At 33.2% G+C, this 65579-nt stretch overlaps 7 protein-coding genes across 7 annotated transcripts; 4 read left to right on the forward strand and 3 right to left on the reverse strand.

Moving 5' to 3' along the window:
- Positions 1-36: 36 nt before the first annotated feature.
- On the reverse strand, positions 37-1880 carry LOC134243534 (prostaglandin E2 receptor EP4 subtype-like). Its single transcript, XM_062725791.1, has 3 exons — positions 1113-1880; positions 794-1012; positions 37-310 (listed from the first exon to the last, which is right to left on the reverse strand). The coding sequence occupies exons 1-2, from the start codon at positions 1863-1865 to the stop codon at positions 794-796; spliced, it is 972 nt and encodes a 323-aa protein (XP_062581775.1). The 5' UTR covers positions 1866-1880; the 3' UTR covers positions 37-310.
- A 1227-nt stretch (positions 1881-3107) lies between these two features.
- LOC134243540 (uncharacterized) lies at positions 3108-4224 on the forward strand. The gene is made up of 2 exons (XM_062725796.1): positions 3108-3350; positions 4044-4224. The coding sequence occupies exons 1-2, from the start codon at positions 3160-3162 to the stop codon at positions 4222-4224; spliced, it is 372 nt and encodes a 123-aa protein (XP_062581780.1). The 5' UTR covers positions 3108-3159.
- A 2202-nt stretch (positions 4225-6426) lies between these two features.
- On the reverse strand, positions 6427-8267 carry LOC134243535 (prostaglandin E2 receptor EP4 subtype-like). The gene is made up of 3 exons (XM_062725792.1): positions 7501-8267; positions 7182-7400; positions 6427-6700 (listed from the first exon to the last, which is right to left on the reverse strand). Exons 1-2 carry the CDS (start codon positions 8251-8253, stop codon positions 7182-7184), a joined length of 972 nt encoding a protein of 323 aa, XP_062581776.1. The 5' UTR covers positions 8254-8267; the 3' UTR covers positions 6427-6700.
- Positions 8268-9575: 1308 nt separating this feature from the next.
- On the forward strand, positions 9576-23701 carry LOC134243536 (uncharacterized). Its single transcript, XM_062725793.1, has 13 exons — positions 9576-9739; positions 10400-10545; positions 13791-13883; positions 16928-17084; positions 17216-17255; positions 17507-17665; positions 17752-17807; positions 18069-18206; positions 18553-18724; positions 18876-18983; positions 19748-19963; positions 23339-23546; positions 23638-23701. The coding sequence occupies exons 1-13, from the start codon at positions 9681-9683 to the stop codon at positions 23670-23672; spliced, it is 1587 nt and encodes a 528-aa protein (XP_062581777.1). The 5' UTR covers positions 9576-9680; the 3' UTR covers positions 23673-23701.
- A 132-nt stretch (positions 23702-23833) lies between these two features.
- LOC134243541 (uncharacterized) lies at positions 23834-27546 on the forward strand. Its single transcript, XM_062725798.1, has 4 exons — positions 23834-24118; positions 25364-25509; positions 25823-25915; positions 27380-27546. Exons 1-4 carry the CDS (start codon positions 23928-23930, stop codon positions 27544-27546), a joined length of 597 nt encoding a protein of 198 aa, XP_062581782.1. The 5' UTR covers positions 23834-23927.
- A 7142-nt stretch (positions 27547-34688) lies between these two features.
- Positions 34689-38820, reverse strand: LOC134243538 (uncharacterized). Its single transcript, XM_062725794.1, has 5 exons — positions 38741-38820; positions 37906-38023; positions 37665-37729; positions 37213-37293; positions 34689-35499 (listed from the first exon to the last, which is right to left on the reverse strand). Exons 1-5 carry the CDS (start codon positions 38812-38814, stop codon positions 35361-35363), a joined length of 477 nt encoding a protein of 158 aa, XP_062581778.1. The 5' UTR covers positions 38815-38820; the 3' UTR covers positions 34689-35360.
- A 14615-nt stretch (positions 38821-53435) lies between these two features.
- Positions 53436-57647, forward strand: LOC134243539 (uncharacterized protein K02A2.6-like). The gene is made up of 2 exons (XM_062725795.1): positions 53436-55029; positions 55060-57647. The coding sequence occupies exons 1-2, from the start codon at positions 53490-53492 to the stop codon at positions 57339-57341; spliced, it is 3822 nt and encodes a 1273-aa protein (XP_062581779.1). The 5' UTR covers positions 53436-53489; the 3' UTR covers positions 57342-57647.
- The last annotated feature ends 7932 nt before the right edge of the window (positions 57648-65579 follow it).

A 65579-nucleotide genomic window follows, 5' to 3' on the forward strand; every position in this document is an offset into this window, starting at 1 on the left:
TTCCTTCGCCCAGTCACGTGACTTTTTTCAAAAAGTAAACTTTGTGACAAAAAATGATTTTAAGTTACATTGATCAATTTCGATTAATGTCACAAATTGAAGAGGACTTTTAAAACAAGCATTCGATGTATTTGTGAAACACTAATACCTTGAATGACAGATTTTAGCGAGGTTTGCAGTTTCTCAAATACATGTCAAACTCCAAGGTCAAAATCATTGTATCCAAAGGAAGTTCTTGTCACCAGGAATACACAGGCGGCGTGACGGATGAAAATAAAATATGTGATGGCGGACAAAACATGTCTAACACCTGTGAAAAATGAGAGCTCTAGTTAGTAACTGTTCAAAAGTTATGGGCAAGGTTTAAAAAAAAATTAAATATTTCAAAAGGTAAAAGCTTTTTTTACCTATTAAAAGGTATTGTCACAATGAATATACTTGTGAAGTATGAAGGAGCTAGATTCAACTATTCAAAATTTATTGTCAATCGTATAGTTTGGAAATTTTATGTTAAAGTATGTCAATTAAAAAAAGGCAAGGTCAAAAGGTAAAACTTTATGGTAACCAAAGAAAGTTCATGTCAAAAGGAAGACACCTGTGAAATAGAAAGTCATTGCCCCTCCCACTCACAAGTGGTGACGGACAGCCGGACCGGGCAAAAGCTATAAACCCCCGAATCTTAGATTACGGGAGAATAAAACATCATAAAAACATGATTTCAAAATTTGTTCGGATTACGGTAAAAATATCCTTTACAAAGAAATATGTTTACAAATGCCAAGTGATATTGTACCTATGGTAAAAGAGCGTCTGTTTCATTAATATTAACAGACTTTCTAGATCGCCTACAGCGATAAAAAATCTCAGCTATTTTGCTGAGTGATTCCTTTCTTAAGACAATATACATCCAGGGATCAATGATAGCATTACACACGGCCAATCGCAGGAGCAATAGTTCTGTTTCATTGTTCTTTTGGTTTCTGATGTTGACAGCATGCAAGAAAATGTCCACCTGAAGCAAAATTCAAAATCAAATCAATTTTTAAAATGCAGAGATTTTTATAATGTGATTACTTCAAAATATTCTATATAAAAATAAAGATTATACGTACAACAAGAGGGGTCCATAGGATGACAAACAACACGGTAACGGATGTTATAAAAATCATTGCATGAAAATCATAGAATCCGGAAACTTCATTGGCATCCATAAGTTTTCCTCTTTGTTCTGGGTCTGTACAAATCCGACAAAGTGTTACAGCATTAATCGCAATGGTTACAATAATTATAACGAAAGCAATTATGGTATACAGGTAGCTCATGACATGGTTTCCTGTAGTATCGCGTACAAAATCGAAATAACACCAAGAACCCGGATAATATATGTTACTTTCCCCAACTCCAATTAAATGTAAGTACGAAATCAGACTAGCAACGATCCATATTCCAAAGAGTATGAATGTATAGCTCCTGCTTGTGAAGATAACCGAATTTCGCAAATGCATGAACCGGTCAACAGACATGGCACAGATAATTAAAGCTGCTGATAAATGAGCGTCGATGAAGACGAAGGATGTGAATTGACAAACCGGCTTCGGGTAGCACCACGTGAAATCTGATGCATACCTTATCATCACAAATGAGTAAACCAGTACTATTCCGAGAAAGTCGGTGATTACTAGCCCAGTAAGAAGTTTAAAAAAAGAAAACCATCGATGATAATGGCGGTTGGTCCAGAGGAGAAGTAATGCGATAACATTACCAGTGACTCCGAAGAAAAATTCCAATGCTGCAGGCTCCCACGCGATCTTGGTATCTTTTCTATTACAAAAAGGGTAGTCATATTTTGTATCAGACTGTCCCATGATTTTGTAGGTAATGTTCTACTTACTTAATGCGTATTTGATGTTTTATATATATACTCATACGAAAGATAACAGCGATCTGATTTTAGATAACCATTATATAATCTTAATCTTCTTCTGAGGTTCATCATAAGAGAGCTTTGAGAAGAAAATACATATTCACTTATGATTGGTTAACTCTCATATCATAAAGATTAATCTACAAACGACTTTAAGTAAAAAAAAAAAAAGAAAACCCAAAGAACTTTCAGTAAAAAACAAATTAGTATAATTTTTAACAAACCCAGATGTTATTATTGATGAAATATATAAAGATAACGAACAGTATTCAAGGTCAAAAGTCCACAAAACAATACTAAATAGGAGCAGAGCAAACACGGACCTCCAAAACATCAGAGATTAGAGCAGGTGCCATGCAGGAGTGAGCATCCCCTGAGGAACGGTCACACCTGTTGTGTGCTCGTTGTCATGATCGGGAAATAACGGGAAAATCCATCGTCAATTCAATGTGTAAATAATGAACTTACAATTAGATTGAAAAACGTCAGTCAGAATTTGACCTAATGATTAATTGTATTTGCTTATAGGGTCATTGTATTGAATATAGAACTTACAAAATGATGACTTTAAACGAGACTGCTGATATTCTTGTTTCATCAACTTGTTTGTCAATAATTTACCTCGTTTTAGAAATTGTTCATATGTAGAGCATGCTCTTGCGTATCGAATCAACTGAGATATATATACTCCGTATGCAGGTGATGAAGGTATATTTCTGCATAAGTAAGGGGAGTTGTCGATAGAAAAGTTAGTCATCACGTTTATCATATAGCTTGGTTGTTAGAAAACCATTAGTGTCTTTTTCAGGTAAAATAACCAAGTATGAAAGAGATGTGTCAGACTCTGTGGTATCTTTTATCTCAAGCTCATTGGGATATATCGTATCGACGTAGGAATGGTAATTATCATTGTTTATTGACAATACGTCGTCGATATATCTAAAAGTCGAGTTAAAATAAAGGTTTATTTTAATAATTAGACAAATGTAGCGAATGGAAATTTTTTTTATTCTTTGAGTTCTTCGAAATTTGCAGAAAAACTCGTAGATGAATAAACACAGTTGTGCATTTTTTCTAGTAGGTGAAAAATATATTATATTTATTACAAATTTATAAGGTAAATACGTCAAATATATGCAATTTTTCTTATCAAACTATCTTGACCATCGACTGATAAAAGGTCTGAAATGTGAAATTTGGAACACTTCTAATTCGTAGTACAGGTATATTACAAAATGCGCTCAATTCCTTTGTTGCTTGAATTAGCCTTTGTTGCCAGCCTCGTGGATGCTGCAACTGAATATCTTCATAATGCGGACTTTGAGAGTACAAGTTTTAGCGGTAACTGGGTTTGCGCGGATTGCACTATGACGTCCTACACAGCAGATGTACATCACGGAAGTAGATCAATCAAGGTCACAAACAGGTAGGACAAGGTGAAATAGAGAGTAAGTGTTATAATGACATTACCTATATATATCTTCGCATTTGAAACTTTTCATTTAGAACAAATTGTCTTAAATTTAACTAAGGGGAAATTTTAGCTTGCATCAAATGAATTAGTTTTCTATGCTCACAAATGGTGTTAAAAGATATTTTAAATAAAAGAGACATGTGTGCAAAGACATAAATTAATAAAAGTGAACACAATGCTTATGTTTAAACAATTTCTGAAAAGAATATAAAATAAGTCCCATAAAAACAGAAATTCTGTGATTGATATAATTATATAGTTTGGAAAAACAAGCTGAAATTTATTGAGTTGATTTTGATTGATTGATTGTACTGTATATTGTTTGACGTCCCTCCAGAGAATTTTCACTCATATGGAGGCGGTGTATAGCTGCATATTTTGTCCTATACTCGGTTCTCAGGGTCATTGAGCAGGAAGGGATCTTTTTCGTGCCAGCACCTAGTGCGACAAAAGACCTCGGTTTATACGGTCTCATCCGAAGGACCGGTCTCCACGTCCCACAGTGGGATTCTAACCCGTGACGTAAGGATCAACTCCTGATATATATTCAAAATGCTGATTTTTAACAAGAACGTTTAAAGCCTTATCACATGAAACTTTCTATCAGTAGCTGCCTTGTTTAACTAGATTTCCTATTATTTTCAGACACCATTACTGGTCAGCACCCCAGGCTAACGTCCACGTTCCTCCGGGGCACAACTATGTCGCTAGGATGTATTTTAAGTTACTAAATATACCAAACAATGTGAAAACTATAGAAGTAGATCTCATGGCTGCTGTTAATACTCATGGTAATATCTTAGAGCATGCATATTTATCATATTAGCTTACTGGGGTAACTTGGTAGTTCTTAGTAAATATGAGTTAAACTTTAATGACTACGCTCTCTAGAAATATTCAATGATAAGAGAGAAAGTTATAAAATATATAAATGAAATTGTCACTGGTAAAGTAAATTAGAATGGAAAAAAGAATCAACATTTGGAATGTTAAAATTTACAAATTTTAAAGATAAACATTTACTTTCAAATATTAATAATATCCAAGACATTGATCAAGAACTAAAACATAAATACAAAGAGAGTAAGTTATTGTTTAACTGACCGGTCAATAGAGGATGCTCACTCCTCAGTGGTAACTAATCCCACCCCTAATGATTTTTTAAAAGTCCGTATTTGCTCTGCACCCGATTTGTATTATAAAATAGACTTTGAATTCAAATATTGTTCTATTTCCTTGTTTCATGCTGTACAGACCACTTTTATTGAAGACGGAAATAACAAATAGTAATCAAGCTTTATTTGATATAGTACAAATTGGTAGCAGCTAAGGCAATCCTCTTAAAACACAAGAGGTGGACTCGTGTAAAATGTAGGGATAAGAATATATACAGGTTGACCGGTCACAATGTACGCTTTAGGCAAACAAAAAATCTGTAGATTGATTGATTGTATACTGTTTAACATCCCTTTCCAGAATATTTCACTGATATGGAGACGTCACCATTGCCGGTGAAGGGCTGCAGATTTAGGCCTATGCTCGGCACTCAGGGCCATTGAGCAGGGAGGGATCTTTATCGTGCCACACCTACTGTGACACGGGGCCTCGGTTTATACGGTCTCATCCGAAGGACCGCCCCATTTAGTCGCCTTTTACGACAAGCAAGGGGGTACTGAGAACCTATTCTAACCCGGATCCCCACGGGGCAAAAATCTGTAGACAATACACTTTTCTTAAAATGGGTTTAGCGGTTTGTTTTTGCTCTGCTCCTGATTTGTTTTGCTTAAAATGGAATTTTGAGCTTGAATATTGTTTGTTAACTCTAGGTTTTTCGTCTTTAATGTCGAAGTTAAGATTTATCATTAAGGTAAAAGGCTTTAAACAAAGAAATTGATTCTACAATGGAGCAGCAAATAGGAAATAAATTATCATTTATACACGCGTCTTAGACATTCCTTTTTACATTGAAATTTAAAAAAAAAATATTTGTGTTTAGAAATAAGTTCATTTTATTTTTTCTGAAGTATTTTCTGCATGATGCAATACTTTAAAATAAAATGCCCAAGATAATCATCAGGAAAAAACGATTTTTTTTATTGAAAAAAAGTACAGGTCACAGATTTGGAGAGATTTTGTCCATTTGGGAGATTGAAACACATAAGGATAATAAGAAAGATCGAGTTCAAACACCTACAAATGCTACAATTATGTGAACAGGACATTAAACATTGACCAATTGAAATTCCAAAAATAGGATAAAGTTTTAAAAGGGTGCAATGAAATGCTTGAAGATTACGAACATAGAACTTGAAGATTTCGAGATTAAACTAAAAAAACCACAAGTATTACAATTATTTGAACATGAAATTAAAACAGTAGGCAGTAAATTCCAGAGGTGGGATCAGATGCCAAGGAGGAGCAAGTATTCCCTATTGACCAGTCACACTCACCGTGAGTTCTGGACGTTGATATGACAGACAGAAATTCTGTAGTCATCTTAAGCATAAACAAGAGGCCCATGGGCCACATCGCTCACCTGAGTAACTTGGGTAATGCAGTTCTTACCAGATTCCCCCTCTTGCTATATCTATCATGTCCCACTACCCCCTTCCCTTTTATGATTTTAAAACTTTAGAATCTAAACTACCCCAGGATGCTTCCACATAAGTTTTAGCTTTCCAGGCCCAGTGGTTCTTGAGAAGAAGATTTTTAAAGATTTGTTTTATATATTTATATGTAAAACTTGGAATTCCCTATTGTGGCCCCGCCCTACCCCAGCGGTCATGATTTTAACAATTTAATATTTACACTACCCAAGGATGCTTCCATATAAGTTTCAGCTTTCCTGGCCCAGTGGTTCTTGTGAAGAAGATATTTAACGATTTGTTCAATCTATTTCTATGTAAGATTTGGATTCCCTATTCTGGAGTCAAAAAGTCTTTGAAAACAGCAAACATTTGTCAAAAAAGACGGAGCGAGGGAGGTCACTGCTTTCCTTCGCCCAGTCACGTGACTTTTTTCAAAAAGTAAACTTTGTGACAAAAAATGATTTTAAGTTACATTGATCAATTTCGATTAATGTCACAAATTGAAGAGGACTTTTAAAACAAGCATTCGATGTATTTGTGAAACACTAATACCTTGAATGACAGATTTTAGCGAGGTTTGCAGTTTCTCAAATACATGTCAAACTCCAAGGTCAAAATCATTGTATCCAAAGGAAGTTCTTGTCACCAGGAATACACAGGCGGCGTGACGGATGAAAATAAAATATGTGATGGCGGACAAAACATGTCTAACACCTGTGAAAAATGAGAGCTCTAGTAGTAACTGTTCAAAAGTTATGGGCAAGGTTTAAAAAAAATTAAATATTTCAAAAGGTAAAAGCTTTTTTTACCTATTAAAAGGTATTGTCACAATGAATATACTTGTGAAGTATGAAGGAGCTAGATTCAACTATTCAAAATTTATTGTCAATCGTATAGTTTGGAAATTTTATGTTAAAGTATGTCAATTAAAAAAAGGCAAGGTCAAAAGGTAAAACTTTATGGTAACCAAAGAAAGTTCATGTCAAAAGGAAGACACCTGTGAAATAGAAAGTCATTGCCCCTCCCACTCACAAGTGGTGACGGACAGCCGGACCGGGCAAAAGCTATAAACCCCCGAATCTTAGATTACGGGAGAATAAAATATCATAAAAACATGATTTCAAAATTTGTTCGGATTACGGTAAAAATATCCTTTACAAAGAAATATGTTTACAAATGCCAAGTGATATTGTACCTATGGTAAAAGAGCGTCTGTTTCATTAATATTAACAGACTTTCTAGATCGCCTACAGCGATAAAAAATCTCAGCTATTTTGCTGAGTGATTCCTTTCTTAAGACAATATACATCCAGGGATCAATGATAGCATTACACACGGCCAATCGCAGGAGCAATAGTTCTGTTTCATTGTTCTTTTGGTTTCTGATGTTGACAGCATGCAAGAAAATGTCCACCTGAAGCAAAATTCAAAATCAAATCAATTTTTAAAATGCAGAGATTTTTATAATGTGATTACTTCAAAATATTCTATATAAAAATAAAGATTATACGTACAACAAGAGGGGTCCATAGGATGACAAACAACACGGTAACGGATGTTATAAAAATCATTGCATGAAAATCATAGAATCCGGAAACTTCATTGGCATCCATAAGTTTTCCTCTTTGTTCTGGGTCTGTACAAATCCGACAAAGTGTTACAGCATTAATCGCAATGGTTACAATAATTATAACGAAAGCAATTATGGTATACAGGTAGCTCATGACATGGTTTCCTGTAGTATCGCGTACAAAATCGAAATAACACCAAGAACCCGGATAATATATGTTACTTTCCCCAACTCCAATTAAATGTAAGTACGAAATCAGACTAGCAACGATCCATATTCCAAAGAGTATAAATGTATAGCTCCTGTTTGTGAAGATAACCGAATTTCGCAAATGCATGAACCGGTCAACAGACATGGCACAGATAATTAAAGCTGCTGATAAATGAGCGTCGATGAAGACGAAGGATGTGAATTGACAAACCGGCTTCGGGTAGCACCACGTGAAATCTGATGCATACCTTATCATCACAAATGAGTAAACCAGTACTATTCCGAGAAAGTCGGTGATTACTAGCCCAGTAAGAAGTTTAAAAAAAGAAAACCATCGATGATAATGGCGGTTGGTCCAGAGGAGAAGTAATGCGATGACATTACCAGTGACTCCGAAGAAAAATTCCAATGCTGCAGGCTCCCACGCGATCTTGGTATCTTTTCTATTACAAAAAGGGTAGTCATATTTTGTATCAGACTGTCCCATGATTTTGTAGGTAATGTTCTACTTACTTAATGCGTATTTGATGTTTTATATATATATACTCATACGAAAGATAACAGCGATCTGATTTTAGATAACCATTATATAATCTTAATCTTCTTCTGAGGTTCATCATAAGAGAGCTTTGAGAAGAAAATACATATTCACTTATGATTGGTCAACTCTCATATCATAAAGATTAATCTACAAATGACTTTAAGTAAAAAAAAAATAAGAAAACCCAAAGAACTTTCAGTAAAAAACAAATTAGTATAATTTTTAACAAACCCAGATGTTATTATTGATGAAATATATAAAGATAACGAACAGTATTCAAGGTCAAAAGTCCACAAAACAATACTAAATAGGAGCAGAGCAAACACGGACCTCCAAAACATCAGAGATTAGAGCAGGTGCCATGCAGGAGTGAGCATCCCCTGAGGAACGGTCACACCTGTTGTGTGCTCGTTGTCATGATCGGGAAATAACGGGAAAATCCATCGTCAATTCAATGTGTAAATAATGAACTTACAATTAGATTGAAAAACGTCAGTCAGAATTTGACCTAATGATTAATTGTATTTGCTTATAGGGTCATTGTATTGAATATAGAACTTACAAAATGATGACTTTAAACGAGACTGCTGATATTCTTGTTTCATCAACTTGTTTGTCAATAATTTACCTCGTTTTAGAAATTGTTCATATGTAGAGCATGCTCTTGCGTATCGAATCAACTGAGATATATATACTCCGTATGCACGTGATGAAGGTATATTTCTGCATAAGTAAGGGGAGTTGACGATAGAAAAGTTAGTCATCACGTTTATCATATAGCTTGGTTTTTAGAAAACCATTAGTGTCTTTTTCAGGTAAAATAACCAAGTATGAAACAGATGTGTCAGTCTCTGTGGTATCTTTTATCTCAAGCTCATTGGGATATATCGTATCGACGTGGAAATGGTAATTGTCATTGTTTATTGACAATACGTCGTCGATATATCTAAAAGTCGAGTTAAAATAAAGGTTTATTTTAATAATTAGAAAATGTAGCGAATGAAATTTTTTTTTATTCTTTGAGTTCTTCGAAATTTGCAGAAAAACTCGTAGATGAATAAACACAGTTGTGCATTTTTTCTAGTAGGTGAAAAATATATTATATTTATTACAAATTTATAAGGTAAATACGTCAAATATATGCAATTTTTCTTATCAAACTATCTTGACCATCGACTGATAAAAGGTCTGAAATGTGAAATTTGGAACACTTCTAATTCGTAGTACAGGTATATTACAAAATGCGCTCAATTCCTCTGTTGCTTGAATTAGCCTTTGTTGCCAGCCTCGTGGATGCTGCAACTGAATATCTTCATAATGCGGACTTTGAGAGTACAAGTTTTAGCGGTAACTGGGTTTGCGCGGATTGCACTATGACGTCCTACACAGCAGATGTACATCACGGAAGTAGATCAATCAAGGTCACAAACAGGTAGGACAAGGTGAAATAGAGAGTAAGTGTTATAATGACATTACCTATATATATCTTCGAATTTGAAACTTTTCATTTAGAACGAATTGTCTTAGATTTAACTAAGGGGAAATTTTAGCTTGCATCAAATGAATTAGTTTTCTATGCTTGGTGTTAAATAGTAAGAGACGCAAAGACATAAATTAATAAAAGTGAAAAATGCTTATGTTTAGACAATTTCGACATAAGTCCCAAGATTCTGTGATTGATATAATTATATAGTTTGGAAAAACAAGCTGAAATTTATTGAGTTGATTTTGATTGATTGATTGTACTGTATATTGTTTGACGTCCCTCCAGAGAATTTTCACTCATATGGAGGCGCCTCCACTTGCCGGTGTAGAGCTGCAAATTTTGTCCTATACTCGGTTCTCAGGGTCATTGAGCAGGAAGGGATCTTTTTCGTGCCAGCACCTAGTGCGACAAAAGACCTCGGTTTATACGGTCTCATCCGAAGGACCGGTCTCCACGTCCCACAGTGGGATTCGAACCCGTGACGTAAGGATCAACTCCTGATATATATTCAAAATGCTGATTTTTAACAAGAACGTTTAAAGCCTTATCACATGAAACTTTCTATCAGTAGCTGCCTTGTTTAACTAGATTTCCTATTATTTTCAGACACCATTACTGGTCAGCACCCCAGGCTAACGTCCACGTTCCTCCGGGGCACAACTATGTCGCTAGGATGTATTTTAAGTTACTAAATATACCAAACAATGTGAAAACTATAGAAGTAGATCTCATGGCTGCTGTTAATACTCATGGTAATATCTTAGAGCATGCACATTTATCATATTAGCTTACTGGGGTAACTTGGTAGTTCTTAGTAAATATGAGTTAAACTTTAATGACTACGCTCTCTAGAAATATTCATTGATAAGAGAGAAAGTTATAAAATATATAAATGAAATTGTCACTGGTAAAGTAAATTAGAATGGAAAAAAGAATCAACATTTGGAATGTTAGAATTTACAAATTTTAAAGATAAACATTTACTTTCAAATATTAATAATATCCAAGACATTGATCAAGAACTAAAACATAAATACAAAGAGAGTAAGTTATTATTTACAAACTGACCGGTCAATAGAGGATGCTCACTTCTCAGTGGTAACTAATCCCACCCCTAATGATTTTTTAAAAGTCCGTATTTGCTCTGCACCCGATTTGTATTATAAAATAGACTTTGAATTCAAATATTGTTCTATTTCCTTGTTTCATGCTGTACAGACCACTTTTATTGAAGACGGAAATAACAAATAGTAATCAAGCTTTATTTGATATAGTACAAATTGGTAGCAGCTAAGGCAATCCTCTTAAAACACAAGAGGTGGACTCGTGTAAAATGTAGGGATAAGAATATATACAGGTTGACCGGTCACAATGTACGCTTTAGGCAAACAAAAAATCTGTAGATTGATTGATTGTATACTGTTTAACATCCCTTTCCAGAATATTTCACTGATATGGAGACGTCACCATTGCCGGTGAAGGGCTGCAGATTTAGGCCTATGCTCGGCACTCAGGGCCATTGAGCAGGGAGGGATCTTTATCGTGCCACACCTACTGTGACACGGGGCCTCGGTTTATACGGTCTCATCCGAAGGACCGCCCCATTTAGTCGCCTTTTACGACAAGCAAGGGGGTACTGAGAACCTATTCTAACCCGGATCCCCACGGGGCAAAAATCTGTAGACAATACACTTTTCTTAAAATGGGTTTAGCGGTTTGTTTTTGCTCTGCTCCTGATTTGTTTTGCTTAAAATGGAATTTTGAGCTTGAATATTGTTTGTTAACTCTAGGTTTTTCGTCTTTAATGTCGAAGTTAAGATTTATCATTAAGGTAAAAGGCTTTAAACAAAGAAATTGATTCTACAATGGAGCAGCAAATAGGAAATAAATTATCATTTATACACGCGTCTTAGACATTCCTTTTTACATTGAAATTTAAAAAAAAAATATTTGTGTTTAGAAATAAGTTCATTTTATTTTTTCTGAAGTATTTTCTGCATGATGCAATACTTTAAAATAAAATGCCCAAGATAATCATCAGGAAAAAACAAAAAAAAAAATTTATTGAAAAAAAGTACAGGTCACAGATTTGGAGAGATTTTGTCCATTTGGGAGATTGAAACACATAAGGATAATAAGAAAGATCGAGTTCAAACACCTACAAATACTACAATTATGTGAACAGGACATTAAACATTGACCAATTGAAATTCCAAAGATAGGATAAAGTTTTAAAAGGGTGCAATGAAATGCTTGAAGATTACGAACATAGAACTTGAAGATTTCGAGATTAGACTAAAAGAAGCACAAGTATTACAATTATTTGAACATGAAATTAAAACAGTAGGCAGTAAATTCCAGAGGTGGGATCAGATGCCAAGGAGGAGCAAGTATTCCCTATTGACCAGTCACACTCACCGTGAGTTCTGGACGTTGATATGACAGACAGAAATTCTGTAGTCATCTTAAGCATAAACAAGAGGCCCATGGGCCACATCGCTCACCTGAGTAACTTGGGTAATGCAGTTCTTACCAGATTCCCCCTCTTGCTATATCTATCATGTCCCACTACCCCCTTCCCTTTTATGATTTTAAAACTTTAGAATCTAAACTACCCCAGGATGCTTCCACATAAGTTTTAGCTTTCCAGGCCCAGTGGTTCTTGAGAAGAAGATTTTTAAAAATTTGTTTTATATATTTATAATTTAATTTTATTTGTATTCTCGCCTCTCATTGGTTGATTACCAAAAAGGAACGCATAACATTTTGTATAATCTGGTTTGGTATGGGGACACACCCCCTTGACGACCAGCTTAATCATCATATCCATGCAATCCCCTCATTTCCAGTCCTCGGAATCCATGGAAAATTCCAGATTTAATAAATGTACCTTAAACTTTAATCAATTACTCGTTCTTACCTCATGTAAACAAACATCATGGCTGCTAGATCTATGAATCAGTCATTACCTCCCCTCGCTTCAAATCACTTCCGTTACTACGGTTGTATTATTGCGCGGTAAATTTGAACTTATAAAAAGCAACACAATTTTACATCAAAAGTTGTTTAATTATTTTAAAATTAAATTATAAGGAATGACTTTAATTCTTGGCCATATTATCGAGTATAATCTGGTTTGGGTCAGTTTACGCTTTTTTATAATCCGCTTCGCGGATTATAAAGCGTAAACTGACCCAAACCAGATTATACTCGATAATATGGCCAAGAATTAAAGTCATTCCTTAAATATGTAAAACTTGGAATTCCCTATTGTGGCCCCGCCCTACCCCAGCGGTCATGATTTTAACAATTTAATATTTGCACTACCCAAGGATGCTTCCATATAAGTTTCAGCTTTCCTGGCCCAGTGGTTCTTGTGAAGAAGATATTTAACGATTTGTTCAATCTATTTCTATGTAAAATTTGGATTCCCTATTGTGGCCCCGCCCCCGGGGGTCATGATTTTAGCAGTTTAATATCTACACTACCCAAGGATGCTTCCCTATTAGTTTCAGCTTTCCTGGCCCAGTGGTTCTTGAGAAGAAGATTTTTTAGTGATCCCTCCTATTTTTGTCTTTTCTTGATTATCTCCCCTTGTAAGGGGACTTAGCCCTTCTTTTTAACAATTTAAACTCCCCTTTACCCAAGGATGTTTTGTACCAAGTTTAGTTAAAATCGGCCCATTGGTTCTTGAGAAGAAGTCGAAAATGTGAAAAGTTTACAGACGGACGGATGGACAGACAGACGGACGGACGACGGACAAAATGTGATCAGAAAAGCTCACTTGAGCCTTCGGCTCAGGTGAGCTAAAAAATGTATGAGACTAGTGTGTCAAAAACGACTCAATGATAGATCATAGATTATTTGGCTTGCAAGGCCATTTCAACAACCAAATTATATCTATAGATTTTGTACCGGTACATCCCAATTTGTTTAATACGGTTTATTCACAAAAATAAATATAGTTTAGTTATTGTTTTATTTTGTTAATTTAAAGGCAGAGTTCACAGAATAAAGACTGCTGTGCTTCCCCATCAAGAACTAAGGTTCGGCTGGACAGAAATTAGCGGCGATTTCTTTGTACCAGCAGGTAAAAATTAATTATGAAATCAATAACAAACTGGTTAAGGTAAGTCACTCCTCAAATTTGTTATATCAAGGAATTTTTGGGAAGTATATTTTGGATAAGTACTCATATAGTATCACTCAAAATCGCAGAGAAAATAGGGGGTCAGTGTGCATCTTACTGATCTATGGTTCAATTAAGTTGACCTTTTTGCACTTAAATTTTAACTCTTTGATTTATTACTTTATCTCTAATTTTAATATATCAGATGTAACTACGTTAATAAATTTAATCTTATTTTACATAAAATAGTTTAAATAATATTTATCATTGAACAAATCTTGCAAATTAATGCGCGTTTATTATTGTGACCTTTTTGCACTAAAAAATAACATATTTGGGGTATTAAAAAACTAAATAGGCTATCAAATATTTTCTTATATCAAGCTTTTTAGGAGTTAAGTGCTGATCAGTCACAAGTATCAAGTAGTTTAAAATAATGAAAGAAAAAGTTGGGGTCAGTGATGTTAATTTTGAAATATTGGTCAAAATATGTGATTTTCAGGCAAAAAATGGTGTAAATTTTATTTTGACTTCTTTAATATATCTTCATTTCTTGGCAAAGTTTGTTGAGGGAAGGTGTAAAACTTGTTCTAAAAATATAAATTAAGACCTATATTAAATATTCCTGCAAAATCACAACGGAAAATATTCTCCGAGTAAAGGTATGTGAGACTAAAGTTTCAAGACATTAAATTTAATAAATGTGCAGATTTGCTGAAATTTCTGCTGAATATCCTTCCACCACAAGAAATAGTCCCTCATAAATCTTGCTTCTTTGTAGATTTTTAAGCAGTTTTTTCCATGAATGTTAAAAAATTTACATTGTTGAATATAAATATTTTATAAAAATTGAATTTTAATAAATATTTTTTAAGTAAGAGGTTCTGCGTGAACTTTTCTAAAAAGCTGACGAGTGACTTACCTTAAATGGGACTTGTTACACGAGACGGTGGCTATCCAAATATTATTGTCCCCCGCTTTCGCGAAAGCGAGGGGACATTAAATCTCATTCATCTGTCTGTCTGTCCGTCAGCCTGTCCGTCAAAAAAACTTTAACCTTGCCCATAACTTTTGATTTAGTGGAGCTATGACTTTCATATTTCACATGTGTATTCCTTGTGACAAGACCTTTCTTTGGGTACCACCAAATTTGACCTTTTGACCTTGAACTTGGAGTTTGACCCACTTTTACACAAAAATTCCAAACTTTTACTTTGGCCTTAACTTTTGAAGTACTAGGACTTTCAAATTTCACATATGCATTGTTTGTGGCAAAACCTTTCATTGGATAACAACAACCTTGACCTTTTGACCTTGATTTTGGAGATTTACGTACTTATGAAAAAACTTTAACCTTGACCATAACTTTTGAACGGTGAGGACGAAGGCTTTTGTACTTCACATTTGTAATTCTTGTGAGAAGACCTTTCATTGGATACCAGTAACTTTTGCCCTTTGACCTTGACCTTGGAGTTTTAATTACATTTTAAAAACTTTAACCTTGGTTACAACTTTTAAACAGTAGATACTAGGACTTTTATATTTCACATATGTATTCCTTGTGGCAAGGCATTTCATTGGATACCAACAACCTTGACCTTTTGACCTTGACCTTGGAGATTTATGTACTTATGAAAAAACTTTAACCTTGACCATAACTTTTGAACGGTGAGGACTAGGGCTTTTGTACTTCACATATGTGATCCTTTTGAGAAGACCTTTCATTGGATACCAATAACTTTTACCCTTTGACCTTGACCTTGGAGTTTTAACTACTTTTTAAAAATACTTTAACTTTGGTCACAACTTTTGAACGGTAGATACTAGGACTTTTATATTTTACATATGTATTCTTTGTGGCAAGTCCTTTCATTGGATATCAGCAACTTTGAATTTTTGACTTTGACCTTAATGTAACCAAGCGGAGATGAAGAACGCAGGTTCAGTAATAAATTTATTTGGAATGAAAAAGCAATGGCAGATCTACAAATACAAAAACATATATACAATATCATAATACACATAGACACTGAGACAAAATACTTTTATTTCCTATTCACTTCAAAAATAAGAAAATTTAAGTTTACTAAGCCCAAAAACGTCAATTTCATAGTTTAAAATACCTTTCTCTCAAAATATGAAAAATACTTGAGATTATAAATTGGACTTAATAAAAAAAATACAAAAATTTGATAGACTAAGAAAATTACCTTTCAAGTGGTGACAACGGGCAGCTGGTAATATGTAGGTTAAATTTCCCGCACTGACAGGGATGGGCCCATGCCTCAGTATATATAGCAGAAAAACCGGTTAAACAAGGGGGTACAAATTTACTGGCCAATGAGATTTTGTGAGTAGAATTCATGAATGGAGACTACTACCAGATATGGCATAAAGTAAATTATGGCTCAGTAAGTTATTCAATAAAGATAAAAAATATGACTCCGCACATTAAAGATTTATGTACTTATAAAAAAACTTTAACCTTGACCATAAATTTTGAACAGTAGGGGCTAGGGCTTTCATACTTCACATATGTAATCCTTGTGAGAAAATCTTTCATTGGATATCAACAACTTTGACCGTTTGATCTTGGCCTTGGAGTTGACCTACTTTTAAAAATCTTTTTACTTTGGTCATAACCTTTTAACGGTAAGGATTAGGGTTTTCATCCTTCAAAAAAAATCAACTTCAGTGTTACTTTCTAAATAAATGACATATGATAGGATGTTCGTATTACACACAATATGTCATAAAAATAACATCTCACCCACAAAGACACCGAAAGCGGGGGACCACAATTCTTTGAATTTGCTTGTTTGTATTGCCGACTACGCATGGAACTGATTTTTGCTTCATTTCAAGTAATTTTATATAAAATAAGTAAGTGAAAAAAATATGTAAACTAATATGCAGCTTAAAAAAATATTAAAATAGGTCAATATTAAAACAAACACAAAAATTATATTTCATAAATTTAATATAATTTTTAGACTTTTCAATAGGTTCAACCAGTGTGAAGTTATTCCTACAAGTAACCGAGCCTTCTGTGGACTACTTACTGGATGACTGCAGTTTACAACAGCTTCCTCATAATCAACACTGGCATACTGATGCTGTCAGTAGAATAAGTAACATCAGGAAGGCGTCAGTGTCGCTCAGGTATCGGCATCAATTAAATGTTTGATAACGGCGATTGATGGCCACATTCGATTCCAGAATTTTTAACTTAGACAATAGAATAGATTCCAAAATTTTTAACTTAGACGATAAAATTCCAAATATATTTATAGAATGGCGCACGGAACACACGCTGATGGTATATCAATACAGGTAGTAATATTGTCTGAAAGAAGATAATCTTTTTGATATCTGTTTTTAAATTAAAATTCGATGCACCATTTCTGTTTCTTTACTGATTGCCTGTCCACAAAAAAGACCAAAAAAGCTGAGCATTTAATGCACTGGAACAAAAGACTTTTAGTCCTTTGCAAACTTAATTTTTTAAAAAAAAAAAAGATTAGTTAAAGCTGCAAAAAAATTTCTTCAAAGAACTGTTTTCATGCTCGGGACACGTTTTACAGCTTGTTCAGCAGAGACACGCCTTTCCGTTTGGTACAGCAGTAAAAGCATCTTTACTGGTTGATGACGCACACCATGCCTATCAGGACTTTATATATAACAATTTTAACTGGGCTGTCCTGGAAAACGCTCTGAAGTGGAGACTCCTTGAATGGACAGAGGTTAGATTTATAGCTGGACAAAATATCAAAAAGAATTCAGAGCACAAAAATAGGAAACATTATTTATTTATAATTTTTACTTACAGGGACACCCAAAATTTGATACAGCAGTGAGAGCGATAGCGACACTACGATCGCATGGGTAAACAGTTTCTTCTTTCTATTTAAATTCTTGTTCTCAGTTCTTGGAAGGAAACCGTCATTAATCTTTTAAATAATACTCACATGGTAGGAGTACACGCCATGTGTTACCGGTCTGCAGGGGATGCTAACTCTTCCATGGGATCTTATCCCATTTTTCTTAGATCCTTATTTGTTTTCCTCGTAATTTGCGTCGCTTGAATAGAATTTTAAGATTGAATAATGATTGTAATCTCCACATATTTCATGTAAATGTTTCTAGATTGCATGTCAGGGGACATAACGTATTTTGGGCGGTAGATGGACATTCACCAAAGTGGTTAGCAGGAAAGTCCCATACGGAATTTATCAATGAAATGAAAAGGCACATCAATGACGTTGTATCGAACACCAACGGGACGTAAGTTGGGACTTTCTGTTACAACTAGAAGCAAAAAAACACATCATATAGCTCGTTAAAACGCTGATTCATTTTCAGTGCAAAAAAAAATACAAAGGTTAGCTAAAATCTCAAATTTCATACGAAATTTTTTATCCAAAACATGCAAGTATTTACTATTTAATTAGATAATTATAATTATACAAAAGAATCAGAAAAAGCTAAATAAACAGTTTTTAAATTTTCAAATGATGTAGGCTCCTTTTTATAGGTGCTTTTATTTTCTCAGAAAGAGGAGGTTATATTGTTTTGATTCCAATTTTGCCTTTAGATTGATAAAATTTAATCCATTTTTTTTCTTACATAGTTTAGATCACTGGGATGTTTATAACGAAGCATTACACGGACGTTACTTTGAGGAACACACTGGCGACCCTGATATCATCCAAAAAATGTTCAGTTGGCTTCATGTCGCTCAGCCACAAACAAAGCTATTCCTTAATGACTACAATATTGTGAATTCAAATCTTTTTACCACGGTTAGTGTAAAACGAACTCCATAGACAGGATTCAGAAATAATTGTAAGCAACCGAGTTAAAAAGTGTTAGATAAAGTGTTTAATTATTTCGATTTCCTTTCGGACTTAAAGGATAACAGTATTGATAACACTTACTTATTTGTTCCTTTAGGCTCTGAAAAACCAGGGACTACAGCTAATCAAAGACAGAGTTCCATTGCATGGGATTGGTATTCAGAGTCACATTAAGAACTCTCAGATAAATCTTGATGTACTTAAGGTACCTTAAATTCACAAAATGTTCAGTAGTAATTAAATTGTTTCTTTACAAATATCTAAGTACGTTAACTTGACGTTTTTAAATATTGTATAATCAGTTTCTCAGTATTTTGAAATCAAAAAAGAGGATAACAAAAATAAATGTCTGGTGAGTATTGGTATGCTTTTATGTCACATGCGATGACTATTAACTTACCGCACTCATATCTGAAGCCAAGCATATACTGTATAAACACACTAGAAAATCATTAAGTACCCATGGCTGCATCGTCGCAAACCACGGCCAAAATGTCCGCTCTTCTCCCATCTGGCCGTGGTTGAACGAGGAGAGAATTCTTCGTAACTCATTAAAATATTGACCAATGCGAGTAAAGCATAGTCGGATGATGAACTTTATCGCGACCTTTCAATGTCCAATCGTAGTATAGGAAATATTTCTTGTATACTGTTGACGTCAGTTGTTGATTTCGATTACGATGGAAACAAAACTTGACACTGACTGAATATTACGTCACAATAGAGAGGCGTAAATATTCAAGATTACGACACTTTTTGTGATCAAGCAGCCACGGGTAGGAGAGAGCTATATGCGGACTCCGGACCGTGGCTTGAGACGATGCCATGGCTGATCCTTTCTAATATTCTTTAAAAATTCACCAATGCCATGGTATACACGATAATTTTGTCTTTATAGTGTATAATGAATAATAAGATATTTTGTCTTTGTTATACAGAAAGGACAAAGAGGGTTTTTGTGTTTTGTAGTACAGACTGGATAAGGTAGCAGAAGCTGGACTGAAGATCTGGATAACAGAGCTAACGATTCTAGAATCCGACAGTACCAAAAAGGCAGCGGCTTTGGAGGAGCTTCTAACTCTGTATTTTAGTCACCCTGCGGTAGAGGGCGTTCTGTTGTGGGGGTTCTGGGACGGAGCAATATATGATCCCAATGTGTCACTGTTTACAGGATCTTCTATAGCAGTGAGTATCCAATGTGTCACTGTTTACGGGATCTTCCATAGCAGTGAGTATCCAATGTGTCACTGTTTACGGGATCTTCCATAGCAGTGAGTATCCAATGTGTCACTGTTTACGGGATCTTCCATAGCAGTGAGTATCCAATGTGTCACTGTTTACGGGATCTTCCATAGCAGTGAGTATCCAATGTGTCACTGTTTACGGGGTCTTCCATAGCAGTGAGTATCCAATGTGTCACTGTTTACGGGGTCTTCCATAGCAGTGAGTATCCAATGTGTCACTGTTTTCGGGGTCTTCCATAGCAGTGAGTATCCAATGTGTCACTGTTTACGGGATCTTCCATAGCAGTGAGTATCTATTGTGTCACTATTTACGGGGTCTTCTATAGCAGTGAGTATCCAATGTGTCACTGTTTACGGGATCTTCTGTAGCAGTGAGTACCAATGTGTCACTGTTTACGGGATCTTCTATAGCAGTGATTATTTCATCATGAATCAACTTTGGATGGTAATTTGTGACTGATTATCGGTTAACTATCAAGAAAATGCCCAACTGTTTAAAGTATCCTCTATCCTCTATTAAGTAAGTTTAACAATACATTACAGCATTAACAGTTAATATTTTCAGGAACTTTCGTATTATTTTGGAAATTCTGGTGCGGCTGTAAACATCCTTATAACCAGAATGCTACAAAACTAATGCTACAAAACTACAAAGGTTCATTCTCTATAAGGCCATTTTCCGGCCTACGATAAAATCACTTTAAAATGTGATTTTATATAACTATAATCATTCCAGTTCATGATTTTGATGTTTGTTTTTCAACATCAAACATCTAAGTCACGTGATTTAGAGATAAAAAATGGCTGTAAGTAAAAAAAAATTGAGGGTAGGTCTATTTAAATCAAGTTTCTATGCATGTTTCTGAATGTAAATTATCAAAAATTGTTTCTTTGTGTCGGAAATACATAAGACTTAAGTAATAAATTCGAGGATTTTTGAAATTTAAGGTTCAAGATATTTTTTATGACAAGAATTCCGATGCATCCACATTTTGCATATTTTGAACGCAAATCTTTACGAAATTCACACGGTATGGTGCTGAAAAAAGTTTGATTGGCAATTTATTGAAAAGTTTTAAATCATATATAATTATATTGTAATTGTATATCATATCTATAGATGTGGTACTTATCTTACGCATAAAATAATCATGTTAGAAATGAGGTTTCTAAACTCATAAGTTTCTATTGAACTCTAAAAGTTACGTATCAAATGTTGAATGTACTTAATGGATTTTGATTGTGGTTAAATAAAAAATTAAGAAAAGAAATTCAACAATTGCAAAAAATAAAGAATTAATAGCTTAATAATATCAATGCAAGTACATGTTGACTATCCATATACGTATAAATAGTCAATACACATAACTCAGAGCGGTTGCATTAAAATATCCATCTCTAAGTAAAATGAAATAGCGTCGTAAAATAGCTTTGCTTTTATTTTATTACTCTTGTTGCACGATACATACAATTAAAAATGCCATCTAAACTTTATGTATTTACATGTATAAAAGTTGACCCCCTCCCCCCCCCCCCGTGTCTAACAGCACAACATAAAATGGAGTAGAATTTTAACAGTTCCTTCAAATATGCATATCAGATTCTAAAGTTTCCGTATATTAGTATACGGACTTAGGAGTTCTACAATATCCCAGATACAAAATGAACCCTAAGGGTTTGATGGGCCTTTCCAATCTTGAAACCTGTAGGTTAAATTCAGTCTCTTTCCCAGTGCAGCGTCAAAAACTTGTTTAACACGGATAGTGACAGTTCCCTGCCTAGGTCTTTAGCATTTAAGGTAAATGTCATGGGTCTCTTGGATATTATCTTTTTTTATATATAAAAAAGGTCCCGTCCTGCGTTGGGCGTTGGTTAGTAATGCAACTATGCATAAACACTTGACCTTAAGTGGATGATCTCTTTATCTGGTTGAAAAGTCCTTAAATGGGGTAAAGCAACATTCAATTATCAATCACATATTGCATTTAGGAATCTCTCTCCTCTTTACCAGTTTATTTTTCTAAGACAGGACTACTGTTCTCGTAACTTATATCGATGCTATCAAAGGAGTGTGATGAAAAGACAGTCCTCTCAATATTAAGACCTAGTTTACAAAATATGGATCACGTGATACTCGTACGGAAGTGTCCATATAAAAATTATGTGTGTACCCATAGGAAAAAAAGTCTATAACACATATAATAAATGCATGTTAGCGCTTCAACCAAGATTGCTTTTATCATTCCTAGAACATATACAGTACTCATAAGGAAATACAAAGAATACATGCAGTACTCATAACGGAATTCAAAGAAGTAGCATATATAGATATACTAAACTATAATTATAAATATAAAAGATAACTCATATGAATTCACTATAACCTATAAAAAGTTTTTATTTCTTAATTTTTATCAGACATTTCAAAGAAACGTCTCCACTTGTAATTTCATGACATCCAGTCTTCTCAGTCCTTTGATTTTTAGATTTTTAAGTAAAAAGTTAACATTTTTTAAAGTAAATATGCATGACTGATATTAATCTTAGTAAATCAATAGAAAATTGTACTCTAACCAAAAGTTCATAAAAAGAAATAATCTACATAGGCTGATATCATTCCTTGTGAGTACTTAGCTTTTTCTGCAAATATCATAAAAATGAAGTGAAAAGTTTTTATTTAGATGTCATAACCACCTTTAACCAAATTCATAATTTGGTAGTCACTTTTTATGTCTATAAGAAGTTTACATGCAAATTTTGGTGTTGGTTAAAGGTGGTTATGTCATGTGTGGGTGTTATCTAACACAGCCACCCTCTTGAGTTTTCCCATTACTCTAATGCTAATTCGGACCGATAGTATCTTACTTTGGGACCCTATATCATTAAAAATACTATTGTATCATTAACCAACCAATATTTATCATTGAATTGGAACATAAGCCTAGTGATTCGTGCAAAGTTTAAGGAAAAAATGCAATCTGAAAATTTGAAGTCATTGTAGGCCGCAAAACGGCCTTATAGAGAATGATCCTTTGTAAAGTATAATTGTGTTGTGCCAGTTTGTCACGATTATTCGATTTCAAAAGTCTGTACTTATAGTGCTACAATTTTTGCCTACGTACATGTGTATTGTTCTGATAATGGCCAATCCAACGAACCATGTAATCTTTTCAGTATTTCACCATCAGAATCAGAAAACTATATTCACATAAGTTCTTTAGAGCGTTTGATCGAACATTAATCTATACTTACACTTTTCGGGAATGAATAAATACAATGACATATTTTTTACAGGGAAAAACAAATTGTTTTACAGGCAAATGCTGCTGGACAAAAATATTTAGATTTAGTGAAGAAAGCATGGTGGACAGATTACACCGATACAATGACTTCCGGTCAAGTGTTACATACCAGTGTATTTAAAGGAGACTACCAACTGCTGGTTAAGCATAATGGAAATACAATTCACCGGGAAAACCTGGTGATAGATTCTGCAGGGAAGGATATCACAGTCCATGTAACGGGTAAAATAAATAGATAAAAATAAAATGTAGCATATACATCGTTCCTTAATGAGATGCTGGACATAGATAATTATCTTTGATTTCCTTTCAGACGACCATCACGTCATACAGATTGCATTCGGCTAAAGAACAGATCAAAGAAAAATTTTAATTATTTCTTTATTTTTGTGTAAATCAGCATTGGGCTATTAAACAATATGTAGTAGGCAGCATGGTCTATTTAATTATATATATTTGTATTCTGTTGGCTTTTATTGAAGTTCAAAATTGGATATTAAGCCATGCCCAGAAAAGACAAACGAAACTAACTGAACCTTTCTTTATCTGATAAAAGGTTGAAGTAAAAATATAGTACACTAGTCATTCTTAGATTATCAGAAAATGCACTCACTTCCTCTGTGGTTAGGTCTTTCTTTTGTCGCCTCTCTCGTTGAGGCTGCAACTGAATATCTTCACAATGCCGACTTTGAGAATACAAGTTTTAATGGGAGTTGGGTTTGTGAGGATTGTATCATGACGTCATACTCAGCAGACGTTTACCATGGGAGTAAATCCATCAAAGTTATAAACAGGTGAGTTAAATGGAAGGTTTAACTGATCTGGCAGTATCAATGGATATTTTCTATGAAGGAATATATAAATCAAGTAAGCTTTCTTCGTCTTTAACTTCGTATATATGAAATTAATGAACAGTAAACAAGCTCAGAATACCACTGAAATAATATAAATTCGGAGCAGACCCCGGATCTCTAAACAAATGTTTGATATTTTATCCTCATTAATTTGTCAATAACATGTTAATTTTTGATATTGATCGTAGGTGCTCTTGGACATCAAATTATCTGGGAGACAAATCTCTAAAAAAAAAAAAATGAAATAACAAACACTGATCAAGCTCAAAAGCCATTGGGACAATACAAATGTCATTGTATTCACCAACGAATTCGCAACACTTTTCAACGAGAGGGTTATAATTCGATGGGACCTTCTAAATGGTGCATATATATTTTTTGAATACGGGTGGCTGCTGGCAAACTGAATTATTTTCCTATTCAACCTCCTTCCAATAAGATTTATTTTTCTAAATTACTATTAACAGCCTACCTTTTATATGATAAAGTAAGGTAAAATAAACCTAGCCCAAGGCTTTACATGTATATGTTAAACCAAGGTAAAATAAAACTTAATTTTACCAAATGTCCTTTCTACCAGACATGACAATTCTCGCGTGATCATTGGTAATACACTGAAATGAAATACGGAGAGAAAAGTTTTAAAGTTCAAAAGTCCTTTAAAGCAATGTAAATCGGTACCAGAGCTAAAACACCTCTAAACACATCTGGGGATGGATCAGGTGCTATGGAGGAGTAAGCATTTCCTATCGACCTTAGGGCCCATTTGTTCAAGTATTATTTTTGCCCACTTTAAGACATGTTTCATACAAAAGTGAATACTGCTACTATTTTTTATTATAAGAAAGGTTATATTTCAAAGGTCAAGGTTATCTAGTCTTGAATGAAGTGTTTTCGTCAGTGATTCCTAATTAGTTCTCCTCTTGATGAGAAGAATGATAAACTTTCGGTTCTGGATTTATTTTCATTTTTTCATTAAAGATATTGTATTTTAAATCTGAGGATTTCATATTTTTCCCCGTAAAATATACCTAGTTTTTTGTAGATTCAATTGAATCCGTTTTTAGAATTATTATGGATAAATTTTATTTACTTATTTAAATTCAGATAAGATTTTGGGATACTCCATTGAACGCCTTTCCAGCAATGTTATGGATATTTTCTATAAAGCGATATTACTTTCAGACAATATAACTGGTCGTCACCCCAGGACAACGTACACGTCCCTCCCGGACACAACTATGTCGCTAGGATGTATTTCAAACTGCTTGATATGCCACACAATGTGACTACTGTAGAGGTTGATCTAATGGCTGCAGTCAACACTCATGGTAAGTTCTAATGGAACATACGGTGTATAGTAAAATACCATGGTGTATATACGGTATCGGTAACATCCTATTGTTAATACATGCGGGTATCTGCTTAAGTAACTTGGCAACATGTTATGTAATCTGAGTAAGAACACAGTGTATGGTATGTACTTTGGGGTCCATATCTTCTTTACTGTTTTTATTTTTAACGTCAAAGCAAAAAAAAGCCAAATAGTTTAGTCTTTACCTCACATTCTTCCCTTATGCAATTTAATCTGGTTTAACAGATATTTACAATTAGTTATCAGCCTTATCTTTTCAATGTTTCAAGGGAAAATTCACGGAATAAATGTCGCTGTACTTCCTTATCAAGAACTGAGATATGGCTGGACAGAAATAAGCGGCGATTTCTTTGTACCTGCAGGTAAAAATTAATGAGAAAATCAAAGCAAGATGACAGGATTGAAGATTATCGAAAGAGAAGTTGTTTTTAGATGCTTCTCATTATACTTCTCTGAAAGAGAAATATTTTTTAACATTATGACCTAAATTTTCCTACAAACAAATAAAGTAACAATACTCTTTACATAAGGATATATGATAAAAATTAAATAATGTTACTAAATAAATAATGTTACTAAATAGATTTTTAAAAAAATACGAATGTAAAAAGGCTACTGACGAATATGTCGATATTGTAGGAATGTCAACAATGGGGTTGAAAAAAGAGTTTTGTAAATTCCATAGTCGGGGTGATGTCCTTGTTAACGATTCAACCCTATTTTTAAGTCGTATTTGGCTGAAGTCTTTCATGCTAATTGTTAGACTTTATTTTATATAAAATATGACTACGAGTTGTTCTGTTTATCTACTTAATACATAAGGCTTATAACCGATGTGTCCTGTCAACAGGGATGCTTACTCCTCTTGGGCACCTGGTTCCATCACCTGAATTTCCTTGTCCTATCCCCTGTTTAAAGATTTGTATTGTTTTTATAGATCAATCACTGTTCAATACCTTATTTTCTTCATTGGAGTTTGAACAATAAAGTTGTTAGTAATGCTACTTCTATTTTCTCTGTCAATATTTAAACTTTTACCTATTTTTAATTTGATATTACAAAAATGTGAATGATAAAAACTCTCACTAGTCCTAGTTTATTCATATTGTTTTTATTCTCCTACTATAAAAAGTATATGAAATCAATGTTCAAATTAAAATCCTGAAATATGTTGTCTTGTGGGATTTTTTTTTTCCATTATTACTTTTCACTGCATAACATTCAAAATTTAATTATAAGCATTTATAAATGAGCTTTGTCAAAGGTTATATTTTCATGTTGATGTATATATATATATATATATATATATATATATATATATATATATATAACACACATAAATTTCTGAGAAAAAATCGAAAAAACTATTACAGTATGTAAAAAATAAACTTAGTAAAATTCCCTCTGCATTATCGTAGATTTAACCTTTTTAGATATAAAAGTACTAGTACTAGATTTTGAAATTGTTCTTGAAAAGCATTGATATTGATATTTATTTATTATTTTATCGTGTCTATTTAAAACCTGCTTTATAAGATATTGTGCTATTTTGTCAATTAAAACCATCAGTAATCATTATATTTAAGACATTATGCCAAGAATTTCGTTTTGTTGATTACATATTTAACAATTACTAACTTTGAGGGTAACTTAAAAATGTTTGAACATTTCGATATAAAATATCAGCCTATCAAAATTATCCATGAAAAAATAACTTAATCCCTACTACTGTGTACTAGTACTTCCCCAGCATTTATATAAGGTCAGTACTTTCTTTTATGCATTACTCTGCAACCGTTACTTTATTCAATTGGCCCTTTCAATAGGTACAACCAGTGTGAAGTTATTCCTTCAAGTAACCGAGCCTTCTGTTGACTACTTACTGGATGACTGCAGTTTACAACAGCTTCCTCATATTCAACACTGGCATTCTGATGCTGTCAGTAGAATAAGTAACATCAGGAAGACGTCTGTGTCGCTCAGGTATCAATAAAATAGTAAAAAAGAATGGAATTGATAACCATTTTAAAAAGGTAATGACTAGAAGATATGGCGTAAAAGAAGTCGAACATGAGTTATCGTTCATATAATGAGTTATCGTTCATAAGATGCGTAATACGTCATCACTAGAGACCTATTCACTCGTACATGGAATATTCCACATGCATTAAAATAAACAGAAATAAAATAAAAATTCTTTAATAATATATAATACATATTCGGTTGGTAATTTATTTCTTATTTCATCTGTAATTTACAATGGGGTTATTATATATAAATCCGTATGCTGGAAAATGGAAATGTCAGTAAATATAAACAATTTATCAATATAAATTATGGATAAATTATAGACTAGCGTGGATTGATTTTAATGAAAAATAAAAGGAGTTGAGGTATAGTGCTTGATATATTTTCCTTTTATATATTTATTTGTATTTCGGTTAATGCAGTTTGGTACTGTGTATTGTGAATGGAGAATGCGCGTGGGGGGGGGGGTATTACCTACTGGAGACAGGCATCTATCGTTAAATGTGGTCCTGTAAGAAACGAAAACCAAACGTGTTTAAATGCTGCAATAAGTTCCTCGCTCCAATTTTTCACTCATGGGAACACTAACAATTGCCGTTGGAAAGCTGCTCGACACTCTGGGTCACTGAACAGTGAAGGACCTTTTTCGTGCCAGCACCAACAGCGACAGGGAGGGGTGGAGCGGTTGTTTGTCAGAGTTAAGGAGCCCACAACCACACTAAAATTATTGAATTATTAAATCTTATGCTTATATTGTAAAGAAAAGGGGGCCCTGGTCCTCTGCACAGTGAGGGATCTTTTTCGTGCCAGCGACAAGGGACCTCGGTTTATACGGTCTCATTGGAGGACCGGTCTCCACGTCCTTCAGATGGATTCAAACCTGCAACACAATGATTATCTCCTAAATCAGCGACTTGAAAGCAGACTTTCTTATTACTGTTTCACACGGCGACGCAGATTTCAGTGGAGAATCCATGAATCTTGAAAGGGGAAAAGGGGGGGGGATGCTGTTGTTTATCAGAGTTAAGAGTTTGTCAGTATTAAAACATACAGAAATATAATAAATATTTTTGATAATATTTATTCGATTGGTAAATTACATTTTATTAAAATTAAAAATTATTGAATTATTAAATCATATGTATATATTCGACAGAAAAAGGGGACCGGGGTGGGGGGGGGGGGCACTAACCTCTAAACTAATCCGCCAGTGTAATTGAATGACTATTATACTGAGGTTGTGAGATAGAAATAATTATTTTCTTATTCTAATTAGAAACTTATACCTATACAACAACCACTAATAAGAAATCTGGTATTGTTTCACAGGAATATCCAGCTTAGCGATAAGACTTAATTTCTCACAAAACTCAAGATTTTTCCCCCACGAGGCATATCCTAACGCAATAGAGCAAGGGATACGTAAATCTACAAATCCTACATTTCTCGCTATTCGGCAGTTACTACTTTTCTGGGTCTGGTATACCTGATATTTCACACTAGATAATTCGAGTGAATTTTTTTTCTCATGTGATCCAAAGTACAAATATATGACATTGTGCTTACTTTATTTATATTTCTTCACTTAGGGCAGTGATGTTTGTTTAATACTTGTTGTAAAATATGATTGAAATATAAAAAAAAAAAAATAATTAAACTAATTATAAAGTCCAAATTACTAGATTTCATTTCTTATCTAATGACCATGTATTGAAGGGCAGCCCCGCGAGAATTCCGAAGCATTTAGGTTATAATGTATAGCGACCATTTTACGTACCTAATAAATGAATGGTCTGATAGTTTAAATCTTGATAAAATTTTGAAGATGGTATCAAATAATGCTTCACTGAGAATTGTACAAAACTTTGATTTTTGTCCAATTAATTGCACCTTGAATTTTACATAAATTGAAGTTCTATGGGCTGCACATGTTTTTATTTAAGATATTGTAAAAAAGTTATTTGATCTGCAAACAAATATCTTTGTAAATATTTGAATAAACTATATCTTTATCAAGTTAAGATACTTTGAGAAATAATAATTTTTCTTCTTTTCATCAATTGCAGATAACTCTTCATAAACCTTTAAGGTGGAATGTCACACCGACTTTTTATTTTAAAGATCTTTGAGTCATCCTTTTTAAACAATTGTTTCAGCACTGAAAGGCTGATATTAGCTCTTGATTATTTATATTAATTTTTTGCAGTTTGACCCATTTGTCATGAAAATTATAAACTTTTACTTTGGCCATATCTTTTGAACAGTAGATGCCAAGACATTTATACTTCACATATGTAATCTTTTTTGAATGACCTTTCATTTGATACCAACAGCCTTGATCCTTTGACCTTGAACTTGTAGATTTCCGTACTTGTGAAGAAACTTTAACCTTGGCTATAACTTTTGAACGGTAGGGAATAGGACTTTCATACTTCAAATACTTCAAATACTTGATCTTTGTGAGAAGTTAATTCATTGGATACCGAGAATTTTGATCCTTTGACCTTTAAGATTGACCTACTTTAAAAAAGCAAACATTGACCATAACTTTTTAAGTATTATGGCTAGTGCTTTCATACTTAACATATTTAATCCTTGTGAGAAGTTACTTCATTGGATACCAAGAACATTGACCCTTTGACCTTGACGTTGGAGTTTGACCTTCTTTTTAATAAATAACCTAGGTCATAACTTCTGACCGGTTAGGGTTAGGGCTTTTATACTCTATATAAGAATTCTATGTGGCAAGACCTTTCATTTTGATACCAATTACATTGACATTTTTGCCTTGACCTTAGAGATTTTTGTACTTATAAAAAAAACCTTTAACATTTTCACAAATTTCACAATTGTTTTCCGTTGAGAATACCTTATTTTTGGTAATTATTAATTAAATTTGCATTTAAAAAAAGCTTAATATTTGCTATGTTGCCATATGGGGGCATCAGTGCTACACAAACACATCTTGTTTATTAGGTATTCATATGATGCATTCATTTACAGCAAATTATTTTAAAAGAAAGCATCTAATTTGGATGTAAATAATCATAATCCTACATGTCATTCATTGCTGATGATTTATTTTAGATTGAAATTATTACCATGATCTTAAAAGGGTTTTCCTACCTACCTGTAGCTTGTACCAGCTAATAATTCGACATCGAACTCGGCAACTCCTTCCCTTTTACGGAAATTAAAAAGATCAGTTTAACCTGAAGATATGTCCCCGATCTCAGAGCTTTCTATCACCTACCTGTACCTTGTACCAGATAAGAATACGACAAAATATTCGTCTTATTCCAACCTGTCTGTCATAGATTCTAATTTATTTTATACTGAAATTATTACCCTGATCTTACTTGGCAACTCCTTACCTGTTATGGAGATTCAAAAGATAGGTTTAACATGAAGATATGTCCCTGATCTTCGAGCTTCTTCTCACCTACCTGTACCTTGTATCAGATAAGAATACGGCCAAAATATTGGTCATATTCCTACGTGTCTTTCATAGATGCTGATTAATTTTATACTGAATTTCTTACCCTGATCTTACTAGGCAACTCCTCACCTTTTATGGACATTTAAAGGATAGGTTAAACATGAAGATATGTCCCTGATCTCAGAGCTTTCTCTCACCTACCTGTACCTTGTACCAGATTAGAATACGACAAAATATTCGTCTTATTCCAACCTGTCTTTCATAGATTCTGATTTACTTTATACAGAAATTATTACCCTGGTCTTACTCGGCAACTCCTTACCTGTTATGGAGATTCAAAAGATAGGTTTTACATGAAGATATGTCCCTGATCTCAGAGCTTTCTCTCACCTACCTGTACCTTGTACCAGATAAGAATACGGCCAAAATATTCGTCTTATTCCAACCTGTCTTCCATAGATTCTGATTTATTTTATACAGAAATTATTACCCTGGTCTTACCCGGCAACTCCTTACCTGTTATGGAGATACAAATGATCGATTTAACATGTAGATATTCCCCTGATCTCAGAGCTTTCTCTCACCTACTTGTACCTTGTACTAGATAAGAATACGAAAAAATATTCGTCATATTCCTACCTGTCTTTCATAGATACTGATTAATTTTATACTGAATTTCTTACCCTGATCTTACTAGGCAACTCCTCACCTTTTATGGACATTTAAAGGATAGGTTAAACATGAAGATATGTCCCTGATCTCAGAGCTTTCTCTCACCTACCTGTACCTTGTACCAGATAAGAATACGACAAAATATTCGTCTTATTCCAACCTGTCTTTCATAGATTCTGATTTACTTTATACAGAAATTATTACCCTGGTCTTACTCGGCAACTCCTAACCTGTTATGGAGATTCAAAAGATAGGTTTAACATGAAGATATGTCCTTGATCTCAGAGCTTTCTCTCACCTACCTGTACCCTGTACCAGATTTGAATACATTAAAATATTTGTCATAATCCTACCTATCATTCATGGATGCTGATTTATTTTATACTGAATTTCTTACCCTGATCTTACTAGGCAACTCCTTACCTGTTATGGAGATTCAAAACATAGGTTTAACCTGAAGATATGTCCCTGATCTCAAAGCTTTCTTTCACCTACCTGTACCTTGTACCAGATAAGAATACGACAATATATTCGCTATATCCCTTCCTGTGTTTCATAGATGTTGATTTATTTTATATCATAATTACCCTTATGTTGGAGGGTTCCTCTAACCTACCTGTATCTTGTACTAGCTTGTAATCCAGGACGAAATTAGAACCAGGTTTCAGTTCACTTACCTCTAATCAATTTTAGTATTATTACCACCCTACCCTTTAGACACATTAGAATATAATACACTTATAATAGATATCAGAATTTACTTCTCACACCTATAAAAGGCCACATACCATATTCTGGTACTTTAACTAACCTACCTGTCAAAAAATACTTGATAAGAACACTACTACCTGAAACATGTACCATACTTTAGTTCAACTTCCTTCAACAAGTATAAGATATATACAGTATACAATCAAAATCTAGTCCTTGAACCATCAGTCCTCTTATATATACCTAAGTTAAACACACCTAACTCTTACAGGTACCAGATATGTATACAATGTACTTCTAGTATTTTAAGCCTCCTAACTCCGACAGGTGTCTGATTTTAAAATACCTACCTGTAAGAGGTGATACTATTTCTACCTCTAACTAGTACTTGGCTATTGTCAACTGAACTACAGCAAGAAAGATGGGAATATTATTGAAAATATTTCCAATAGGTACCAAAACATTGTCAAAATGTATTTGTCAAGTGCCTTTTATCACATGAAATAGCCTGCGTCTTGGATATTGGCCTGAACAGCAAGTCGGTAGAGCACTTGTATTAAGTGATGCAAGGGTTCAGAGTTAGATTCCTAGACCAGCCATAAATTTTTTCCTTACCATTACATCATGTAAATCTCGAGTCTATGGAGAGAACAATCATGGACATTTATGTCTGCTATTCATTCAAATTCAATGAATATAGTATATTTTAAATCAAATCTCTAATCTATAATGAAATACTCAATTCTAATTACATATACTCTCCTCCAATGACTTCAACAAATTTATGACACTTATGTGTAACTCTTTTCGAAAGTAATTTATGGCATAGTTTTGATAAGTTCAAATCAACTGAATTTAAGAAATGTTTTTGCACTGGTTTTGCATGCATGTTAATATATATCAAGATAGGACTTTCCCATAAATTTTTCAATTTAGATGAATCGATTTTCATAAGTATTTGAAACAATATCCTTTTTCATTTCCTACTCCGCATTTAAATATAAGCCACAGTGTAAAGTCAATTAAACTATAGAACAGTTCAAAATCACTGAAAAATTGAATTGGAACATAAATAACAAATATCAGGTAAATCTACATGCACTTGATGGTGTATTTTTATTTTTTATCTCAGATATGCCACATGGTTCATTTCACATTTTTCTGCATCTATTTCAGACTTACTTCCATTTCCTCCTACGCCTTATCAAGGCCATTGATCACAGATACTTATCAATCATTAATTTAGGTAAATAGCATGCTAAAGTTCAATTACTATATACTATATATATTATATTTATAATCCCTTTAATGCTGTGTATCCAACAATGCAAATGTAAATTTTTTTGTTTATGTTTTGTATCAATATTGATAAAAATATTCAATACATGTATGTTCTAATATTAAGTAGATCATAATTCAGGTCATTGTTACATCTTATCAGTTTCAGAACATTACAAATTTAAATACAGGTTGAAGTAAATGCTTTTTTCAGAAATGTTAAATCATATACCCTATTAGCTATAATTGTAAAATCAATATTATTAATTTTATGTTCCTTAGTTCTCCTGCCAAATGACTGAGCTTTTTTTTGTTAAAAGCAGGCAAAAACAAATAACATCAAGTAGAAGTAAAATATGTCATTTATAATTGTAAATGACGGAAAGGTAAACACAGTTAATGAAATTGGGGTCATTAAAAGGAGGACGCAAATATAGAGTATTACACATGTTAGTCAAAATATTAAACAATCTGACCCCCAGAACCATAATGACATTGTAACATGATGTACATAGGCAAAAGGGGGGTCAACCAGACTAGAATAAGAATTCAAACCCTGTAATCTTTCACAAATTACAATATACATGTATTTCAAGTTGACCCCCTTATAAACATCATAAGTTCCGAAGACATATACAAAATGCTCAAAACTGCTGCCTGCCATCAAAAAAGGTGGGAAAACAAAATAACAAACAGCCAATAACAAAGCAATCAGATAGGCATTAAATTGAACACAAAAAATGCTTCCCTCACCGCTGAGGAAAAAATATATATAAAAAGTAACACTGATTAATGTTTAAAAATCAAAAGGAAAGCTGCAGACAGAAGCAAATTTGCGAGGTACACAAAATGAATGGCGGACTCAATCTCAGTAATCTAATACATGGAATTGCTATTTATTACAATGTACAAAAATTTACTTTTTCAGTTAGAACGTCCGCTGGAGAATGAATATTAAAAATCACTTTATCCCATTCGAACACTATCATAAAAAGATGGTTAAAACATAACAAAAATGTCAACCTGAAAGAAATAACAAGCATTGGTGGCAGATGGGGTGGATGGTGGGTTAAAAAAAATTCAGCAGTTCAATAAACCATGCTTTCTCTTTTGGTAAATGGATCAATAATGATCACGTGATGGATAAGAATGACAATATGTACAATACAGATACTGTTATATTATAACATTATTAAACAAGAACATGTCACGTAAATGAAATTATTTGCAATGATTACTTTTTTTCGCTTTACAGAAAATTAACTCCATTTTAAGAAACATCAAGTTGATATGCATTTCAGATTCTATAAATAGTAACTCAAGTCTATATGCTGTTATATACTTAATCATGTGACCAACTTTAAGCCAATCAGAGGGATTGGAATATTATGATTAAAATAATATGTTCTAATATATAACAAGGCACTTAAAGTAAATCATATACAAATTGCAATTTTACAAAACCTTCATGATAAAAAATTGAAGTGCCAATATTTAATTATATTGAAATGGTTTATTTAAATATGAAAAGACTGCAAAGTAGTTTTTGTTTGCATGTGCTCCTTGGATTTAAAAATCCCTAATAACATTTCTTATGTAGTTAGCTACTACATTAGGCAAAAATAAAGAGCCATGGACACATACACTAATACACATCCACACCAAAAACAAAAAAAGGTTTATGAACTCTTCGGGTAAAGGCGGCACTCAGCTTCAGATGAGGACAAATTCCATAACAGTGCCGCGAGCAAAATCTCCCCTTCAACAAACAAAACATCCCTGAAATACTGCAGTCCTTCATTCATATTTTGGCCCATCCTGTAAGACAGAAAAATAAGATGATGCAATTATATTCATTTGCTTGTGAATTGATGTAGTTGACCCAAATGACAACCTTCATTCAGAATTCAATTATTACTGCTTTATGAACTTGAATTTAAAAACTACTGAAAATAATATTATTATTTTTATGGTGTCTTCTTTTTTTTATGCGGGAATATATGCCATCAGATTTGAATTTGGATTACATGTAGATATATATATATATATATATATATATATATATATATATATATATATATATAAAAATATATTTGGCTGTGTATTCTTTTTAGCGCTTTTGGCGGAAAGGAACTTCCGCTAATATATATAAATAAGAACATTGAGAAATGCGCTAAATATATATATATATATATATATATATATATATATATATATATATATATATATATATATATATATATATATATATATATATGCATCTCTTCCTGACACAAAATCAATGAAAATTAACCTCCCACAAAAAGTGGTAACTTCTTAACTAGAGTTCATTTTTAAAATTTGCCACTTCTGTCTAGAAAATGAACAGAAACTGCCGGTGGACCAACCAATAGACAGCAGCAAAGCAATATGGCCTCCCTTCTTCAATAGGGAGGGGAGGGGAATAAATTAATGAATAAAATTTATACATAACTTTTGGATGTTTGTATATACATCATATTTCGAACATTGTATAATATACAGAAAAACTTGTTCTTTCAAAATGCAACCATTGCAAATAAATTTTCAGGATACAAAATTCCCTATTTGGGAACATGTTTATCAATTAAATTTATTAAAAGGATAATAACGGTGGTAGTGCATTAAGCAAGATATTGATGTACTTCAAAAGAATTTTTTCTGCTTCTTTCACTGAAAGTGAGGGATATCAACTTTGCAAGTTTTTTTTCTGTCAGTCTTTCAGTTTGTATTTCTGTCTGTCTGTAATACTTTTATTTTTGTTCAAATTATCTCTTTTATTCCTATGGCCTGAGGTAGACCCCTGCAGATTGCAAGTTCAGAAAGTCAAAGGTCATGGTTGTAAACTATTACATTCAACTTTCCTTTGCAGTGATATCCCAACAAGCTTTTGATTGTTTTCATTAATTTTTATACATCATTAATGCCTATGGCCCTGCCTGCCCTTCTCAAAGTTCCCCTCTTGACTCCAGTCCCCTAGATCTGTGCATCCTCTCCTTTTTCCCTGAAGTTGGGGACACTGATTCTCTAATTTAGCTTGATATCTTATTTTTTTCTATATACAGTCAATCTTCGTTATCTAGAACACTGATACCTCTATTACCATGGAGATGCAATGTGATTAGGATACCTCAAAAGCTTATTCCTTCATTATTCTACTTTGGATATCTCTAACCCTCAGATGTCTAAATTTTATTTCTCAATCCCATCAGGTTCCAAATGAAGAATTTCAATAGAGATACAAGTTATTTATTCTGGTGAAGTTTGTACTATTAAAAGTTACTGATGCCACACAACATACAGCAGACAGAAATTAGGGACTCATTGAGCTTTGTTCCGAAAAGATTATGAGAACCTTAGGCCTAATTGCAGGAAAAAGTCTCTGATATAGGTTATGCATTATGTAATCAAGGATGACAAAATATTTTTCTCTCTTTCTCTCTTACGAAATTGAACAATTTAAAAACAATTCAAATTTAAAAGGAAGAATAAAGGTAGCAAGTAAACACATACTCATCTTCGAGTGTAGCCATGAGAATTCTGTTGGTGTCATCCTTCATGGACAAATAGTGACCATGGCAGTAACCTATTCTTCTGAAGTTGGAAATAAGATACATGGAAACATCAATATGAGGAACTTATGTCAATTACCATTGTGATAAAAGAAATATGTATATAAAAGAGGCCCAAGGGCCTTAACTCTCACCATATAATGTAATGATCTATAGATCAAAATAAAAAAACTGATAAATGAAATTTACAATTTTTGTTTCCCTTTACCCATAGATGATATATGTCGAAATTGGTCGAACTGTTTCAAAGGATATTAAGCTGAAAATTTTTCAAATTTTTCAAATTTAACATCAATGCTCCATTGCATGCACAACATGTGGAGAAAACAGATAGAAAGCAATAGTGGCGAAAATTTACTATCTGGGAAAAATGCATGAAAAAAATGAACTTACATGATTGATTTAGGCTTGAACACCCCAAACTCTCCCAAAATCAAAGCATTCAATTCTGGTAAACCCTATAGATTGAATAAAATATTTGGTTTGAAATTATAATTTTATCAATATATAAAAGCACATACATATTTGATTTCACTAATGACTAATTAATACTAATTCCTTGCTTTTTCATTTTAGGATAGTTAGTTGTATTAAAATCTGATAATCTCTTTTGATACATATGAACAAATGATACCTTTCCAAAAAATTTTGCTCTCTCCTCAATTCCCTTCTCCGAATTTCTGAGTTCCAAGGCTTCATTGAGGGGCTGTCTTTGAACCCATCTGATATGCCTCCAGTGTGGTTCATAGCAGCTTTAATTAATTTTATAGAACGTCAAATAAAAAAAATCATCAAATGGGCAACTTTAATTAGAGATATTGTATTGTAGCTGATCTACCAAATTAAAATATAATAATTCCACCAGCAAAATTCTACAGTGCCTAGTACTTTCTCCATTAAACTTTAAAGTTAAAAAGGTTAAATGTAGATAGTTTAAAGAATAACCCATCCTTTTGGCATTCATAATCTTTGTACAAGTTTCTCTGTAAAAGAATTATGGAACTGCCTTTCATTCTACACCATAATTTTCTACCAGTGTACCACCAAGAGATACAGATAAATATTGCCAACTCAGGGTAAATCATCAAAAATCAATCAATTTACCATCAATATTTAACTTCTGTTAGTAATTTTCATTTAAGACATATGTACATTCAAATGCCTTAAGTTCCAACTTTTGATAATTATGTATTAGAGTAATACACTCATGACATGACTGATTGATAAACTGAATGGTATTTAACATCCCATATGAGTATTTCTGTAATGGGGCATTAATTATGACACCTCCTAAGGTCAAAACAATATTTGTAGAAGTATGACCTTCAAATGTCACCTGAACAAAATTGCACAGACAAATGGATAACTATTCAGGCAAGTGATTCTTTAATATATATCCCCAAAACTATGTCGGGTTTAATCAATTAAAACATTTGCATCAGGTATATAAAACTATCAGGAATCCTTACTTTGAATTGCCTTCTTTTAAACAAACCACCTCTTTCAGTCTTTCCTTAATGTGATCTTCAAACTGTAAAGCCATAAATTTTAATTTCATATTAAGATGGTACATGTACAGTTCAAACCAGTTGCTCTAAATTTAGTTTCTTTGAGATTCATGGAAGTTACGTACCAAAACTGAAATCTTTTTGCCTAATATGCTGGCATTTCCTTTTACCAGAACAGTCCCTGGCCGCAACTGGCACACGGCATTTACAAGCTTCTTGCATTGTGCAGTCTGCAAATAAAACCAGCATAAAAGAATATTGCATACTTAAAGAATAACTACAGAAGCCTGTTTAGGACCTATCAAATAATATATTTGAATTCGATATGACGAATTGTTGATATTGTTAAAACGAATTGAATTCGTTATAACAATTTTTTGGAATTCATTATAACGAATGTAATTTGTTGTAACAGATTTGATAAATTCGTTAAAGCGAATTCAAAAATTTGTTAAAACAGATTAAATTTGTGAAAACGAATTCTAAAATTTGTAATAACAAATTAAATTTGTTTAAACAGATTTAATTTTTGTTATAATGAAATGAAGTAGTTTCATAAAATTTGGACTATTAGGTCCTATGGAAAAAAATTTGTGAATTTGTTATAAAAAATTCAAGAAACTTGATATTACAAATTTAATTTGTTATAATGAATTCAAAAATTGATATAACAAATTTAATTGTTTTAACAAATTTTAGAATCCGTCTGAACAAAATGAACTCGCTACAAAAATTTTTTTGAATCGTTATAACAAAAATCAACAGATTTGTTATGACAGATTAAATTCATTATATCTAATTCAAAGAAATTTTTACAACGTATCAAATTCGTTGTAACAAATTTGACAATTCGTTATTTTGGATTCAAAAATATGTTAATACACAAGTAGGTCCTAAATGGCTTCCTTAAATAACGGTCTACTTTTTTGAATTTTATGATGTAATCAATCAATTGGAATTTATGCGTATTCTTATCTGGTACAAGGTACAGGTAGGTGAGAGGAAGCTCTGAGATCAGGGACATATCTCCATGTTAAACCAATCGTTTAAATATCCATAAAAGGTAAGGAGCTGCCGAGTAAGACCAGGGTAATAATTTCAGTATAAAATAAATCAGAATCTATGAAAGACAGGTTGGTATAAGACGAATATTTTGTCGTATTCTTATCTGATACAAGGTACAGGTAGGTGAGAAGAAGCTCTAAGATCAGGGACATATCTTCAGGTTAAACCTATCGTTTAAATGTCCATAAAAGGTGAGGAGTTGCCTAGTAAGATCAGGGTAAGAATTTCAGTATAAAATTAATCAGCATCTATGAAACACAGGAAGGAATATAGCGAATATTTTGTCGTATTCTCATCTGGTACAAGGTACAAGTAGGTGAGAGAAAGCTCTGAGATCAGGGGAATATCTACATGTTAAACCGATCATTTGATTCTCCATAACAGGTAAGGAGTTGCCGGGTAAGACCAGGGTAATAATTTCTAAATAAAATAAATAAGAATCTATGGAAGACAGGTTGGAATAAGAGGAATATTTTGGCCGTATTCTTATCTAGTACAAGACACAGGTAGGTGAGAGAAAGCTCTGAGATCAGGGACATATCCACATGTAAAACCTATCTTATGAATCTCCATAACTGGTAAGGAGTTGCCAAGTAAGACCAGGGTAATAATTTTAGTATAAAATAAATCAGAATCTATGAAAGACAGGTTGGAATAAGACGAATATTTTGTCGGTTTCATAACTGGTACAAGGTACAGGTAGGTGAGAGAAAGCTCTGAGATCAGGGACATATCTTCATGTAAAACCTATCTTTTTAATATCCATAGAAGGTGAGGAGTTGCCTAGTAAGATCAGGGTAAGAAATTGAGTATAAAATTAATCAGTATCTATGAAAGACAGGTAGGAATATAACGAATATTTTGGCCGTATTCTTATCTAGTACAAGGTACAGGTAGGTGAGAGAAAGCTCTGAGATCAGGGACATATCTTCATGTAAAACCTATCTTTTGAATCTCCAAAACAGGTAAGGAGTTGCCGGGTAAGACCAGGGTAATAATTTCTGTATAAAATAAATCAGAAACTATGGAAGACAGGTTGGAATAAGAGGAATATTTTGGCCGTATTCTTATCTGGTACAAGGTACAGGTAGGTGAGAGAAAGCTCTGAGATCAGGGACATATCTTTATGTTTAACCTATCCTTTAAATGTCCATAAAAGGTGAGGAGTTGCCTAGTAAGATCAGGGTAAGAAATTCAGTATAAAATTAATCAGTATCTATGAAAGACAGGTAGGAATATGACGAATATTTTGTCGTATTCTTATCTAGTACAAGGTACAAGTAGGTGAGAGAAAGCTCTGAGATCAGGGGAATATCTACATGTTAAATCGATCATTTGTATCTCCAAAACAGGTAAGGAGTTGCCTAGTAAGGTCAGGGTAAGAATTTCAGTATAAAATAAATCAGAATCTATGACAGACAGGTTGGAATAAGACGAATATTTTGTTGTATTCTTATCTGGTATAAGGTACAGGTAGGTGAGAGGAAGCTCTGAGATAGGGGACGTATCTCCATGTTAAACCTATCGTTTAAATATCCATAAAAGGTAAGGAGTTGCCGAGTAAGACCAGGGTAATAATTTCAGTACAAAATAAATCAGAATCTATGAAAGACAGGTTGGAATAAGACGAATATTTTGTCGTATTCTAATCTGGTACAAGGTACAGGTAGGTGAGAGAAAGCTCTGAGATCAGGGACATATCATCATGTTTAACCTATCCTTTAAATGTCTATAAAAGGTGAGGAGTTGCCTAGTAAGATCAGGGTAAGAATTTCAGTATAAAATAAATCAGAATCTATGAAAGACAGGTTGGAATAAGACGAATATTTTGTCGTATTCTTATCTGGTACAAGGTACAGGTAGATGAGAGGAAGCTCTGAGATCGGGGACATATCTCCTTGTTAAACCTATCGTTTAAATATCCATAAAAGGTAAGGAGTTGCCGAGTAAGACCAGGGTAATAATTTCAGTATAAAATAAATCAGAATCTAAGAAAGACAGGTTGGAATAAGACGAATATTTTGTCGTATTCTAATCTGGTACAGGGTACAGGTAGGTGAGAGAAAGCTCTGAGATCAGGGACATATCTTCATGTTTAACCTATCCTTTAAATGTCCATAAAAGGTGAGGAGTTGCCTAGTAAGATCAGGGTATGAATTTCAGTATAAAATTAATCAGCATCTATGAAACACAGGAAGGAATATAGCGAATATTTTGTCGTATTCTTATCTGGTACAAGGTACAGGTAGGTGAGAGAAAGCTCTGAGATCAGGGGAATCTCTACATGTTAAACCGATCATTTGATTCTCCATAACAGGTAAGGAGTTGCCGGGTAAGACCAGGGTAATAATTTCTAAATAAAATAAATAAGAATCTATGGAAGACAGGTTGGAATAAGAGGAATATTTTGGCCGTATTCTTATCTAGTACAAGGCACAGGTAGGTGAGAGAAAGCTCTGAGATCAGGGACATATCCACATGTAAAACCTATCTTATGAATCTCCATAACTGGTAAAGAGTTGCCGAGTAAGACCAGGGTAATAATTTTAGTATAAAATAAATCAGAATCTATGAAAGACAGGTTGGAATAAGACGAATATTTTGTCGTATTCTAATCTGGTACAAGGTACAGGTAGGTGAGAGAAAGCTCCGAGATCAGGGACATATCCACATGTAAAACCTATCTTATGAATCTCCATAACTGGTAAAGAGTTGCCGAGTAAGACCAGGGTAATAATTTCAGTACAAAATAAATCAGAATCTATGAAAGACAGGTTGGAATAAGACGAATATTTTGTCGTATTCTAATCTGGTACAAGGTACAGGTAGGTGAGAGAAAGCTCTGAGATCAGGGACATATCATCATGTTTAACCTATCCTTTAAATGTCTATAAAAGGTGAGGAGTTGCCTAGTAAGATCAGGGTAAGAATTTCAGTATAAAATAAATCAGAATCTATGAAAGACAGGTTGGAATAAGACGAATATTTTGTCGTATTCTTATCTGGTACAAGGTACAGGTAGATGAGAGGAAGCTCTGAGATCAGGGACATATCTTCTTGTTAAACCTATCGTTTAAATATCCATAAAAGGTAAGGAGTTGCCGAGTAAGACCAGGGTAATAATTTCAGTATAAAATAAATCAGAATCTAAGAAAGACAGGTTGGAATAAGACGAATATTTTGTCGTATTCTAATCTGGTACAGGGTACAGGTAGGTGAGAGAAAGCTCTGAGATCAGGGGCATACCTTCATGTTTAACCTATCCTTTAAATGTCCATAAAAGGTGAGGAGTTGCCTAGTAAGATCAGGGTATGAATTTCAGTATAAAATTAATCAGCATCTATGAAACACAGGAAGGAATATAGCGAATATTTTGTCGTATTCTTATCTGGTACAAGGTACAGGTAGGTGAGAGAAAGCTCTGAGATCAGGGGAATATCTACATGTTAAACCGATCATTTGATTCTCCATAACAGGTAAGGAGTTGCCGGGTAAGACCAGGGTAATAATTTCTAAATAAAATAAATAAGAATCTATGGAAGACAGGTTGGAATAAGAGGAATATTTTGGCCGTATTCTTATCTAGTACAAGGCACAGGTAGGTGAGAGAAAGCTCTGAGATCAGGGACATATCCACATGTAAAACCTATCTTATGAATCTCCATAACTGGTAAAGAGTTGCCGAGTAAGACCAGGGTAATAATTTTAGTATAAAATAAATCAGAATCTATGAAAGACAGGTTGGAATAAGACGAATATTTTGTCGGTTTCATAACTGGTACAAGGTACAGGTAGGTGAGAGAAAGCTCTGAGATCAGGGACATATCTTCATGTAAAACCTATCTTTTTAATATCCATAGAAGGTGAGGAGTTGCCTAGTAAGATCAGGGTAAGAAATTGAGTATAAAATTAATCAGTATCTATGAAAGACAGGTAGGAATATAACGAATATTTTGGCCGTATTCTTATCTAGTACAAGGTACAGGTAGGTGAGAGAAAGCTCTGAGATCAGGGACATATCTTCATGTAAAACCTATCTTTTGAATCTCCAAAACAGGTAAGGAGTTGCCGGGTAAGACCAGGGTAATAATTTCTGTATAAAATAAATCAGAAACTATGGAAGACAGATTAAAATATGCCAAGTAATGATTCATATCTTGTTTTCTTACATTTTGGGGAATTTTCGTTTTCTAAATCATTTATTTGAGAAATTTTGGAGTATATAAGACGCACATGTGTAAAGATTTTATCACCAAATAAAACCTAACCACATATACTAATGAATGTTTGTATATATTCACTAAAGGGATCGAGTTCATTTGAAATTAAAAGTCCAATTAAATACAAATTGAGTATTAACTGCTCAGTTCCTTGTAATTGTACTAATGAAATATTGAGATAACTAACTCTTGTTCAAGCTAAAGTTCATTTAAATAACACATATCGGAGCTGACCCATAAGCAATTCAACATGAAAATAATGGTCGAACAATTACCGTCAAATCACATATTTCCTAGGGGTCAATTTTTTGTTGTTTGAGAAAAATATATTGCTTCTTGGAGAATTTATTTCGTGTATGAAGAACTGATCAACTCAGAACCAGATATGTCAGACTCAAATGTATTTTATATTTTGAATTCACTGAGATATATCGAGTCGAAATATTACAGAGGCAGTTATAGTTTATTGATTATATTATCTAACTAAGGAGTCATTAGGAGTTTACAACAATAACGCAAGGAAGCTCTATCTCATCATATAATTTTGTGCATATTTAAACAATTTCATTCATTTTCATTTCATAATCCTCGCATATTTCTTCTATTATTCAATATGTAATTTTAATTACAATTCACTTTGAATCTTAAACAGCATAAACAAGACTCTTCCGTGTTCTGTGTTTAGAACTTTCTAGAAAATTTTATTGGAAGGCTGTGCATCTGTGAATCAGAAAAAAAATCACTTTGCTTTAACAGAGACACAGTTTTTTTCTTTCATTTGAAAATTACTGGAAATAATAAATTCATTTACGTATAATCCGACCTACATAATCCTAGCATATTTATTCTATTATTCATTGTGTAATATATTGTAATTTCTTTCTTATCTCTACTTCTGAGGGCGGATCTCTCTAACAGCATAAACTACCCTGCAACTCTTCAGTGTTCTGTGTTTAGAACTTTCTGGGAAATTTTATTGAAAGGCTGTACATCTGTGGATCAGATTACGTGTTGATTTTAAGAAAGAACATGCTAGATATATTTCTAGAGATGCAATGAAAGCAGGAATTTCAGAAATAACAAGAAATTAATTTTGGTAACACCTTTGGAAAAGCAACAATTTGAAAATTGGAAGTCAGACAATATTCTTATTCGTATTTGTATGTGATATTTCGAATGGAAAAAGTAAATTTATCATCAGATAGAATTCAACAATATTATGAATAATAAATCAGTTATATCTGCCTTTCAAAAGCATACGACAAGCGATTCTAGAAAAAGAAAAGATAGGCTAAGGATCCATTACGTCCACTATTTTGGGTCCTCTTTTAGAATAATACAACAATTTATCAATTAAAACCTGTTGCCATACCTTTTTAAAAAATAGTAATGGCTTTAGTTATTTGATACACAGTGGGCTCAGAAATGTCAGAAATCTAAATTTAATCTAATCTAAATTTCCGATTGTTCTCATTTTTATGCAAATTTTGTTTAAGAAAACAAAAAACACAAGCTTGTCTATCTGCAAAATTTATATGCATGTATCAAACGTATATCATGTACCTATATCAGATGCATTTTAGATATAAAAAATTTAGAATCTTTTCGAAATGAAAACTCAAATTTTACGAAATTCCGACAAAATTGAAAAATGTTGTTAAAACGTCCCAGTTCTGCGCCCTCTTGTAATCTCTTTTTAAGATTATAATCAAAATGTCTCTGTTTAAGATTAGAATCAAAATAAAGTCTAAGTTTTAAAAATATTCATTATTTTTGTGATTGGCTACAGAATATCAAAATTGTAACTATGTTCTCTTAGGAAATGAATTAGTTGATAAAACAAAACAAATATTCAATAAGTATTTGTGTTTACCAGAAAAAAAAACCAACTACATATAAGACTATGAACATATGTTTAATAAATCAGATATTAAACTTCTAAAGTCAAAAAAATCAATTTAATTAAATAAAATTGTCAGTATCATAATTTATCCTCAAAGGATATTCCTTAGTTTATAAAAAAAGTCATTTGTAATCTTTTGATAGCTTTCAGTTATATTATGATTGATAAATTAATTATTTCTGACATACAAGAGTATTAAAAAAGCAATACTGAATAAAGACAAGGTAGGCAAAGATCGCATTCTGCCCCTATTTTGCATTTTCTATTAGAATAATACAACATTTAGAAAAAAAAAACCTGTTGTAGCCCCTAACCTAAATTATTATAGGTTTTAAGTTATGAGATACACAGAGGGCACAGAAGAGTCGAACAAAAGTAAGAATGTTCTCATTTTTATGCAGTTTCTTTTGGATTGTACATCAAATTTTGTCTACGGAGGTAAAGAACACAAGTTTTGTCAATTGCTAAATTGACATACATATATCATACACTTATGTTGGATATATCTTAGATATAGAAATGCAGACGTTTTTCGTAAATGAAAACTACTTCAAATTTTACTTACTTTCAACAGAATTGAGAAAAGTTCGGTAAATGTCCCAATCCCTGGCCTTCCTGTGGCCATTGTTTAATCTTTAAATCAGAATTAGAGCTTAATTTTAATAAGAATCATATTAAGTTCTTGACTACAAAATATAACAAATTTCACTGTTTTGGCTTTCACATAATATAAGGGGTCTAATTCGGCCGTTTCCATATCTTGTCCGTAAAAGAGAACTTTTGTAAAAAAAAAAAATAGTTTATAATCAAGAAATTCAACGCAAGATCAAAGTCTATTTGTTGACAAAATGTATGGTATATGTATGCTAACAAAATCAGTAATTTAACTTCTAAGGACGAAAAGAAAAAAAAATAAAGTAAACAAATAAAGTTGTCAATATAATCAATTTTTCATAATGAGAGTAGACGGACATTTTCAAATGTTGTATTACATTAATAAATAAAATAGTAATAGAACACGGGATCTCATTTGTATTATAATTAAACTTAATGTTTTAAGACTTGTGACGAAAATATATCCCTACTCTGTAGTCATTTAAATACATTTGAAACATTCATGAGAAACACACTCTATATTCTTGATTGGAAGGGAAAGGATTTGTTATATGATAGCTTCATGTCCTTTAATTTTAGAACACTTAATGTTTCTATGAAAGTCTGCTTCCCCCGGGAATAAATAAATGCCAAGCAAAGTTTGGATGAAATCGGAAACTATATCAGCAATTAAATAAATTTCAAAAATATTACAGTTACTGTTTAATAAAAGCTTTTTTCATGTTGACAGTTTTAATATTTCAGAATTTTTTTGTGTTTGCTTACTTGGTCAATGGTTTGTTAACTTTATAAGAACCCAATTTTGGCAATAAGATTGTTTACAAGATCATCCACGTAACATTAGATTACATTTACTAAAAAATAAATAAAATAAGGGTTTTGATATGTTGATTAATTGTATACTATTTAACGTTCCTCTCCACAATATTTCACTGATATGGATACGTCACGATTGCCTCTCGTTAACGAAGCGAACTCTCTACCATTAGGCTACCGTGACCGGCCAGAACATTTTATTAATGTTGAAGAAAAGCTTTTTAAAAACATTTCAAAATAAACTTTTAAAAATATTTTAATTCTATTTTCAAGAAGCTTATGGTAATTTTTTTTATGGAGCATTTTCTGAATTGTTTTTGAAACATATTAAAACTGTTTCCAATGTTATGTTAGTTTACAAATATTAACGATTTTTGCATGTCATTTTCTTTTTTTAAAAAATGCTAGGGAAAACACCTAGATGAAGCTAAGGAGCAATTTACAATTTGATATAGTAACAGGAAACTTATTCGTTTCCACATATAAAACTAAATTCGGTAAGTTACAAAGAAAAATGCATTTGTAAAGGTTAACAATTATTTATTTAATGAAAAGATAAATCACAGTGAACAATATTAAATGTCTAGGGGACGATAGATACCTACTCGCAGTTATGTCTGTCTAGTTATGGCCGTTGACAACGCCACGGTGGTCAGCATCAGATGTGAAGGTGTTGTCCATAACGGGCTGACATACGCGCAAAGTCGGAGACAATTGCAAACCCGACGTGAAATGTAAAAATACTATAAGTATTATAATAACAACAATACACAACAGTTAAATAAATATGTGACCAGATATAATAGCTAACACTGAACTAATGTAATTTAAAGATTTATAACTATAATGATAAGTCGATATAGGGCTGGATTCTGTTTTTCTTTATTTTATGGAGATAGAGATTATTAAAGATGAAGTAAATGATAGAATCAAACAAGCTGAATTAATCCCTTAGATATCAATAACACTTTAAGGACAGATGATACAAACAAACAATCATCCGGGTTGGTATATATATATTTTTTTTTACCTAATTTCATTGCAATAAATTCTAGAATATAAAGAAATTGTAAACCGTCGGTGATGTTTAAAATTCTACCCTTCTGAAACCATCCTTATAATTCTATTCAGATATTTTTCACTTCAATTTCCATTTTGTGAAACTTTGAATAGAAATTATATTATAAACTACGCGGCGAAACTTATTTTTTTTATTCATTAAAACATGACTTAAGTCGTTATTTACAAGACTTTGAACAAAAGTTTGTTTGTATCATTTGTCATTAAAGATACATAGACAAAGAAGTATATAGGGTAAGGGCCATTTAAGGCCCCCACCCAGAAAATGTTTATCTTTACTATGGAGAGGGATAAGGCAAGGATGTTACTAAAAATATATAATTTAATTTGACCAGGCGTACCGTTGCCATGGAAACCGTCGTCAAAATCATACACCTTCAGACCTCTAAATCTGGCATCTAATGCCATCTATTGTCATTTAACCAATCTTTAATTTTGATACCAACTATATTGTCTTAAGTTAATGATAGTATGTATCCTTTTGGATATGTCAAAGTGACTATTTTACTAAGAAAATATATTTTAAATTTAATAGGGATTCCGTTACCATGGAAACTGTATTCAAACTTATTCCATTATATCTGAAATTATGGCTTTATTGACAATTAAGAGATCTGTAATTTTGGTAGCATCTATAAAATCTTCCATAAATATTTATATTTTGGATACCCTAAGATGATTTTGTACTTAGAATTATATTAAATTGATAGCAAGTCCGTTGCCATAGCAACCATTTTGTACAAACTTATTCCCTTAGATCAGTTTTTGTTGTTGTTTACCTAACAAAAGCAATCGTTTTTTTATACAATTTTTTTCCGATTTTTTTTTTTGTTGTTAAACTTTATATTTTTAGGAATAAAGAAAACAAGATAAGTTTGTTAAACTCTATGCGCCCGGTGGCAACAAAGTTCGAAAAAGCTATTTTTAGCATATAGGTTACAGTCAAGGTCACAAGATCTTTGACCTTGGTGTCATTTGAAAGCACTTTACTAGTGAAGTATGCATACCAAATGTAAAGTCTAGTGAAGTATGCATACCAAATATAAAGTCTATCTCCTATGGTTCAAAAGTTAGAGCAAAAGTTCGAAAAAAAAACACTATTTTTAGCATAAAGGTCACAGTCAAGGTCACAAGTTCATTGACCTTGGTGTCAGTTGAAAGTGTTTAGTTAGTGGAGTATGCATTCTAGTGAAGCTTAAAGATGACAACAGACAGACAAACAGAAAAACAGACAGTCAAACATATAAACAGACAGACAGGACAAAAACAATATACGCCCCAAATAAATTCGGGCGCATAAATATTTAACATTTTAACAAAAACTTGGTATTGAGGGACGTGGTTGTTGACAGGAATCAAATTGTCTCTCTTACAATTAGTCTGCCCGTTAATGCAGTCAATTCCGATAATAACTTTGTAACTTAGAAAAATTAGAAGTTTATATTCTAGTACATGTATACATATGATTTATGATTTGATAAAATCTCTAGTTCAAAGTCTTGTCAAAAATTGTTATACCATAATCATTTATAAAAATCAAATCACTGGCAGATGAAAATATGAAATGCTAAGTATTAATTGGATTTTATCAATTATCGTTTTACAGAGGAATTCATGAAAAAAAAATACATCTGTATCATTCAGCATAATTTTGCAATATGAACATTAAAATTTTGCATTGCATGATCATATTTGAAGTGCAGAAATAACTAGTGGAACGACTTATTGACTTATATTTTTTTATATTTATGAATTTTTAATTTATGATTCTGTAGCCAAAGTGTCGCCCACGTGGCGCAGTAGTTAAAGCATCTTTCGTTTAAACTGAGTTCCCGTATGTAGTAGGAGATGGCACGAAAAAGATCTCTCGCTGGTCAATTGCCTTAAGTGCCGGGTATAGGTTAGAATCTGTTGCCCTTCATCTGCAAGTGGTGGTATCTCAATATAAAGAAAAATTCTCAACAGGGACATTGAAAACAATCTATCAATCATTTTTTAATTTTCTCTTCATTGAAATCGATGGCATTTTCCTAATAACATGTACAAAAATGTTAGTATCAGAAAGGGAAGATCGTGTAAATACTGCCTACAATACATTGTTAAAAAATTCAAAAGGCATAATGATATAAGGTTTTAAAAATTAAACATAAAAATGTAACTGGAATTCATGTAACTGGCCATTGAGGAGATACACAAATTCAATGAACAGGTTTGTTTGTTTGATTTTTTTATCTACCCTTTCGAGAACTTTTTTTTTAATATTTGAAATCTTATGTCTCGATTCCGAAGTGAGATTTGAACCCTGTACTTAAGGATATTCTGCGCTATACTCTGCGACTCATGGGCAAATGATCTAACCACTGCGCCACACAGGTGCACCAATAGACCTGGCGAAATATCGGAATCTTGTTTTGATATCATAGAGGGGGGAGGGTGCAATCAGTAAAATATACTGAGTAATCAATATCTTTCTAGTATTTTGCCTCTTCGATAAAAAATTAATTTCAACTGGTACAGTGTACTTTTTTGAGATTTTTCCGAGAAGAAATACAACTACACGGGTAAGAACCTTGACTGTATTACAAACTACGAAGGTTTAAGCAATGACACATGCCACTTTCTCAACACTAAAAAAAAAATGTATTTTAAAACTTCCTATCTGTACAGTCCGGAAAAGAAATCACAATGTTTTAACTATTTAATTAAAATTAAAGGGAAATAAATATTATAATATTAAAAAAGAAATAAAATAGTTGAGGTTAAAAATACTATATCATGTTGAGTGTTACTGCAGTAATCAGTAAAAAAAAATGTTTAGACAAAGGGTATATGACCTTATGTATATGTACGTGTATAATAGGTCCTTCGTAACTAAGTATAAACCTATTTAATTTAATAATTCACACTATGATAGTTTTTATAATAACACATTAACCCTAAAAATTCAGAAATTAAATTAATGAATTTTTAGAATTAAAAATGTGATGCATTTTTATTGTTTTGTTTTTACTATATAAATAAAATGTTGATTCAAAACTTTCTTACTATTTATTTTTATCTAGGCCTATTCATTATTTTTTTTGTACATATAAATAAGTTAATTATGCAATAAAATTAAATTATAGAAATACTAATATTATTTCTATTTGAGTATTTGTACTCAACATTTATAGAAAAAAAATGTTTTAGTTGGTTTTATTGAAATTACTAATGCCCCGAACTTTTTAGAATAACGTTGAATTTTTTACACGTCTGGTTGGCCGTACATTTGTTGCCTTGTAAACAGGTAAACAATGAACGATATATGGGAAGAAATGACAACGTATAAAGTACATATGGAAATATGCACACACAATACACGTATTTTAACATGATCAAATAATTTTACAAAATGTATACTGTGTATATATTTCTTCTGTGAACGCATTTGATGTACAATAGACGAAGTTCAAAGGATTCGAAGATCAAACTCGATCATCGTTTTCCTTGTGATCCACACCCGTACATTCACACATCGACAGATCAATGTCGATCCCGATAAAATATATTCTTTAATCACAAACATGTTTCAAAAATAGATATGTCTCGAACTTTATGTCGAAAATATACATGAAGCAATCGATAGATGATGCTACCTTCGAAATAAAAAAAACTTCAACACATGTCAACGTCGTCGTCTTTCTCCGTACATGCTTGTGACGTCACGCGAGTCAGAAAGTGCTATTTTTCTCAAGGTTTTTTTAATTTTTTAAGTGTGTGCGACTTTATGAACAAGATTAATCTTTTGAATGAAGACTTTCTTTGAAAATATCTTTTACGTGTGTAAATATCTATCTTGTTCAAGGCGTCGCACATACCTAAAATCGCCGATAGCGATGCTAAAAATGCCACTTTTAGGCTTTTTCTTGTAAACTTAGTCACTTTAAGCCTTCAATTCTCTGCATATTACTTAAATCAACATATCAATTTAACCATAAACGAAAAGTATAAATTCTAATCTTTCAAAAAATATCAATTTCATTGAGGTTTATTGGCATTTAAATTGTAACAAAAACGGGGGCCAAACTATAATAGAAACCCTATATAGTTCTTTAGGCAAGGACATCCAATTTACAAAACAGAATCAATTGCAATTTAAAAACGTAAAACATTCATATTAGGTCATTACTCTACATTTCATAAAAAAAACTCATTCAAAGGGCAATTACTCTCTGAAACTCAAATTGACTATAAATTAATTTTCTTTATACATTCATCTGATTTCATCAATTATCTATTAAGAAAACTGTATTCAACTACATGTAAATGCATGTATGAAATCTTTTGAATGGTCTGTATTGATAGCATCATTCAATACCACCACGAGATGTTTGTCCATATATTTTGTCTATCAGGAGACAGGATCCAAGTAGAATTCTTCTTAGGTCAGGTCTGCAGGAAGCAATTTTAGTGGGGGGGGGGGGGGGGGGCAGTCATATTTCTTCAGTTGGGGTCACTATAAACTACCAAAATTTCCTCGACAAGCAGAAAATGTCAACATGCAGTCGTGTTATTAAAGAAATATAGGCATATACATATTATGTACTACTTGTTTTCTATTGTATTCTATATATTGTTGATGAAATGCTATATACTATATTTGGAACAGGTTCGGAATTCGGGTCGGGTTCGATGTATGTTTTATTATGTTGTATGTGTATTGAATAAACGCATGTTGTTGACACAGCTATTAATTATTCGTCCAGATAGCACGAATTAACATGGTGGCAGCGGTGCGTGGACTCTGAAAACGTCTCAACGCTCCATATCGGCAGGCGAAAGGTGACTTTGATTATTACAAACTGATATTTGTACCAGTAAAGTTTGACTTTTTGTGCAACCACGTGCATCCGCCATTTGCATATTCGAAACATGGGCGAAGCAGAACCCCAGTCCAGGTATATAACTGTCCTTTTCGATTACCGCCTGAGTTAGAATTAACAACAGGAAATGTGTCAGAAAATTATAAGAAATGGAAAAGACAGGTCGAGGTGTATCTCGCAGCTTCCGGTGGCTTAGAGAAGGCCAAAGAAGTGCAGGTAGCCATTATACTCAGTTGTGGAGGCCCCACGTGGTAGAAATTTATGACCAATTCAAGTGGGACAATGTTAATGATGAGAATGACCCCGAAAAACTGTTTGAGAAATTACAATCTTATTGTAACCCCAGATCAAATGAAGTACTTGAATCACACAGATTTTGGAAGCTCCCATACCAAGATCCATTTGACAGTTTTCTCACAGACCTGAAGACCCGTGCAGCATCTTGCAACTTTAAAGAACCTGAAAGAATGATGAGAGACAAAATAGTGTTCACGGTCACTGGAAAGTTACAGGAACTTCTACTCAGAGAGGACAAACTCACACTCGACAGAACTATACAAGTATGTAGGGCGTATGGACAATCGAACAGACAAGTGAAGGAACTACGTGAAACCACTCTGAAAGTGAACAAGCTACAGAAATCTGACAAGTACATGCACAGTAAACAGAAGACAGAGAAAAAGAAGGAAATTCCAAAGACTAAACAAACTCCGTATAAGAAGAAGGACTGTGAATTCTGTGGGTACAAACACGAACCAGGAAAACAAAAGTGTCCAGCATGGGGAAAGTGCTGTGAACAATGTGGTGGAAGGAATCACTTCAAAGCAAAGTGTAAGAAGATACATTCAGTCTGTCAGGAAGAAGAATTCAACGAGGACCAATGGTTGAAAGCCGTAAGTTCTGGTGGCAAAGAAGTGACTGCAATAATGCGTATCAATGAGTGTGACATTAGATTTCAACTCGATAGCGCCGCAGATGTGAATACAATCTCTCAGCGTTATGTCCGCAAGGAGCAATGCAAGCCCACTAAAATCCGCTTGAACATGTGGAACAAGACAAACATGAAACCGCTTGGTGAGGCAGATCTGACAGTCATCAATCCACGTACAAATGAGAAGCACCAACTCAGATTCATTGTCGTTCCAAATCATTTTACATGTTTACTTGGACTTGAAGCGGGGCAGAAATTGAAGTTGATTACCATAAATAACGAGAAATTCATAACCAGTGTATCGAGCAGTGACTTAGGTGATTTGGGAACAGCGCATCTACATGTCGACCCAAACGTGAAACCCAAAACTCTTCCCTGCAGGAAGATCCCTATCGCACTTCAGAGTTTGGTACGTGAGGAACTTCAGAAGCTTGAAGATAGAGGAGTACTTATTCCGATCACAGAGCCTACTCCATGGGTCAGCCAGATGGCTATTGCTCGTAAAGCCAACGGCAAGCTAAGATTGCGTATTGACCCACAAGCACTCAACACAGCATTGATGAGAGAACATTATCGCTTACCTGTTCTTGATGACATTCTACCACAGCTCAGTAAGGCCAGAACCTTCACAAAACTTGACGTCAAAGAGGCTTTTTGGCATGTGAAGTTGGACGAGGAATCCAGCAGATTAACGACAATGATAACTCCTTTTGGAAGGTATAGATGGGCGAGACTACCTTTCGGACTAAAGGTATCAAGTGAAATATTCCAGAGGAAACTGGACGAAGTATTTGGAAACATGACAGGTGTTTTCAGCGTGGTGGACGATATCATCATAGCGGGCTGTGGAGAGAATGACGGAGAAGCTGAGCAAGACCATGATTTAAAACTGAGAAAAGTGTTGGAGAGATGTGAGGAGAGACGCATCATCTTGAACAAAGAAAAACAAGAGATTGGACTGAAAGAAATCTCATTTCATGGACATGTTATTTCAAGAGATGGAGTAAAAATTGATGACAAGAAAGTAAAAGCCATCAATGAAATGCAACCTCCTACTGATGTATCAGGAATCAAGAGACTGTGTGGCATGGTCCAGTACATGGCAAAGTTCCTTCCAGACCTATCTACCATAATGGAGCCACTCAGAGAACTCACTCGCAAAGATAAGGCATGGCATTGGTCTAAAGACTGTGAAGCAGCATTTCAGAGAATCAAGAAGATGCTGACAGAAACTCCTGTACTAGCGTACTTTGACCCTGGAAAGGAAGTAGTAGTACAAGTGGACAGTAGTAAAGACGGCATTGGTGCAGTTCTCCTGCAGGAAGGTAGACCAGTGGAGTATGCATCTAGATCATTGACAGTGTCCGAGAGAAACTGGGCGCAGATCGAGAAAGAAGCGTTGTCAGTGTTATACGGTTTGGAACGTTTTGACCAGTATACATATGGCCGTAATGTGACGATACAGAATGACCATAAACCATTAGAGGCCATCCTGAAGAAACCTCTAGCAATGGCACCAAAGCGACTACAGGATATCATGATGAGATGGAACCGGTATGACTTTGACTTTGTATATGTCAAGGGAACTAACCTTACAATAGCAGATACTTTGAGTCGCGCATATCTGAAGAGTGAAGAGGGTAATGTTAGTGAGAGACTTAGAATCATGGCATTGAAGAGTGACGAACCATGTGATATTCCTGATGCTCGCCTAAGTGAAATAAAGGAAGCAACAGAGATTGACGAGGAAATGCAAATTCTCAAGGAAACCGTGACGAACGGGTGGCCAGAGCAGAAACATGAAACGCCACAGAGAATTTACCATTACTTTGATTTCAGAGACACTATATCATTTAGTGATGGACTTATGCTCAAAGGGGAAGCTGTAATTATCCCTAAATCTTTGAGGAGTGAAATGAAGACCAGACTTCACAAGGCTCACTTTGGATATGATAGCATGCTGAGGAGGGCAAGAGGAACAATATTTTGGCCTGGAATGAAATCAGATATCAAGCAGTTGGCCGATTGTTGTTCAATATGTCAAGAAAGAAAACCAAAGAACCAAAATGTTCCACTGATGCAGCATGCAGAAGGATCTACTCCATGGCAGAAAATAGGACTTGACCTGTTTGAGCTGAATGGAAAGCATTATTTGATTGCAGTTGACTATTTCTCAAGTTTCATCGAAATTGATTTGCTTACATCTTTGACAAGCTCCAAAGTAATAGCTTTACTCAAGAAACAATTTGCTCGATTTGGAATTCCAAATGTAATCATGTCTGATGGAGGACCACAGTTTGTAAGCCAAGAATTCCAAGATTTTGCAAAGAAGTGGGGTATCACTCACATGACATCATCGCCGATGCATCAACAAGCCAATGGCAAGGCCGAGTCAGCTGTCAAATTCATGAAGACATTGTTAAGGAAATGTGAAGTTGAGAAGGCTGATCCTTATGAAGCAATTCTCGAGCAAAGAAATACACCAAAACAGGATACTGGTATGAGTCCTGCAGAAATTATGTTTAACAGGAAAGTGCGTGGCATGATTCCACATTTTCCACAGAAACTCGAGAAACCAGAAACTGATGCATTCATCAAGAAGAGGAATCAACGCAGACAGACAGTAAACAAATCATTTGACAGGAAGTCTCGCGAGCAGAGTGAATTGGACGTTGGTCAAGCAGTATTCTTCCAGCATCTAGAGGGACGCAACTGGAGACTCGGGGAAATCAATGGTATTCTTGGACCAAGGACATACATCATCAAGGACCAGAATGGAACCACCTATCGTAGAAACAGAATTCATGTGCGACCTACCGCAGTCAATTTCTACAGTCGTGACCGCTCACCGATGCGTTCAGTCCCAGATGATAATTCAGACGGCATACAGAGAAACATTGTAACAGACTCTAAGCCAGTGAACAATCCGAACTCTACCGTTAGCGTAAGCGCACCAGAAACACCGTCCGTTGAACTTACCGTACCAACGCCAACTGAACCGATTCGTGAAGGAAGACCTGTGCGCGAAAGGAGAAAACCAGCTTATCTGAAAGACTATATTACTGGTTAATGGACTTTGTATTATGATATTTAGTCATTTAGTCGTTTGATTTTCTAGTCATTGTGTACATGTAAATTGCAATTAATCATTTTGTGTCTATAGGTCGGATACTGAACATTTCAGTGACATTTTGTGCTAGATAAGTGCATTATTCATTTTATGTGTGTAAAATGATGAAAGTTTATTTGTTTATGAAATTTGATGTTTTGAAGAAATTTTGACAAATTTTCTAAAGAAAAGGGGATGTTGATGAAATGCTATATACTATATTTGGAACAGGTTCGGAATTCGGGTCGGGTTCGATGTATGTTTTATTATGTTGTATGTGTATTGAATAAACGCATGTTGTTGACACAGCTATTAATTATTCGTCCAGATAGCACGAATTAACATATATCGGCAAAATTGTTTGGGGAGGGGGCAAGGTTCAATATTCACTTGGTGTATCATGCACAGAAACGTCATCATTTCCGTCTATTATGTTACACTTTTTCATTGGAGATATCTGAGGGTATTGTTTAAACTTTAACAGTTTCAGTGCATTCCAATTGACGACCTGATAAATGACGTGTTCAAACTTTATCCACTTTTCAACCTGATTTTTATTAAATGGTTATATAGGTATTCCATACAAATTCTCGGTTGAAACATCTTTGATTGCTTTATCCCATATTAACCATTTTTATGGATTTTGTTTCTCACCGTAGGAAAATACTAAGCAGAATAAAGTCCTTAATATCTCGGATAATTTATTTTATTTAAGAAAAATAATTTCTAAATAAAAATGACATCATCTAAACAATTGTTGAAATTTTCAGCTTAGTACACGTGCACTGTATTTTCTTCAAAACAAAAACAACACCATTCCCATCTCACAACCCATAAAACAATCGATAAAATATTTAATTGAGCATTGAATTCATATTGTTGGATGTCTTTGGTCCTAAAACACATCTGGCCGTGCCGACAATTTGAATACCGCGCGATAGCGAGGTATGATAATTTGTCCGCACGACCAGGTGTTATAGGACCGAAGAATCCAACAATATGAATTCAATGCTCAATTAAATATTTTATCGATTTTATCCAACAATTTCTTAAATGAGGTAAATTATTGACAAGCAAGTTGATGAAACAAGAATATCAACAGTCTCGTTTAAAGTCATCATTTCGTTAATTCTATGGTCGATAAAATGACTTTGTCAGCAAATACAATTTATCATTGAGTCAAATGCTGACTGACGTTTTTCATACCAATTGTTAGTCCATTATTTATACACTGAATTGACGACGGATTTTTTCCGTTATTTCCTGATCATGACAACGAGCACACGGCGGGTGTGACCGGTCGGCAGGGGATGCTCACTCCTTCATGGCACCTGATCCCACCTCTGATGTTTCGGAGCTCCGTGTTTGCTGTGCTCTTATTTTGTATATTGTTTAATGGACGTTGAGATTGAATACTGTTCGTTATATCCATATCCTTCCTACCAATAAGATTTTGCACAAATTCTGCTTGATATGACTATAGAAACTTTTATTCATCAGGTTTATTATCTACGTAAAGAAAAATGGGTGTCAAATTCATTAAATAAAGAGTGTCACGTATATTAAATGCTTACAGCGACGGTATTCACCGATTTCTATAAATATTTTCGTATAACACGTGCAGCTTTGTTTAATGAATTAAAGAAAACATACAAAAACAAAATTAAACGAAATTTTCTTCGATAAAATTAAATACAAACATTGACACACATTCAGAATTGTCTGAGAACTATTTATCTATTCAATGAAACACAGATATTGACATTTATATAAAGTTATCTAGAAATCAAAACGGTGCAATTGCTTTTTATTTTGTCTATTCAGTTACATGATCCATTTATAAAATATATTTATATTGATTACGACAGTAGATATTGTATGAATTATATCCTTTTATACAGTGCTGAAATCAACACTGAAACTGAATGAAATTTAATTATGACCTACACTGCATTAAGTAACTCTTGATATCTGTTCAAGTAGTAAATCAGACACAAAGGTGTTCACCTTACTATTGGGTTTTATAAACTCTGTTTGAACACAAACAACGAATTCCTGTTTATTTATTTAGTCAGTATTAAATTCATTTGCAATACATACCGAAGTTCACAATTTTATGTTTTCTGTCAATGTTTTAAAAAAAATAATTTGGTTCTTATTTCCTTTCAAAATTGAGGTGTTTTGCTGAAATAAATAAACGGTTTTAACTTTAATATCAAATTATATATTTCAATGAAATAGGTAAATTATTTATAGTAATACAATTGCGCATTTGCTGATAGTAATTAAAATCCAAAGCAATCAGTCTTGAAGTATTTTGTATGCATATGGTTGAGGATAAAACATTTATTGGATGTTTAATTAGTATAAGAATCAGATATATCAGACTCAAAGATATGTTATATTTTGAAATCACTGGGATATATTGAGTCGAAATATTACAGAGGCAGCTATAGTTTATTGATTTTATTATCTAATTGTGGACCATACTGAGTATATAACAATAACGCAAGGAAGCTCTAAACACAGGTATAAAGTTGTTTTTTTTACTTGGAGAAAATAACTTCATATAATTTTGCGCATATTGAAACAATTTCAATCATTTTCAACATAAGTAACGTGCCTTTATTCTTCGGAAACAGAAAAAAAATCCACTTTGCTTACACAGGGATATTGCTGTTTTCTTTCATTTGAAAGTTACCGGAAATAATGAATTCATTAACATATTATCCAACCTACATAATCCTAGTATATTCATTCTATTATTTATTGTGTAATTAATTGTAATTATTTTCTTATATTTACTTCTGAGGGCGGATCTCTCTAACAGCATAAACTACCCTACAACTCTTCGGTGTTCTGTGTTTATAACTTTCTGAAAAATTCTATTGAAAGGCTGTGCATCTCTGGATTAGATTACGAATTGCTTTTAAGAAAGAACATGCTAGAGATATTTTTAGAAATGCTCTAAAAGCAGGAATTTAAAGAATAACAAGAAAATAACTTTGGTAACACCTATGGAAAAGCAACAGCATACGGCAAGCGATTCTGGCAAAACGTAAGATAGGTTAATACCCAATTAAGTCCACTATTTTGCATCGTCTTTTAGAATAATACAACAATTTATCAATTAAAAGCTATTGCCATCCCTGATAAAAAGAAATAGGATTAGTTTTTGGTTACTTGATATACGGTAGGCTCAGAAAATCTGAAAAAGTGCAAATTTCCAATTTCTTATTTTTATGAGAATTTTGTTTTTAAAAAGAGCACAGGCTTGCCAATGTGCCATTTTATATGCATATATCATACGTATATCATACGCTTATATCAGATGCATTTTAGATATAAAAATTTCAGATGTTTTTCCGAAATGAAAATTATCTCAAATTTTATGAAATTCCGATAGAATTGAGAAAAGTTGGGAAAACTTTCCAATTCTGGGCCTTCTTGTGGCCTCTGTTTAAAATCAAAATAAAAGCCAATTTTTAAAACAAACATTCATATCAAAATTGTAACTGTGTTTTGGTTTTTACATCATTTGGAACTTTTTTAGGAAATGAATCAGTCAATAAACCAAAAACTCCATTCAATAAGTCTTTGTGTTGACCAGGAAAAAAACAAACACACAAAAACTACATAAAAGTCTATGTATGTATGCTTAATAAATCAGTATTTAAACTTCTAAAGACAAAAAAAAAATCAATGTAAACAAATAAAGTTGTCAATATCATAATTTATCCTTAATTAAAGTAGACGAACATTCACAAACGTAGCATTACATAAATGAATATTATACTCCTAGAGAACGGAATCTCATTTGTATGATGATTTAAGAACCCTCTCTACACTGCACACTAAAGAGTTCTGATTCTAAGGTATTTTTCTGCAGTAAGAGTGATCTGCCCTTAGATCTAAATTCTAAAAAATAGAAATTTATACAATATTACTCAATTTGTAATCAATTCAAATATTCTCAACAATTTAAAAGGCCAAGATAAATTAACTGAACATGTTATTTACATGTATTTTCTCTATTGAAGTTATTTACAGTGATTTTTATTCACTGATACTGTGTTGTCTTTGAACATTTTTCCCGGGGGTAAATGCCACGCACCATATATTGAAAATTAAATAAATAAGCTCAATATTAACTCCTTTATACAATATAATTTTCTCAATGTCCAAAAAAAATTTTGCAGTCGTGTAGAGAGGGTCCTTAACTAAATATTTGAAGTCTTGTGGCGAAAAATATTTCTAAACTCTCTACCCATTTATATACATTTCAAATATTCATGTGAAGCCCACTCAAAATCCCTGATAGGAGGAATAGGATATAAAATATGATAGCTTTATTTTCTTTGATTTTAGAAAATTTAATGTTTTTATGAACGTCTGCCTCCCTCAGGAATAGAAATAATCCTACGAAAAATTAAGCAACGTTAAAAACTACATCCACAATTATAAAATTCGACAAATATTCAAAGATGCTACTTTTAAAAGCTTTTTTCATATGACACTTTTATATTTCCAGATTTATTAAAATTATTTTTGGTGAGGGGTTCGCTTACTTGGTAAATAGTTTTTTTTACCTAGTAGGTGTAAAATGAAGATGAAGGCAACAAGACTTTTAATATGATCATTCACAAAACAGTCACACCACATTTACCCAAAAAAAAAAAAAACACTAATGCATTGATAAATTGAATTTAATATGTGTGTAATATGTGTGCAATGTTCTCATTTTATTTTAACGATATTTTGAGCAAAATTAATTCAATATTAAAATGCACATTAATAAAATTCCTTTTAAGCTAATTGAGGGCCTGTGTAAATATGAATAATGACCCCCATCGAATAATGAACAGTTTTTCATATTTCTACGACAGAAAATGACCCCAAAAGACAAAATTTTCACGAATTGTGGTCATAGTTCTATATAATCTTATGGAATTCTATTACACGCGAGAATGAAATGTTCGCGAGCATACCGTCTCGCGTAATTACGCGAAAATAAAGTTCTCGCGAACAAAAAGTGATTTACAGTATGTGGCTGGCTCCTGGGTCAGTGGTTCTGCTGGGTTGGTGTGCACAACTTGTGGTTATATCAAGTGAAAATGCATTTTCTCTCTGTAACTCTTTGGGAATTAAGAAACCAAATTAAGCATGCTACGTGTACATTGGTTTCTCTTTTAAAATTGTGAATTTCAAGGCTTTTGGTTTAAATTGTCAAACCAAATTCAGTTGCTGAAAAGTTGTTACATGTTACTCAGGTGACCTATAAGGCCTATGGGCCTCTTGTGTAGTTGTGCATTGCCTACGTTGGCCAACAAACTACAAACCTCTATTTAGGAATTGTAATGAAATTCTTGCATTTGCTCAATTATAAATTCATCAATGCTTTGCATGTTTATTCAATTTCGAGGCTTAAATAAATATTTATATATTTTTTGAACTCAAAATATTACATTTCTTTCACATTTAGCACAATTTCGATTGCATATTTTATTTAAAAAAAAACACAAATCAGAATGAGAAAAAAATCCGTGCAATGAATGGACATCATGTTATTGCTTCCGTGACTACTTACCTGGTATATAATATGATTTTGAAAATAAGTGTATAAAAAGAAAACCTTTGTTTTGGACTACTTTGTAGTTATCAAAAACGTCATTGGTAAATCTGTTTAATTATTTTCATTATGATAAAAATGTCTTTATTTTTTATTTATTTTTTTTTTTTTTGAGGGGGGGGGGGGGGGGTTGTTGGTACCAAAACATTGAAGTCCAATCAAAAATTAAAATAATGTAGATAAATATAAATATCCCACTAGTATTCTTAACTCATATCAAAATATAATATTGAATGATAACATGGATATGTAGAATCTTTAGACAACATATTGTCATAGATACAAAACATTCTGTTTAATGAATCATAGAGCATTATGCATCTTATAAATAAAAATTTTTTTACGAAATTCCAACAGAATGGAGAAACTTCCTAGCCCTCTTTTGTTCTTTGTGTCTCTGTGTCTGGCAATGTCTGCTTTGCTTATAGGGAGAGAAAAGTGTTCCAATACCTGCATTGGTCCTTTGACAGTCGTGCATTGGCCAACATCTTACACACCGTTTTCAGGAATTGTCATGAAATTCTTGCACTGGCTGAATATTAAAAGTCAACACTGCATTGCAAGTTTATACAATTTCCTGATTCTATCAAATTACATTTTATATTCTTTTAAAGACAAGTTACAATAGTCAATTACATTTAGCGCACTTTTGACTGCCTATGTGATTAAAATACAACACAAATCAAAATGAGAAAGAAATGCCAGAAATTCAAAAGACAGAACGTTATCCTTTCTGTGAATGCATATATAATATGATTTTGGAAATAAGTGAAAAAAAATCTTGGTTGACGGCATTCCAAATAATCACGTATGATCAACATCACTTTTCTACGTGACATCCTTTGAGCACCTTTACTGCAAATCGACATTAAAGTTGACATTTTTCATCTTTTCAATCTTTTTATCGGTATTTAAAAGCATGTACTTTGAATGCAATTTATTTTTCAATGGCTTATTTAATTATTTCTTAGGTATATGCCAGTTTTTTCCAGGGGCTAAAACTTTATAGCATGTTAGAAAAAGAAATCACCCCCCCCCCTGTCTAATAATATTACATCACATTAATTGTTTGGAGATTTCATATAAAATTTACTATGAAATTTCAAAGACTTACAAAATGGTGCTAAAATTGCCATTTTAAGGCTATTATTGTATTAACTCATAAGGGAAATATTGGCATCTTTGAATGACAGGTTCTTATATAATTTTTTTGCGTTACATTTAGGTTAGAACAATACGTAGTCTTTGAGTTGCCCGGCCTGGACATACCATTGCCATAAAAACATGAACAATTTAGTTTAAAAATATAATTAATGATGCATATTTTATTATATAAATAAAAGATGATGCTAATTTAACGCTAGATGATGCATTAATATATCTTAGGCAATTTTAATTTTATGGCTTTAGTCCACGAACTTTCGGAACAACCCTCGAATCAGGTGCATCTTATATATAAAAAATAACAGAAAGGTAAGCTTGTGGTCCATTTATTCAGAAGTGAAAATAATCTAAAATTTTACGAATTTCCAACAGAATAAAAAAAAAAAGTTGGGAAACTACTCCACTTCTGCGCCCTCTTACCTATGTTTAAACTTTCAATCAAAATTATTACTTCTTTAAAATCAAGAATCATTCTATTTTCTTAAGTACAAAATATCATAAATGTAACTGATTTGGTTTTTAATTAAAAGAAGGATCCGCTTCCAAATCTTGTTTTTTGAAGAGGTAGAACTTTTATAAAGACGAATACGTTTATAAACCAGAAATTAAATTCTATATCAAAGTCTTTACGTTGACCCAAAAAAAACCCATAAAAGCTATGTATGGTATGATGAATATATCATCGATTTAACTTCATGGAACAAACAAACTCAATGTAAACTAGTGCTAATTGTAACGGGGACCGTTACAGATGTTCCCCAAACGCTCCCCAACTCCCTTTTGGTGCCATATTCCCTCTAAGCTTCATTTATTAACACAAACTCTATGCATTTGAAATTTTAACAATGTTTACCCAGAAATGTACCATGCTCATTCAAATTTTAGCATTGCATGTGTGCGCATGTGAAGGCATATACGTAATGACCATATCATCTTGTCTACACAATCTATGTATTTTAATATACTAAATATTAAAGTATTTAATCCAAAAGTATTAAAAAATTCGCTCATCAAGTGTATTTTTGATTTTACCCATTTCACGTGCACGCATGTGCATACATGAGCATGGTGACCATACCTTCTTGTAGAAGTTCATTAAATCTATCTATGTTCTAAATCCCATCCCGTTTGGTTGAAAACCAAGGGAGTTAAAAATGTTTAAAGTTTCAGCCAATCAGATTGCAGCTCACGTACACGCACATGTATGCATGTGCATGGAGACCATACCTTCTTGTAGATGTCCATTATATATATCTATGTTCCAAATCCCATCCTGTTTGGTTGAAAACCAAGGAAGGTATAAATGTTTAAAGTTTCAGCCAATCAGATTGCAGCTCACGTACACGCACGTGTATGCATGTGCATGGTGACCATATCTTATTGTAGAAGTCCATGTAATATATCTA

Source organism: Saccostrea cucullata, unplaced genomic scaffold, assembly GCF_032062105.1.
Source record: "Saccostrea cucullata isolate Sc308-1 unplaced genomic scaffold, CSIRO_AGI_Scuc_v1 ctg3297, whole genome shotgun sequence".
In the NCBI taxonomy this organism is placed as follows: domain Eukaryota; kingdom Metazoa; phylum Mollusca; class Bivalvia; order Ostreida; family Ostreidae; genus Saccostrea; species Saccostrea cuccullata.

What these genes read in the sequence shown, in the direction of transcription:
- LOC134243541 (XM_062725798.1), top strand. Translation starts at nt 23,928, where the DNA reads ATGCACTCACTTCCTCTGTGGTTAGGTCTTTCTTTTGTCGCCTCTCTC. An exon ending in TCCATCAAAGTTATAAACAG is followed by an intron (nt 24,119 to 25,363) that starts GTGAGTTAAATG and finishes TATTACTTTCAG; the next exon opens with ACAATATAACTGGTCGTCAC. An exon ending in CGATTTCTTTGTACCTGCAG is followed by an intron (nt 25,916 to 27,379) that starts GTAAAAATTAAT and finishes CCCTTTCAATAG; the next exon opens with GTACAACCAGTGTGAAGTTA.
- LOC134243535 (XM_062725792.1), bottom strand. Translation starts at nt 8,253, where the DNA reads ATGGGACAGTCTGATACAAAATATGACTACCCTTTTTGTAATAGAAAA. An exon ending in TCCTATGGACCCCTCTTGTT is followed by an intron (nt 7,401 to 7,500) that starts GTACGTATAATC and finishes ATTTTGCTTCAG; the next exon opens with GTGGACATTTTCTTGCATGC.
- LOC134243540 (XM_062725796.1), top strand. Translation starts at nt 3,160, where the DNA reads ATGCGCTCAATTCCTTTGTTGCTTGAATTAGCCTTTGTTGCCAGCCTC. An exon ending in TCAATCAAGGTCACAAACAG is followed by an intron (nt 3,351 to 4,043) that starts GTAGGACAAGGT and finishes TATTATTTTCAG; the next exon opens with ACACCATTACTGGTCAGCAC.
- LOC134243534 (XM_062725791.1), bottom strand. Translation starts at nt 1,865, where the DNA reads ATGGGACAGTCTGATACAAAATATGACTACCCTTTTTGTAATAGAAAA. An exon ending in TCCTATGGACCCCTCTTGTT is followed by an intron (nt 1,013 to 1,112) that starts GTACGTATAATC and finishes ATTTTGCTTCAG; the next exon opens with GTGGACATTTTCTTGCATGC.
- LOC134243539 (XM_062725795.1), top strand. Translation starts at nt 53,490, where the DNA reads ATGGAAAAGACAGGTCGAGGTGTATCTCGCAGCTTCCGGTGGCTTAGA. An exon ending in TTTCGGACTAAAGGTATCAA is followed by an intron (nt 55,030 to 55,059) that starts GTGAAATATTCC and finishes AACTGGACGAAG; the next exon opens with TATTTGGAAACATGACAGGT.
- LOC134243536 (XM_062725793.1), top strand. Translation starts at nt 9,681, where the DNA reads ATGACGTCCTACACAGCAGATGTACATCACGGAAGTAGATCAATCAAG. An exon ending in CGATTTCTTTGTACCAGCAG is followed by an intron (nt 13,884 to 16,927) that starts GTAAAAATTAAT and finishes ACTTTTCAATAG; the next exon opens with GTTCAACCAGTGTGAAGTTA. An exon ending in GACTCCTTGAATGGACAGAG is followed by an intron (nt 17,666 to 17,751) that starts GTTAGATTTATA and finishes TTTTACTTACAG; the next exon opens with GGACACCCAAAATTTGATAC.
- LOC134243538 (XM_062725794.1), bottom strand. Translation starts at nt 38,814, where the DNA reads ATGGCTTTACAGTTTGAAGATCACATTAAGGAAAGACTGAAAGAGGTG. An exon ending in TTAAAAGAAGGCAATTCAAA is followed by an intron (nt 38,024 to 38,740) that starts GTAAGGATTCCT and finishes AATTAATTAAAG; the next exon opens with CTGCTATGAACCACACTGGA. An exon ending in ATGGCTACACTCGAAGATGA is followed by an intron (nt 35,500 to 37,212) that starts GTATGTGTTTAC and finishes TCTGTCTTACAG; the next exon opens with GATGGGCCAAAATATGAATG.